Source organism: Carettochelys insculpta, chromosome 11 (genome assembly GCF_033958435.1).
Source record: "Carettochelys insculpta isolate YL-2023 chromosome 11, ASM3395843v1, whole genome shotgun sequence".
NCBI classification, from domain to species: Eukaryota; Metazoa; Chordata; order Testudines; family Carettochelyidae; genus Carettochelys; species Carettochelys insculpta.
In genome coordinates, this window is record NC_134147.1 from 34,256,937 (window position 1) to 34,329,025 (window position 72,089).

The following is a 72,089-nucleotide window of genomic DNA, read 5'->3' on the forward strand; positions in this document are numbered from 1 at the left end:
TGATGGAATGTGCAAAACTACAAAGACCAAGTTCTCTCAGATACTCTAATACAGAAGTATGAGGAGACCATGATTTAATAAATAATTATGTAACCTAATAAAATAGCACCATGATATTCTATATCATGCATCTGGTGAATATGACACAGTAAAGTGAAGGGCTAGTGCCTTTAATTTGGCCTAGGCCTTTGATTTAATTTTTGCTGTGATATTTTCATATTTTTAATTTGTTTAGTGAATTGGCATACTGCTGTCAACTGTAGCTTAGAAAAGATTGTCCCAACATTTGCTTTGTTTGAAATACATGTTGTTCATTGACTTGAATACAATAATTGGCACTATAATTTTATACCTGTCAAAAACTGATGTACACTGTTGCCTAATTGCTATTTTGTGTGCACATTAAAATGTAAAGTCAATTTAGCAGCTTTTGTAATTCAACAAATTCTTGTGAGGCTACAGAATGATAAATGTAGTCACCACCAAACTGCTATTTTGCTCCTTTTTTGGATTTACTTGCCTCAGACATTATCTTAAGGCAACATTGGACCTGATCCTGCAAGGTACTAAGCATCACCTGGGTGACCACCTTCAAAATCTGTTAACTTCCGTGAGCATGTAGGGATTCCACAGCTTCACAATGGACATGTCCCTCGCGTGATTGGACCCACAGTGATATTTTTATTCTCTTGGTTTTGAAGACAAAAATAGCTGTGTATTAAAGGCAAGAGTCATCTTCAAGAACAACAAGAAGTACTGTGGCACCTTATAGACTAACAGATATTTCAGAGCATAAGCAAAGACCCGCTTCATCAGATGCATGAGTGGGGGTGTGGTTTCATGGGGTATTTAAAGACTGGGGTCCCAGTAAAAGGGAGGGCCAGAGCTGACAAGGTCTATTCAGTCAGGGTGGAAAAGGCCCATTGTGAGTAGTATGTATGAAAAGAGGAAAAAACAAGTCCTATCCTTTTACTGGGACCCCACTCTTTAATTACCCCTCTGAAACCACCCTCCCACCTCATGCATCTGATGAAGCAGGTCTTTGCCCATGAAAGCTTATGCTCCAAAATATCCGTTAGTCAATAAGGTGCCACAAGACTTTTTGTTGTTCTCGAAGCTACAGACTAACACGGCTACCTCTCTGATACTAGACAAGAGTAATGCTTTCTGCAAAGAACTACCCTTAAAGTCTTCTCAGAAAATGCAGAATATAGCTTTTCAAGAGGTGTAAGACACTGTAAATTTATAAGATTTGTATTTGTATCTCTAAGCTGACTTCCTATTTTTCACTGCTCAAGGCGGCTTTAGCTATACTGAAGATCATCTTTCATTAAAGCTCAAAATAGTCTGTGACTCAAAAATCAGTGATGTAGTAATTTGTTGAGAAGACATGGCCCTAAAGTATAGACAGGTTCAGACATTTGATTCAGATAACCGCCAGACATCTGAATGTTTACCTGAATCAAAAGGTTGATCCCTTTGGGATTTGCCCATTACTAATTTTATGGCACATCTAAAAATCAAAAGAGAGTTTGAATGAACATCAAGGGTGTTGAAAAGCAGAGCACATATCATAAGCCTTACACCAAATATAGTCTTATTCCATATAGACCTGAATGAAAAGACTTATTAGTATACATGGAATATTGTCCAAGATCATTTCTATTATGCTTATTTCCATATTCCATCCCTTAGATTAGAAGGTTCTAATCCTTTTTCTATTGAAATCAATGGCAAAATTTCTACTCCAATAATATTTTCCATTGTTGCTATTTATACTTGAACAATGAATAAAACCAAGAAAGCTTGGAGTGCTAGCCTTAAATTTCATGTGTGTGCATGCCAAAACTATTTATCTGTCCTAATTTTCCAGTGCGTTTGTTATTCTTAGAGGCAAAAATACTTTATGCATTTTCAGAGTTTTTGCCTATGCTTCTATTAGCAATTGAAGTGAGTTGGTATGTATCCAAGATAGAAAAGTAAAGAGAGAAAGAACTTACAGAACAATAAGAAACAGAGAGGGCACCAGCACCTTTGACTAGGAACAGTACTAGATTGAAACACTTTGCAAACCCATACCTCAACAACTTGCAGCAATTGTTAAGGAAAGCCAAAAACAACCAAGCTTGTAAACAACAGACTGATCTTTCATAGAATATCTGGGGAGATTTGCATAAATGTTGTGCAAATTCACAAATTGGCCTCTATCTTTCTATTATGCCATAAGTTAACCTCATGTCCAGTCAAGTTATGATAAATGTCAGGTGGAAACTTCAGAGACAGATTTGACGTAACTAGTAGGCACAGTTGACTAAGCAGCTGCATTTTCTAGCTTCCATGCTCAATGAGAATCAATCCAGCCAAAAAAATCTATTGGGAAGTTAAATAATATTCAAGAACATTGCTTTTCTGTTCCTAATGTTTCAGATACTGTGCAGCTCAAAATTTCAGTTTAGCTAGAATTAATTCCCCTTTTAAGTTAATGAGATGTGCGTGTTGCAGCAATTCACTTTTCAAATGCATGCTGTAAATGTTTAATATTCCAACAATTTCTGACTTTTAAAAGGTTTGCCCTGTGAAGCCTTCTGCTGTTCTGGTTTGCAGTTTGAAGTCTAATAGCATCAATGGTTTGAGAATCATAACTTTGATTAGCAGAAGTTATGTACTGGACAAATTGTATTAAAGAAAATATGTCATTATTAAGACTAGATGGAAAGGATCTGGAAAACAGACAAAATGACTAAATAAAGCTGAGTTAGCAAGCCACTCACGAAAATAAAGGACAGGTGAGAGAGAGATTTTGGATATTTATAGCACTGAAATCAGTGGGATCACTAGACTCTGATCAAGCATGACAGTTCCCAATGATAACTAAATAACACTATTGTTTCCAATATGACACCAGGGTGAGTTTCTGGCTTGCTACAAACACTTGATCAAAGATGGAAGGTCACGTAAGGCAACCACTTTTCCAATGCTGCATGGGCTATCCCCATTACGGGTTACAAAGTTGGTTAGAGAGCTGGGCTGGGGGCAGGGGGAGGCTTCTGCTGAGCTTCCAGTCCACCATTCTGTCAAGAGAGTGCCGGGCAGGTCCAGCCACTCTCTGTTGAAACAGCGGATCACTGTTTCAATCCACTTTAGGGTGCGGTCGCACTCTGTCGAACGACGTTTTGCAGAAAATCTCATCCGACAGAATCGTCTGTCGACAGATGCTTCTATTGTAACTGTAGCCTGTGTGTGTGTAAAACACAGACTTTGTGACACAGACTGAGTGTGTGCTGCATTGGATACATGACAGTGACTGTGTGTGTGGCACAGACTGGGTGTGTGTGACAGTGACAGAGTGCACATTCTGGGAAAGTTTCTGAGAGAAGCCACCCTCTGTCTCTTTAAGGGCAATCTGTCCTCTGTTGTCTCTCCCCTCCCTTGCTCTGCACCCCTGAGTGAGTCCCTTACCAGCCATGCTTCAGACTGGAGCAGCTCCTCTGTGTGTCTTCCCCTCCCAAATCCCTGCTCGGCAGAGATGGGGAACCGGGGCAGGGGAACACACCGACTTCAGCACTAGCCTCTCCCCTCCACCACTCCTGCTCTGCACAGCTAGCAAGAGAACCCTAGAAACAGCTCAGCTGCGGATGGAACGAGTTGGGGGAGGAGCAGCTGAACACGTGCTGCTGGGTGGAAGTGTACGCAGTCTGCTACTTAACTGGACAGTCTGGAAAGAAATGCTTGGTGGGCCACATCCAGCACCCAGGGCACAATTTTGCCCACCCCCACATTATAGGGTGGGAAGCAGATGAACAGGAGGGGGCAGAGCACCTTAACTTCACCCCCCATGTGCCAGGCAGTGTAGATGCCCTGGTGCAGAATGCCAAGGAGCACAGTCTATGGATGCTAAGGGTAGAGCACTCAGTCCCAGACAAGAGCACCCAATGCCCCAAACATCTCTTCCATAGCCAAAGCCCTCACACTCCCTACACCCCAACCCCTTGCCTCCAACCAGAGCCCCCTCCCACACCCGGGACTCTTCATTTCCAGCCCCAATCTGCAACCTGAACCTGCAGCCCAGAATCTGGATTCCTCCCGTGCACCAGCACCTTGCCTCAGCCAGCAGCCCCCTCTCACACTCCAAACCCCTTTGCTCCATCCCCCCAACCTGAGTCCCCTGCTGTACCCCAAAACCCTCCCCCGATCCCACCTCAGAGCTCACACCCCCAGCTGGAGCTCTCACACCCTCCCATGCCCCAGCCCCCTGAGCCAGCTCAGTGAAAACGTGGGTGGGGACCGGGGAAAGTGAGCAACGGAGGGAGGTAGGTGGATGGGTGAGGAGGGCAGGACCGCGGAGGAGGGGTAAGGGTATTTGCTTCCGTGTGAGCAGAAAGCTGGCAACTTCACCCTCATTGCTGCCCTGCTTGAGAGCCTGCACATCCACCTGGAGCCCTCCCCTCCCCTGCATTCGAAGGTTTTGCCCAAGCCTAGAGTCTCCTCCTGTATCCTGAACCGCTCATCTCCAACCTCATCCTGGAGTCCTCACCCCAAGTCAGAGCTTTCACCCACTTCCCGCACTCCAAATCCCTTGTCCTTGGCCCTAGCCCAGAGCCTACCCCCTCCCACACCACAACCCCCGACTCAACCTGCAGTTCCCCTCCTATGCTCCACATCCCAGTCTGGTGCCCTCCAGTGCACTTCAGACACCTTCTTCTCAGCCCCACACCAGAGAACATAAGAACGAGAACATAAGAACATAAGAATGGCCATACTGGGTCAGACCAAAGGTCCATCCAGCCCAGCATCCCATCTGCCGACGGTGGCCAATGCCAGGTGCCCCAGAGAAGGAGAAAGAAGACAATGATCAAGTGATTTATCTCCTGCCATCCATCTCCTGCCCTTGTTCTGAAGGCTAGGGCACCATACTTTATCCCTGGCTAATAGCCATTTATGGACCTAACCTGCAAAAATTTATCAAGCTCTTTTTTAAACCCTAATAGAGTCCTGGCCTTCACAGCCTCCTCCGGCAAGGAGTTCCACAGGTTGACTGTGCGCTGTGTGAAGAAAAATTTCCTTTTATTAGTTTTGAACCTACTACCCATCAATTTCATTTGGTGTTCCCTAGTTCTTGTATTATGGGAAAAGGTAAATAATTTTTCTATATTCACTTTCTCCACACCATTCATGATTTTATATACCTCTATCATATCGCCCCTCAATCGCCTCTTTTCCAAACTGAGAAGTCCCAGTCTCTCTAGCCTCTCCCCATATGGGACCCGTTCCAAGCCCCTAATCATCTTAGTCGCCCTTTTCTGAACCTTTTCTAATGCCAATATATCTTTTTTGAGGTGAGGAGACCACATCTACACGCAGTACTCAAGATGTGGGCGTACCATAGTTTTATATAGGGGAGGCTGCACTCCAAGCTGGAACTCTCACCCCCTTCCCAAACCCCACCTAGCAAATGTGAGAGCAGGTAGAGGAGAGTGAGAAGGGGAGTGAGGGCAGGGTCTCAAGGAAGGAGCAAGAATGACGTGTTCAGTTTTGTGCAATTAAAACTTTGGCAATCCCATCCCAGATTCGTACGGCTTGTTGGGTCATAGACAGTTCTCTGAGGACTAAGCTGGTCCTAGACCCTGGCAAAAGACAGAGGCTGCTCAAAGATGTTCTCCTACGACAGCCTCACAGAATTCTCATGGCAGTTAAGTGGTCATGCAGAGATAGAAGCTTCCTAACTTAAACCGCCACACCAGGGAAACTGCAAAGGCAGCGTGTAAACAGTGCATAGAAGACTTAGCAGGCATATCAACTGGGACTTAAATATCTCTGTGCTAGATTTACAGATAGGCTTCATCTATAAAATTTGGATCTCGTTCTCAATCACGACACAGCTGAGGGGTGACTGGATGCAGCATTTTTCGAAGAGTTAGAGACACCAGCTGTGCTCTTTGGATGTGGTGAGTTGGAGTTCGGAAGCCATCTGTATCTGATGAGTGTTCGATTCTGAGGCTTTGTCTCAGGCCCATTTTACTTTTACTGCTCTAGTCTGTCAATCATGGTGATGTAGAGGGGGTGAAGATACGTGCGACAGACCAAGCAGCTAACAGGATGACCCTCTGCTGTCTGTAACCTAAGCTGGCAGGTAACACCTCTGTCCCTGAAGAAAGAGCAGGGAGGAGCCCAGCTGGGTTTGAATCAGAGGCAGCAGTTGGAAGCTGGGGGAGAGGTGGAAGGGAGCTAGCCTGTGCTGAGGGGAGGCTAGACCCCAGATGGGGCACCCCTCAGGCTCCCTTCCCCACAATGGATTGGAATGACTGTCTGTGCCTGCTGCACTGACACCTCTGTACCACACTTGGCCTCTGTCAACTAATAAACTCCCTGTTCTACCTGTTGAGTGAGAGTCACTTCTGCCTGTGGTTACGGAGCACAGCTTGGGGACCCCTGAACCCCATTACAATCATATGCTTAGTAAAAACGATATACCAGTTCCACAGACAAATATCAATGTATGTAAATGCAATCATCACAGGGTAAATGATATAAACTCTGCAATGCTCCCTTGTGTAAAAGCCTGAGAAAACCTATGACCTTTACACTGTGTTCTGAATGCATTTGAGTGCTCTTGAAAACCCTGACAGATCAATTTTAGAGTAACAGCTCTCCAATAAATACTCTAGCAATTGCTAGTCATGTCACCCTAGATGACCTCAAGATAGAGATGCACAAAAAGCTAAGACTTGAATCATACATGTATGTACTTCTAAATAGCCACTCTGTCAAACTACACCTACTACATCGGATGTTAGTCTGGATAAGACCAGTTACCAAGCCAACTTTTACATTCCTTGTCTTGCTCCCAGTATATATACATTGCCCTGTCAGACAGACTTCAGCTGGATTAGGGCCTATTATATTCTATATGGAGACTGGTGAAGATGGATGATGAGAATGTTAGAAGAGAAAAGAACAACAGAAGAAGTCAAATGTCTGTTCTGGACCAGATTTTGGAATGAAATGAATTATGGTAAGATTAAACATGTACTCTTCCTGCTCAGAGAAATCCACTGCCGAAACAATCCCTGATTTTTATGGTAAATTATTCAAGCCAACTCAATTTTATATGAAACAATAAAACTTCCAGAAGAAAAATATTAAAGACTATAGTGGACAAATATTGGTATATATGAAAAGAGCACTTTTTAGAGATAAGTGGAAAGAGTTATATTGAGGAATAGTCAATGCATCAGCAAGTTTAGGGATCACAAATGTATATTATGAGCCACTACATTAGCATCATATCACAACAGAGAATTTTAAATGAATATTTTAAAAATATTTATATTCAAGTATTATTCTGTCTCTTGCTCACCTTAGTGGTTTTGTTCTTTGATTGTGGGACAAAAATACAATCATTTCTTTTAACAAAGAACCATAACCAGGGAGGACAAAAAAATAGCTGATACCTTCACAATAGCAATGAATAGTGAACCAGAATCATAAAAGTAATAGGCTTAGAATTCAAGTGACACATCTAAGTGAGCTGTGCAGGACTTGGGCAGTTTTCTTAACAGGAGCATAAATATGTGGAAGGCATTCATATCTTATCATAACAGACAGCCGCATGAATAGCCACATTGACAGAATGGGAGTTTTACCTGCATAAGGATTGCAAGATTAGCCCAGTAATTTTACAGAGCAAAAGCCTCTTGTGTAACAGCCCGAAGTTACAGCTTTCACCACTGTAAAACAAACAGCAAGAACATAAACGAAACAAACACCCGTTTGTTAAGTTGGGCCCTCAGAAGTCTGCAATTGTTTTTGGTTAGCAGTACTATTTTAGTGGCTCTCTATTCTTAAAAACTAGCTTTTGTAGAGAAATTTGCTTTTAAGTATAAAACTATTTTGTTGTATATTCTGTGGTACAATACAAAGTAATCTTTCTTCTGTGTATCTGTGGTCTTAATACATTTAAGCAATTAATCCATAATGTGACAAAGGCAGCATGAAAACAGACAAGCAGCTTAGTTTTAATAAGCACTAATACATTTATGCGCTGTTTTGGCAGACTAGCCTTCGACAAACATTTGGCTTCCCAGAGCATATCTATGAAAATTAACGATCTGTCACCAGACTTGCCTATGTTCTAATGAAGTAGTTAGTCAAGTATGAGTGAAGTCAGTGTGAGAAGCTGCCTTCTCCCATTCATGATAAAGCCTCTCTCCCTCGAACAAATTAAATTAGGTGAGTAAAAATTTAATTACTGCTATGCTCCAATTTTACATTCATGATCAAACAGAAGTCTAAGTCAGGTTTATAGTCCCATGCTATGAGATAAGCCATGCATTTGAATGCCTTTACAAATGGTTGTTTTCTCCAAACACAGAGTTCATGGAAAAAAAGTTTTCCTCTCTTTTCAAAATAAAGACAATATTTTCCAGTAACTGGTGGTACTATTCCCATTTCAAAACTCAACCAAAATTATCTCAAATAGCTTCAGATATCTTGGATCCAAGGTGGAGAGGGGAGGGGAGGCTGAACATGACTCAGCAGCTGAGCTAGAAAACTAGATTTGCTGTTGTTCAGGGTTGAGTTAAATTTCTGCATGTTGTATCATGTCTGAACCAAAAAGTATCCAAGGAGCAATTATATATTTCATAATGTGGGCATAATTCAAGTCTCTAAAGCCACCCAAAAAACCCACAACCTTCAACAGGGGAAAAGCCAACAAGTTAAAAAATATAATTCCCTCAAACCCTGAATGAGGGAAGTCCCTACCCTGTTCTGAACACCACCCTGACAAATAAATGTCTAAATGAGGACTGTACAAAAAAAACAAAAATTTCAGTGTCTCAAACAGTGTTGAGGTTTTCATTAAAAAAAGGAAAAAAATAGAGCATTAAAGACCACAGAATAGTTAATATACTGGTGGTTAGAGCACTCACCTGAGATGTGAGACACTGCGATGGGATGCACTTCCTTTGCACTGTGCAAGAAAAAGTTACCACTGCACTGAGGGCTGAGAAAGACACACCCCTTCCACCTTACTGGGCATGCTCTAGCTTCTCAGGTATAAAAGTAAGCAGCTCAGCTAAGCTAGGGCTCATGACTGGAAGAAGGGGGTGTTTACTGCCTGTTACAGGAAAGCTGCTGTGACTGAGACTGCTGATGAGAAGCTTCCAGGGAGAATGGAGAAACCCAGATGTGAGCAAGCTCTAGAGCAGAGAGATGAAACAGAGACCTGCACTGCAGCTAGAGGGCTGGTGGAAGGAAGTAGTCCAGGGGAAGGCCTCAGCTAACTGGCAAGTAGCCTGATGGTGGGGCTCAGTGTGTTTAGGTTGGTGCTCTTTCCCTGCCGACTCAATGGCTGAAGCTACAGCCATTCTTAGGGCTCTGGGCTAAGTCTCCAGTTGAGAGGGAGCGCCTGGCTCCACCTGCTGTGTAGGGGAGGGGACACTTCCCCCCCACATCTCATGCCACTAACCAGGGAGCTACACTACCCTGTGGAGTGGTGCAAACTTACTGACTCTAGCCATTGCCTTGTAGACTGGGGTGGTTTCCTGACGTTGGCCACTGGGCCTCAACGCCCTGACAATTAGGCAAGTTTACTGAGTGTGACCATTAGGCTGCATTACCCTTAAACTAGTGAAATTTTATTGACTGAGTTTACTAATTCTGGCCCTTGGGCTGCACTGCCCTATGGAGTAGGGCAAGTTCATGGACTCTGGCTATTGGGCCACCTTACCCTACAAATTGGGACAATTTTACTGACTTTGGATAGCAGGTCACACACCTACATGTCTGTGGGCAACACTACAGATATAAGTTGGGGAGAACAGACCTGGGAATTAACCACATGCTTGGTAAGGAAGGCAGGTGCACTCATCCTGCACTCGGCACAACGTTCCTCAACCCCACAGAGGCTGTTGGCTCAAGTCCACATTTCAAATCATAAACAAAGACTTGAACCTGGGTGTTCTTCAGTCTAGCTGAGTGTTCTAATCATCAGGCTGCTGGCTGTCCTGTGGTGTGAGATTCTATCCAGGACCCAAGAGACTCTTCCCTTCAAACAGGTGTGGGAAACATTTAGTCTTTCAATGACTCGGCATTTTCTGACCAAAAAAATTCCAGAGTAGCTCAAGGCTCAACTCAAATATAAACTTTAGTCTGAGCCACCTCCTTCACTATCTTCTAGAATTTTCTTCCTTCTGTAAGATCTAATCTCATCCACTGCTGCCCTTCTCCCACCATAGAGAATTTTTACCTTCTGTTCTTCAAGGGTGTACCTGATGCCATTAAAACTGACTGCCGTAATGAATAAGCAAAAATAGCCCAGCATTTCCAGGCAGGATCTTAGCACTTGAAAAATCTGTCAAAAAATAAAAAATTGCATAAGTGTGGTGAGAGCTTGGTATGAAGTATCTGCTTGCAAGGAAGCCTACAGGTATATAGGAAAGACTCTGCTTTTGTTCAGGAGAAATAAGGAGTCTTCAACGCATTTTTATTCTACAGTTAAAATTCAGGTCTCAGGTGTGCCTGTGGGTGTAGGTTCTGGAAGAGGACAGGACTTCAGGAACGTCATAGGCCTGAGTTGCCTTACAAGCCCTGGAAAGAGACTGTGGTGCATGATCGTGAAGTGCAGGCTGTGTGGCTTGCAGTCTGTACCGTGGCTACTTTCCAGATGTTGACTCTTTAATTGGCCTCAAGGTTGCAATGGTTTACAAAGAATCACCTCCCTAGGCCATAGCAGTTCGGAAGTGTTTAGTAATGGGAAATAGCCTGATTGTCCACATGATATGCTGTCCGTGTAACAGCAATAAAAATGTTACATATTGTGTTTATGGCAGGTAACATAGGGTGAATTGAGTAAAGCAAACATGATTAAAAATGACAGTTCAACTGCAACAAGGCTGAAATGCTTAACGTATCATTACTGCCTGAAAACCAAATTGTGATCTTGCAGTCCTGACTCAAGCAGACCCGTTGAGTTCAATGAGACTTTTGCAGGATTAGGGCTCTGGTTTTTGCTGGTAGTGTAAGATGTATTGATCACATACTTAGACAACTTCCAGGTCCTTGTGTGCAACTAAAATCTCAGCACCAAACCCACTGACAGCAGGTGACAAAGGGGACAACTGCCCAAGGGTCCTAATGAATCAAAAGGGCCTGAGGCTCCTGGCTGCTGCTACATGGACAGCTACAGCAACTGGAGCCCAAAGTCCTTTAAATGGCTGCTGAAGCCCCACACAGGGTGGTCTGGGCAGCACTGAGGGCTATCTGGGGCAGATGCAGCATGCTTCAGGTGGCACTGAGGGCTGCCTGGGGAAGGCTTGCCCCAGCATTGCCCTTTCTGCCCAAGGCCTGTTGCCTTCTGGGAGCACAGCCAGGCCCCTTCTGCCTTGTCCAGGGGGCTGGCAAGCTACTGGCCTCACTGCTCCTCACTCTTATCTCACAGCCTAGCAGTATTTGAACATTCATCATTCTATTGCACATCAAGCAGCTTATTCACTACTCGTGCTCCTGCTTCAGGAGATTCAGTAAAAATTCAGAGGCCTGACAAATGTTTTGGTATGAGAGAACATCTTGGGCCAGATCTTCAGAGGGTGTCAATTTACACCCCATGAGAAACTGACTCGTTCTTGAAATATTAGGGAACAATGAAAGTTAGCTTCATCAAATAAGGAGTCCCAGTCCAGGAGTGAGGAGCTGGAAGGGCAAGTGATGAGAGAGACTCGGAAATGGAACCATATAGTGTGTTTTAAAGTTTCAGTTCAACAAAGTAAATATTTGTGCGTTAAAATGTTTCTTTAAAATTAAATTCTTGAACTACTACACTGTGGAACTTTTTTCAGAGGGAGTTTTCTGCATTAATAAAACATAGAATATGGGTTCATGTTAACCACAGAAAAAGGTTTTACCTGATCTTCAGATCATGAGTCATAATATTGACTTCTTTGGGCACTGGAGGCCCAAGTGTCTGAGAGGAGAAGGAGAAGAACCCCTACCTGTGGTGATAAACAAACCAAACATCCTTAAGTTCTGCTTCTATGAATTTTGGAAAATATTTTTTGGCATTTGGATAACTGGCAAATTTGGTTAACCAGCATGTCCCTGCTGGGGCTGGCTGCCAGTTGTGGAAAGTAGGGCTGGGCTGTGGAGGGTGGGGTAGGGGGACAGAGCTGGGATGACTGCCAGTCCAGCTCTAATAACTGGCATACTTTATCTGGCATGCCTGGTTCCCTGAAGATGCTGGATAATAAAGCTTGTACTGTAACTGTTTATTAGCGTAACACCCAAGGCTCCAATCCACTTTGAACCACTGTTTCACTATGTGTTGTACATATATCTAGCAATAGCAAGTCTATACCCCACAGACCTCATGGTCCAACTATATGAGGCAGGGGATGGAAGCTAAGACCATACCAAACAACATTGTAGCTAGCAAAAATAATCCCATCTGAGCCTGCAATTCCAAGGGGACAGACAACAGTAATTCATCTGACTGCACCCTACAAATCAGGTAAATCAAACATGTAAACACTCCTCAGTTGTGCTCACAATCATGGGTGTCATACTTGACAAGTTGGAGGTTTTATTTATTCCTTTTCAATGTCAGTTCCCAAGCGTATAAGCTATAGGCCAAAGCCATTTTTCTATAAAGTTTCAGAAATAAGATAGTTGTTCTGAGAGAGAGAGAGGGCAGCAGTTTCTACAACTTCAGCTGAACTGAACATGTTATTGAAAGAATAAAGAGGCTGGCCCTGGTCTCACAGAAGTCAGAGTTTTGCCACTGACTTCAATAGAAGCAGTACAGAGCTGTACTGAGAATGGCATATTTCCAGATCTGAAGAAGTGTGTTTGCCTAACAAAAGCTCATTACCTAATAAATTATTGTGTTAGTCTTTAAGATGCTACATGACTGCTGGTTTGTTTTAGTAAACACAGTGACTTATTTGGCTCAATACTAGCGTAGGAGACACTGGTACCAAATACTTGGAGAGGCACTTCCATATACTAGGAATGGCTCCATGTCTACTGGACTTCCAAGCATCCAGACAATCCAGACTTGCCTCACAGTCCACATAGTTGCACTTATCCTACAACAAAGGAGACAGCATGATGCTTCAAGTTGCTTTTCATTTCTATGGCAATAATATTCTGCCTCCAATTCCACTCATCACTCTTGACCCATGTCATACATATCTGCTATTTTGACGAGTCATCCCACAGCTTTTCTTCAGTATGACTATGACCGCGTCAGACAAATCAAAAACCTGTTGTCGACTTATCTCAACCTGCAGGATACGTACACTGTGAGGTTATTTCTTTAAACATACATGTCAAACAAAGTTGAAAAGTCCTGTTCCAAGCCACAGTGCAGTGAGGCAGCTTGTTGACTTCTAAGCACAAAATCACAAAGCTTAGGCCCCCTTTACTTTTGCTTAGTGTTTTACCAGGATAGCTTGTTATCCTTGTCTCCAGGCTTTACTTTTTGATTGTTTAACTTTCGTTTCTATTAGTACTCTCCATATATTTTCAGATTTGAAACCATTTCTGCCACCTCCCACGTGCTTCTACATAAATCTTGTTGCCACACTATTAGACCAAGTCACAGAGAGGTACCCATGTTAGTCAGAATTCGCAGATCTGAAGAAGTGGGTCTGTCCCATGAAAGCTCATCCCCTAATAAATCATTTTGTTAGTCTTTAAAGTGCTACAGGACTGCTTTTCTGTTTTATTATACCAAGATGGCAGCTCCAGTGGAGGAGATGGTGGCTTGCTCCTCCAGGCTGCCCCAGCAGTACCAGGGGGGCGGGGTGGAGGGGAAGGCAGGGGTTGGGGACCAGGCTGGACTGCAGAGACAGCTGCAGGTCGAGGGGTGTTGAGAGCAGGCCAGGCTAAGCCAGGCCAGAGGGTTTGGAGGGAACTGCAGGCCAAGGGGATGCTGGGAGCTGGCTGGGCCAGGCCAGAGGGTGCGAGTGTGGCTAGAAGTGCCTGACTGCATGTCTGTGGGCACTGAGCCACTTCGCCATGCGCAGCTGGAGGTACTGTCAGCTCTGGGCTGCACCAGGGGTAAGTCCTTAACTGGGGGCGGGGGTACAGGGAGTGGCAAGCCAGGAAGGTTCAGGAACCAGGCCAGGCTGAAGGATGTGGGGAGGGGGAACTGCAGGCCCAGGGCGGGAGTGTTGGAAGCAGGCTGGGCTGGGCCAGAAGGTGCGGGGGAGCTGCAGAGTGTGGCTGGAGGTGCCCCACCACACAGCTGTGGGTGCCCCACCGTGCAGCAGGAGCTGCTTCTCCATTTGCTGCTAGAGGTAACAGCGGCTCTGGTGGAGGAGGTGGCGGCTCCTCTGGGCTGCACCTGCGGCATGTTCTTAACTTACTTTGGGGTGGATCACGGACTGGGCCAGGGAGGGTGTTGGGAGAGGGCTGGGCCAGGCTGGGGGATGGGGGGGGGAGCTGTGGGCCAGGGGGTGCTGGGACCAGGATGAGCCAGTGGGTGCGAAGGGGGGCTAGGGGCAGGGGAGTGTTGGGAGCAGGCTGGGATGGGTAGGGGGGGCTGCAGGTTGGGGAGGAGCTCAACGACAGGAGTGGGCAGTGGCAGGGAGGATTGAGCCAGGCCGATCCTCCCTGCCATTTGCCCTGTGTTATTTCATCTTGCTCACGTGGTCCTCCGTAAGCCCCAAGCAGGGGCAGCAGCAGCAGCTGTGCCAGCAGCCCACGGATGCCAGGTGGCAGCAGGGGCCCCCAAGCATGACAGTGGGCAGGCGGACTGAGTGGCTTCTGCCCCCTCATTATGCATTTGATGAGGGTCTGAGATACTTGGATCCCTGGATTATTTTGGGTAATTCAAATGGCATATGAACCATGATCTGGTCATCAGCATCTGAGGAAGTGTCAGAAAATTCCTCACTGCCTTGTGGGTAGGTTCAGGAGATCCAAAGGCTATAGAAGTAAACCCACGCAGAAAATCCAGAGTGGAGACCCTAAGGCAGGTAGCAGGGAGGATTTGTCAAACCTGCTGTCTGGCATCTCCTTGCGGTCACCTCAGCTCCAAACATACTGACTTCTGTCTTTCCTTTGGATTCAACTGGGATGGCCAAGAGGGGCACAGTGGCACTTGGCCAACGCACTTGCTCTAAACACTAGCCCAGGCAATGCAGTGTGTAAGAGGTGCCCAATGGAGAGGACACTCCATCCTTGCTGATATCATGGAAACAACACGCAATGTGGCAGTTACAGGTTATGAGCCCCCCTCAACTGGCGAGAGGATAATGCCATTGGTCGCTTTCTTTGGTGGGAGGAGTCTTCTTGCTCCGCTGATCAGCTACCACGCACCTCGAGCTGGGAAGCACCCAGTCAATAAGGTCCTGTGAAGATCTGCCACACCCAGCCTCATAGAGATCCTCAACAACAGAAGACTATGATGCCTTGGTCTTGTGAGAAAAATGGGTGACAAACATCTTCCCCAAGAAAGCCTCTTTGGTGAACTGTCACGTGGGTTGAGAACAAGAGGAAAACCAAAGCTAAGATTCAATGATACATGCAAAAATGCTATGGAAAAAATTGATTAATCCAAAACCCTTGGAATCTCAATCATCTGATTGAAATACCTGGTGGTGATTGCTACGACAGGGCACATCAACCTTCGATAGTATATGTGCAAGCCATGCAAAAGAACTCCGTCTTAAAAGGAAAAACTCTCAGACTCAAAAATTCAGAAATAGACTGACATGCAGTTATTGCAATTGACTGTACAAATCCAATATTGGACAGATAAGCCATGAGAGAAGCTACAGATTAAAATACTGCCCATAGATCCTCACCACCACTGCTAACCACCATTTCTCGAAACAAAAAGGGGCCATAGATAGTTTGTATTGAGCCACCACGATCACCACCCAAATCCACCAGCATAACTCTCTCTTCTGTCATCTTCACCCACCTCACCATACACCACTGGAATAGGTGCATCATTTGAAAGTTTCACCTTTTTAATTCTGGAAGTAGAATCCTGGGCTATGTGGACTAACAGCCTGTTGCAGTGTAGTGAAGCTTACTGGCTGTACAGAATACAGCTCAGAAGCTGGTTCAGATGATTAGATACTGAACATTTGTCAGTACATTTCTATCAATCATTGTAAGTACTTCTGACTACTTAAACTGCCCATGGGTTAAGTGTTTCATTAAAAAAAAAGACATTTGTCTTTAAAAACAGCATAGTACTGCATTATCATGAGTACATTTTTAACAGAGTAACACTAACGAGCTGAAAAGGACATCGTAATAAATCACATTCCTTAAACTTTCTAGAATGGTTTTCAATCCTCTTTATGCAAATGGCAAAAGAGAATTAATCGTCACTGCCAGCACTCTACTCTGAATATATATTTTTCTCTCTGTGGCCACCTCCTTCCACCATCAGAACTCCCCATTCCCACACAAATTACATCTTGCTGTATCAACACTGATAAAACTTTTCTTGCCCTCTTCTACTTTCTCTACCTTGGTAATCTAACCAAGTTACGAACCAGAAGCCTATAATTTATTGTTGCTGAGATACTTGAAATCAGGCATGAAGAGTTAACTATTGTCCTGTCAAGCCATACAGCAAACCATGCTTTAATTTGGAAACTGTGATTACGGCAAAGGACTGGAGTCAAAACTCTTACATTTTATTACCCAACCCTGCCAAATGTTGATCACCCATTTATTCTGACCACTGTCAATCTCTCAAACAGGAAGGCTATGTCTACACTACAGCATAAAGTCAATTTTAAGGCACTTAGCTCGACTTTTATAATGTGATTGTCTTCACTGCAAATACCATTATGTCGATTTTAAGGATCACAAAAGTTGACTTTCTTGCCCTGACCCTCTGATGCAGCATAACACCAAGTTCTAATTTAAAAAGTGAAATTAATGCTAGTGGGGAAACAGCATTACTTAATTCATTTTATTGACCTCCAGAGGTATCCCACAAAGCCCCACAGGTGTCCATTCTGGCCACTTTCACCATAAGTACCAGGAAGCCTGGGAATTCAAATTCATTTTCTTTCTGACCAGCGTGGATACCAAACCCCAGGAGCCATCTAGCCATCATGGCTACTCTGGGTTCTTGAGATCTGAGTTCTCAGGGTCATAAAAGAGCTCCAGCATGGAGACATAAGGAGATCCTCATCTTATTTTGGTGAGGGAGGATAAGAATCAGTGCTGAGCAAACTGCAAACCAGCAAACAAAATGTGGACATTTATGAGACTATTTCACAGGGCATGATTGAGAAGAGGGTATGTCCAGGACACTCAACAATGCCAGGTCAAAGTAAAGGAGCTCAGGCAGAATTATCAGAAAATGAGATAAGCTAATGGGCAATCTGGGTCACCTCCCAAGACATGTCACTACTACAGGCAGCTCAATGCTATTTCTGGGAGGGACCCAACCATGCTCCCCGAGGCTGACAGAGACTCTTCAGGAGACCATCCTCAGGACTCCAGTAAGAGCCTAGAGGGGAAGCAGAAGGTGGACACTGATAAAGAGGAGGCAGCCAAAAGTCACTAGGTGCCTGACGAAGCTGATCCTGACAGCCCAGAGATTTTCATCACCCTGGTGCCAGTCCCCTCATTGATTCCTGATGCTCCAGGGTCCAGCAATGCTGGAGAAGACTCTCTTGGTGAGTATATTCTTTAGAATGCTACAAAAAAAGTTGCATCTGGGTTGGGGTATAGGTTTAGTTCTGTTGCACATTTTTTTAAACTGCTGTAAGTAGGCTGAGGGATCAGGCATGGTGGATCTATGCCCTTTAGAACAGCTTATCACCTTAGAACAGCTTATAATATTTCTGGGGATGGAGAACTTCTCCTTTTGGGAGACCTCAATAAAGGTCTCAGCCAGGTAGTAGTTTTTTGCATAAGGTTTTGGGGAGGCACACCTTGCCATGCCAGGCAACCAATAAGTAATCTGGTATTATGGCACCACAAAGTATTCTGGCAAATTTTCCAGCCCTCTGCTCACACAGTATAAGCATATTTTCTTTTTCACTCTCTGTTACTCTTAGAAGGCTGTCCCTCTTTTTGCAACCTGAAGGAAGCACAGGAAGTTTCATTAGTTTGCCCCTTAAGATTACTGCACTGCTCCCTAGCTATTTAAATTTACCAGAATTGCTCTGCTGCACCATGTGGCTGGCAGGCTCTCCATCTCCCCTCTCACTGAATATGGCACACTCTCCTGGACCTCTCCCCTCCTACCACACTGCTGACTTTTCCCCTGCATAGGATTTATGAGGAGCCACCAAGAGTTTTTTTCCAGGCATTATAGTTTACAGAGCTGACCCTTCCTCCCCCAACCAGCCCACCATGCAGCCGGCGGGATCGAACCCTCCTCCCCACCACATGGCTGCCAGGCTGTGCGGACCCTGCTCCTGGACACTGGCATGTCCAGCACTGGTTTTCACTGCTTTAAATGTTTTTTCTCCTGCACAGGACTTGAGGATCGAACAACAAAGATTTTTTCCATGCTTAACAGTTCAAAGGGTTTGTTTAAACATACCTCCACCCCTAATCATCCTTAAGCTGCCATGATCTTAGCATGTCTGCAATGAAGTGGTCTGAATAACTAACAGCTTCTGTTCTGGAGAGGCTGATTCACTGTCATCCTTAAGAAGCCATAACCGTCCTTAGACAACAAAAGTTGCAGTGATTGTCACACAGAGACCCATTCATTCTATAGGCAAGCACTTTGTGTCACATTTCAAAATTGCATCTAAATTTTGACCTTCACTGCCTTCAACAGGCAGTATGAACACAGGAGACAAGGTTGCTGTGATAAGGCAAAAGAGAAGACCCAAACAGAACCTCATACTGCCCCAGTTTATAAAGACTGACAGGGCATGAGCCAAAGCTGCTGCTGACAGAAAGTGGCCCCAGCAGTGGCAGCAAACCATGTTCCAGTGCAGGAACAAGGACTCAGCATAGCTGCTGATGGTTCTTAGGGAGCAAACCAACACCCTGCATTCCATGCTGGAGCTGCAGAGGGACACCCACCATAGGGACTCCTTATGAGGCCTCCACACCCTGTTGCTCAGCCTCCCTTCAATATGGCTTGACTCCCACCCATCACAGTCCCTGAACGCAGGACAGGAGGGCAAGAACAGTCCCTTGCTCTACTGCCAGGACCTCTCCATGCCACAAAAGGCTCACATTCCACCAGACGTGATACCAGGATTCCCTTCTTTTTCCTACACCTTAACCCTCCCCCCACCTAAATAAAAATAATGTTTTTGTGAAAAACACAGTGTCATTTATTGGTTCATATGAGCTGGGGTGCAGTTGGAAGTGCTTTCAGTAAGGTCAAGCACACATCATTGTAGGGTGTGGCAGTAGTATTACAATAGTTAAATGCAGCAGATTCATGTGGCTGTCTGCTATTCATAAAGCTACTTCTCAAAGCCTCCCTGATTGATGTTGCTGCTGCATGTCCATTGGTGAATGCCTTGTGTCTGGTTGTGCATAAGCACAGCCCAGGGCATTTGCCTCTGCAACCACACTAGCATGAAATTCTGCCCCTTTTTATTCATAAATATTATGCAGAATTCAGCATACTACAACTACGGTGGGGATTTTGGTTTGGCAAAAGTCCAAATGGGTCAAAAGACACCTGAATCTGGCTTTTAAATGGCCAAAGGCACATTCCACCACCATTCCGTATTTGCTTAACCTGTAGTTGAAGTACTGCTTGCTGAGGTCCAGGGTGCCTGTATACAACTTCATGAGCGAATGGGGCAAAGCATAAGCATGGTAATCGAGTATCACTATGGGCATCTCCACATCACCAATTTTGATTGTCTGGTCTGGAAAGAAATTTCCATCCTGGAGCTTTCTGTACAGACCTCAATTTCTAAAAATGCGTGTGTTCTGCACCTTTTCTGACCATCCCACATAGATGTCGGTGAAAAGATCTTTGTGATCCACCAACACTTGCAACACCATGGAGGAATACATCTTGCAATTTATGTATTCTGAGGCCATGTGGTCTGGGGCCAGGATGGGGATGTGTGTTCCATCGAACACCCCAGCAAAACTGTCCACTATGTGCTTCTCATTTTCCAGAGTTACATTTCTTCTGCATTAGACAGATTGCCCTGGCTACTTGGATCACCACAGCTCCCATTGGCGAGCTGCCCACCCCGAATTGATTTCCCACTGACTGGTAGCTGTCAGACATTACAAACTTTCACAGAGCAATTGCCACTTGCTTGTGAACTGTCAAAGCAGGTCTCATTCTGGTATCACTGCGCTTCAGGGTGGGGGACAGCAAATCACAAAGTTCCATGAAAGTGTCCTTGTGCATGCGGAAGTTCTGCAGCCACTGCTGGACATCCCAGACCTCCAAAACAATGCAATCCCACCAGTGTGTGCTGGTTTCATGTCTCCAGAACCAGTGCTCCTCTGCAAGCAATGCATCAGGGCAGCCAGCAGCTCTGCATTCCTGTTCTCCAGCTCTTCAATATCATCATCCAAATTATTTACAGCCATCCATCCTCCTCACTGGCTTTGTCTAATAAAATACTGCATGACACTTTGGGAAGTGGCCATAGCACCCTGAGCAATGGCTTCAGGCTGTTCAGGATCCATGCTAACACCATGCAGCAGTATGAGCCAAGGGCAAGCTTTGGGAAAATTGCCCAAAAATGGTGCAAAATTCCTTGGGCCAGCTGTTTGTTTTCCAATGGTGGGGGGAAGTATGTTTTGCGTGCTGGGGGATGATGACAACATCAGCCACCCAGAAGCATTGGCAGTGCATTTTTCCCATAAACCACTGGCACAAAAACTCAGAATGCAATGGGACAGTAGGTACTGTGGGATAGGTACCCACAATGTGTTGCTGATGCAGTCTAACGTAGGAAAGGCAATGGAGACATGCTATTTAGACTTTCTGACATTTGTGGGCACTCACCTCTGACTTTATAAATCTAGCAGTTAAAAGTTGACTTCAATAAATTCAACTTTATTTCATAGTGTAAACTTAGCCTCTTTGTGTAATCTGAAGTAAGGTGACTCAGAGCACCAGGTGCTGCTTCTATTTTGTTATATAGCTACCCAGAAAAGCAGGAGGCCTTCTCCACAAAAAACAGAAGAAGTGATACACAGCTTGCTAAATCAAACATGCTTCATGTTCCAGAGGGGAAAAAAACAGAACCCACAGTGACAACAGCCATATCTCTCCTCTGTAACTTCCCCTCCTTTCATTATGTTTCAGTCTCTAGAGTCATTGGGCTATGGACCAGTGCATTCAAAAAATGAAAAGCTTTTCTCTCTGAATACTTCCAATCAGATCACACATCACATAAATCCCCAGAGACAAACCTAACTCTGTCCACTTCCAGGAAGAGTTCCCATAATAATAAAAATTCTTTTAAAAGTTGAAAGGAAAACAAAACCCCTGTTAAATAGTTCTCTGTGTTTCTCCTGTCTTTGATGAGATGACTATAGTGATGCAACTGATATAGTCATATCAGACTATAGCAATATCTTGCTTTCTGTCTAGCTATATTTTTAAATATCCCGAATTCTTGTTTGCAGAAGCAGCTGCCATTTTGTGAGGCAAAGTTGAAGAGGTAGGTAAAAATAAAGCTAGCACCATTCATTTGAGGGGTCTTACCACCATGACAGAAAACAGACACCATCTTCTTTAAAAGAATCTAGAAAGAGCAGGAGTTGCACATTTTCGCTCAAATTTCCTGGTAATCACACATTTACACACACAAGCCCTATGCCCAGATATTAGCTATGGCTCCTTGCAATGTTTTTGTTTTTTTTTTTTTTTTTTTTTTTGCTGGTAAAATACCTGCACTGGAGCAGCACTGGCAGCTAGACATATGCACAGTTGTCTATGTTTGCTCCTGGCATCTGTGAGTTTTCGTGTGGTTGGGAGTGCACGAGGGATTACATAAAAGAGACAGTCGCATTATCTTCCTAAACTAATCTCTGGGGAGCTAAAGGGGAAAGGAAAAAGTGTCGTTGACCCCAGCCCATTTCTCTCTACCACCTTTTCCCCTGCACACAGATGACTCCAGTGGGAACACATCCTGAGCTTGTTCCACAGGAAGGTGGGGAGGTCTGTGTGTGGACCTTCCCCACCTCTCCAGGGGGGGATGTCAGGAATATACAGCATGACACTTAGCATTTTAGGATTTTTCCACTGGACAGTTAGATCTGAGAACGGTTTTAAACTCCTGCCATCCCCCCGGCATTCTGTTCTAGTATCACCCATCTTTAGCAAACATCAGGGCAACCAGTTCTTTGAGCTTACAACAGCACTAAAAGCATGGCAGAGAGGGCAATGAGATCTTCTAGTATCCTGCTGTACCTCCAGCAGCAAGAACAGAGCAGTCCATTTTTCAAAGTGGCTTTTTGTGAATAGGCTTTGTTGCAGCACAATACCTTCTTCTTTCAGTAGCTAGATCATTTTTCACACACACGCACACAAAAACAGAATTATTTTTCAAGCACAAAGGACAGTTGGAGCAAGGAATATGAATTACTAAAACACAACTCAGTGGTTTTTAAACCAAATAGTCTATTGCCTTATATCAAATTTGGGCATCACCATATTCAGATAACCCTATAAACACTTCCGTGTGGAACAGAAATGAACCCCTTTGTTGGCATGGTTACAGATTCTCATCATGCCAAACAAATAGCTAGTCATCAAAAGCTGCGAAAAGTGAATGTTTAGGGCTAGTATTGTCGTTTGAACTGCGTGCCTATGCAAAGTATAACATGTCGACGCACTCGTTGGCATAATGCCTCCTGCTGGTCTATCTGGAAATTAGTTCTTCCAGCCCTGGAGTGCCCTCTGTGACCAGAGTCTCACCCTCAGTTACCTGTTGTTGTCTTCACCTTGTCAGGTTCCATGTCCCTCCCAGCCCACAGTGCCCTTTCTCTTGAAGTACTGCCCTGTGGCAGCGCCCTCACACCCTGGGGGTCCTCCCATCCCAGAGAAACTTAACCTCCCTGTACTGACTTTGCCTCAGCGACTCACAGTCATTTGTTATCTAGCCCCTTCTTTGGAGCAAACTGCAATCTGAAATGGCTATTCATCACTGGCAAGGGATGTGGGCCTGCTGCCTTCTCCTACACTGCAGCTGTAGCATCCCTCAGGCCTCTGTATCAGACCTGCAACCTGGGTCAAGACAGAGCTTCTCAGCTGTACCTGCCCTTCCCCGGAACCTAGAACGAGTACATGTTATCTCTGGGCAGCAACAAGGGCTGGCTGCCTCCAGCCCTGCCCCTTCTGGGCATGCAAAGCTGCCTCACCCACTTTGCCCAGGCACCCAGCACGTCTGTCAGTCCCCTTGCCTCCTTGAGATTTACTTACACAACAGAACAAAAAACACGAGGGATATCTTAAAGCTAGAATATACCACAGATGTTTATATTATTTGGAATGGGATTGTGGAGATGAGGTTGGGAGCCTGGTGAGATGTAGTCGGTATTTCAGCTCGAGACTGGAGCAGGGAGACCTGGAGAGCTAAAGGCACTAAAATCTCATGAGTTAATTCCATGAGCCTTCAGCAGCATCTGAACAAAAAAGGATCCCCACCCTGGTACTGGGATTGCCCTGGAACTGCAAGGGCCTGTCCCCCACTCCAGGCAGTGGAATTTCAATCTCTGCAAAATTTGAGGAGGATTGCATTTGGCATGTTTATCAGGGACATGCCCTGGCTTTAAATGGCTTGCTCCTGCCAAATAATGGTCCCTGCTGCAGTAGCTCAGGCATTTAGAAAAAGTAAATATGTAGCTTGGTCTGGTCAGGAATGAAACTGGACTAGAACTAGGCCATGGCTGGATTTCATATATGGTGTTCACCACAGTGAGGAAAAAGCGATCTGAATAAAATGCCTTCAAAGTAAACCTCATTCAAACAAATTTAATAAATGAATTGTAAATAATAGGTGATTCTGCCTATATTTTTATATCATCTTTTGATACACACACACACACACACACACACACACACACAGACAGCTATTTACTTTACAGGTAATTCCCATTCTGAATCATTAAAAACAGTTTAAAGCCCTGGAAGAAACCATTGCTACCATCCAACTAATAAAATGTATTTATTGAAGCAACAAATGGTAACTTATCACCATGCCATTACTTTGCACACCTTGTCAGAATAACTACAGGCCTATATCTGCATACAGTACAAAGCTTAAGGAAGTGAGCATATGACATTCTACAAGTGAGCTGTAGTATAAAGCTTATAAACTTCTGAATGTCAGATGAAGAGTTGCAATTCACTGGTGACCAATGAGCTAAAGTCACTGTGATGATAGTCAAAACTCTGAGTGGGAAATCTCCTGAATAGGCATTGGATTCTAAATTACAGTTACTCTCCTATTGCTCTGTCTGTGACTGTACTTTCCTCAGTATAGAGAGACTGAGGCCAAGGCTCAGCCCACCTAAACTGGGAAGTATGCATTAAAAGCCATTTAACATCTACTCATTCCTATGTACCCAGACTCAAAGGCCAGCTAGGCCTATCTAGTGATACAAAGGGGGTAAGAGAGGGATTAGTTCTATCTCCTTACTTCTTGCCTACATCTACACTAGAGAGTTTTGTAGACAAAACTGGGCTTTTTTCACCAAAACTCGCAGAGCATCTACACACAAAATGTGTTTTGTCTATAAAAAAAAGCCAAGTAGATGCTCTGGGGGGCCCTTTTGTCAACAGCGCAGATCAAAAGATCAATTCACTTTTATGTAGAGATAGGATCTGTTGACAGAATTTTGTCAGAACATCTCTTCTGACAGTAACTGATGATGACAGATGCTTCTAGTGTAGACGTAGCCATTGTGTGGCAGGATGGTCCCCCTGCTCCAGGTGAAATAAGGGTTAAGCCAAGCCCTAGGACTATAAAGGAAGCAGCTGAGGCAGGTAGCAGCCAGTTATGGCCCAGCCCTAACTATGAATAGGGATTACTAATCTCAGACACACACTCTTGCTCCAGGTGTGTGACAGGAAGGACCTGCCTGTTTGGTAAGATAGAGAGGGCCACTGCTTTTCCAGAATTAGAAGTGGCTGAGATCCCTGGGCCCTCCTGATTCACCAGGCCCTGGGACAGCTGTCCCCTTTGCTCCTCCAGTCAGCAGGCCTACAAGGAAGATAAAAACGATTGTCTGCAGTGGTTTTCATCTTATCACATAAATCTTTGTTCAAAGCTAGTGTGAAAAAGTCACTCTTGTTCCTGGGCTTCTGGCCTCGATTCAGTCCACTGGTCGCACTTACGGGCCCAATTGCACTTGCTGGGGTGAGGAGTGGTTGGTGGGGGGAACCCGGCCTCTGCCCACTCGTTCCGGGTTCCAGCCCAGGGACCCCATGTGGCTGCTACTGGGGAGGGCTGACTCCCTTAGCCCTTGGCACAGCAGCTCTTCTCCCTGGGCCACTTCCCCAGATGATTCCCCCCATACCTTCTCGAGGCTGCAGCAGTAGCGAGTCCTCACTCTTTATCTGCTCTGGCTGGGTGACCAGTTCTTCCCAGCCTGTGGTTAAGCCTGGGATTACCAGGGCTATGAAGTCCACACACACACTGCTGAAGCTCCTCACGCTCCCTCTGGTGTTTCTGGTGTTCCTGATATTCCCCTCTGCTCCTTGCAAACCTGCTCTCTCCCACTACTCTGGTCTCCTCACCTCTCTGCTCACCCTTCCCACTATGAAGGATTTTTAAAGGCCTCATTACACCAGTCATGGAGTCAGCTGACCCCCGTTATGCTGCGCCATCTCCCACAGAGCTGCCTGTGATTGCCCTGGTGGTGCGCCACAGGCCCTTCTGCTTGTTTGGGCTCCCTCTGAAGGGGCCCTCTGCCTTGGCCCTGCCACACTAGAAAACGCCAGGGAATAAGCTCCTCTAATTAAGAGACCTTCTGCCACTTTCCCAGAAATCTCAGTCTTCAGCACAGGCCTAAATGTGCATGCACAGGGTAAAGTCTTGGCTTACTGCTGGACATAGTGCACAGTAAAGAATAAGCCTGAAGAGCACGTGGAGAGAGGAGAATTGCTGATGCCAGGTCATGGAGAAATTAAATCTCTTTTCTAAGTGGGTGGATCCAATTACTCCACTGAAAGAAAGTCCCAGGGGTTTTCTAGGAAGAGAACAGATGGAGCAGGAGTAGGCAAAATGCCAGTGAGGCCATACTGGAGACTGATTCTTGGAGCTAGATCTGACTGGCATCCCAAACCATGCTTTTAAAGGCTGTTGAACCTCTCTGTCCTAGAAAGCGCATACCAGAGGCACTGAAACAAATGTTACAAAGAATCCTACTCCTTCAACTGCAATTTCATAATGGGCAGGAAACAATATAATCAGTACAAGTTACAGTATGTTCCCCACTGGCTTCCGATTACCAACATTCCAGTTCTGATTTAGAATTAAGGGTTAACTATTCTGGACACTAAGGCTGCTGCTACACTACCATTCTCCCATCGGAGGTGCCATGGTAATGAGGCAATTCAAAGCAGGCTAATGAGGCGCTAACATGCATATTCAGTGCCTCATTAACACGATAGCGGCTGCATGAAGAGACATCGAATTGCAGATTGACAGTGAAGACTGGGGCAGCTTCAAAATAAGCACCCCACTTCAACATTCCTTTACTGCAATCTAGTTCTGTGGGAGTAAGAGAATGTCAAAGTAGGGCGCTTATTTCAAAGCTGCCCCATCTTCACTGTCAGTCTCCAATTCTAAGTCTGTTTGTGCAGTCACCATTATGCTAATGAGGCACTGAATATGCATGTTAGCGCCTCATTAGCCTGCTCCAAATTGCCTCATTACCATGGCACCTTTGATGGGAGAATGGTAGTGTAGCAGCAGCCTGAGTGTCCAAAATAGTTAACCATTAATTCTAAATCAGAACACAATACAGCCCATGCTGTTTCAACTTCCAGCTTCATAGGAATCTAGAACCATCCACTTTCTGAGTAAAGCATATCCTCTGATCCAGTTTCAGGCTGTGGTTAGCCACGGAATGGGAAAAGGGGAATTCTCAACTTCTGATTATGACTGGTGTGGAAGAAAAGACTTTCAGGTCCTTTTTTTTGATTCATGCTCCATTCCTTCATACTGAGAATTAAACCCAAAAAAAAGCATTCAGTTCAAACTCTGTACACATACGAAAGCAGAGAGAAGAACTCAAACTTTGTAAGATGTGGCACAGAACCAACCTTAGACCATTTATTAAATGTCTAAAAGCCACAGTGCTCTGGAATACCATCTATGGCTCAGAATGGCAGCATTAGAATGAAGCTTCCAGGGTTATTACTGTATTCATTAAACAGAGGATATTTCATTCAGTAGAACCCCTTTAGTGTCCAACTGCCCAGAAAATGAGAAAAAGAGAAGATATGGGATGAGAGGGCAGCAAACAGACTGTAGGAGATTTCTTTCAGCATTTTTCAAAACAGATACAGACAGAACATAACCTGACACGCTGCCTGGAACAGCTTATTTATTTTCATCTAGTGTGTAGCCATGATTAAAAGTGGGGGTTTGTTTGTTTGTTTTTGAGGTGTGTTGCATGATCTGCTATAGATAAGATAGAAAAAAAACCACACTCAAAAGGAAAAAAAATGTTACCGCTAATTTAATGCTGTATTAAGCCTATGTGTATGGAAAATCTTTTAAACTGAGTAGAGTTTTGTAAAGCTCACCCCTACAAGGTCTTTCTTGCAGGTTCTGGGCCTCCTCAGTTCCCAGAAGCATCTCTAGAGATGCTCAGGCTCTTGAAGGTTTCTTCAGTAAATTATGTAAGTAGCCCAACAGGTTAAGCATAGTACTAACCAAGATTCAAAGAGAATTTTTATTTTACAAGTACAGAACACAACTAAGCTACACAACCCAAATATTCTGCTACAAAAATCATTGGGCACCTCAGGAAGGTTTTCTACCACAACTTGTTTAGAGCTAGATCTTGGTATTATCGTGAATCCTGACAAAGGACCAGTGCATAATTCTGCTGACCAAGTAGCCAACAAAGAATGTAACTGACTCTCAGGGAGAGGTGGAGGGGCGGGGGAACCATCAGTCCTATACCTGACACCACTGACTTCCCAGTTCCTCCCATAGGGCAGCCCTTCCATGCTGGCTAGAATGGTTAACTACGCTCAGCCAGCTTATTGTTCGCATGGGATAAGGTACATCTCTTTTGATCAAAGACTCAGGAGTTGTGGGGGAAAGATTAAAGAAAAGGTAATGTGAGAGTTACACCAGATGGGAGAAAGCTGGAAAAAAGAGCAAGCTAAATGGGTGACATAACTTTTATAGATCCACATCTCCTATATCAAATTGCAACCCCACCTTTGGTTCTGTGCACACAGTTCCTAATGGGCTGCTAGAGGGCAGAATTTTTTCTGTAGTCTGTAAAGCACTTCGGGATCCCTAAATTGTAAAGTGCTGTACAAGTGATTGTGGTTATTGCATTTCCTCAACATAAAGAGATTCAAGTGAAAATTACAAGCTAATTTTAGTCACTGGCCCCTCTTCCCTTTGCTCAGCTTACACAAAGCTTTATCCCAGAGCTGGTAGAATGGTACCCTGACTTTCCACATACCGTCATCCCGGGAAGAGGGTGAGGAGGTGGCAGAACAGGGCGAGGAGAGGTTGGAGCTTTGGATCTACAGCCTGTAGTCTCTGGTCCGAGCAGCTGACCAAGTGCAAAAGGGGGGAAAGATGTGAGCTACACATTATCAAGCACTTTCCTGCCCTGCCCCCTACCCTCACCTGAGCAACAAGGAGAGCCAGCAGAGCAGCAGCTCAGAGGGTTGTCTGAAACACAACGCTGTCTGTGGGTATTGCTGATGTGGAACACCTTGTGCACCACCCATTGCACTGGACTGCACCTAAAGATGCTAAATAATAGGCCATTAAGTTTAAGCTACTTTTTAACTGCCCCTAATTTTGTACACACAAACCAGGTCAGACATCAAAATATCTGCGCCCATCAGTAATTTCACCTGCCATTTTATGCCCAGATTGGGGCCCCCTACCCCCACCCCACATGCACCCTAATAGTCCCTCTAATTTTTTCCATCCATGGGTGGAATACATTTTATGTGCACTAAGGCATGTGCAGGTGTGCACCACCAACATAAACGTATGCTGCCCACTGTGGGTAGCTGTGGGTGCTCTGCGAAGCAGCTGGGCAGCACCTGAATCTCTACTAGGTGGCTGCTTATGAGGAGCCACCCCACAAAAACAAGTTTGGTCCACACAAGGCAAAGCCATTCACAGATGGATCAGACTCACAATGGAGTCTTAGCCCTATGCAGCGCTGCACCCAGTAGATCTGACTATGTTTGAGGAGCCCCACCTAAGTCAACCACAAAGAGAACCTGGGGTGTAACTTCATCCTTTCCTCTGAATGTCCTTGTTCTTGTGGAGTTGATTCAAACTGTGAATGTTCTCAAAAACATAAATTTTATGCTCTAATTTTCCCCAGGGTATTTTTATAGCTGAGAAAAAACAGTACCTAGGCAAGTGTTTAGGATGTGAAACAGACCATAAATTTGACTTTAGAAGTGTACTTCTTGTATTTACAGTGCTGAGTTCTATAGCACCCCACAAATACTCTGAAAATTCCTCCCTCAGGGAGGTAGGCTAATGGAGAAGAAAGGTGATCTTGTGCCTAAGGCACTGAAAGGAACTCTAGAGATCTAGACTCATTGCTTAACTTGCCAATGATTTTCATGGTGACTTTGGGAAAGTTATCAGCTCCTGTGCCTCAGTTCCCCACTTGTACAATGGGGCTAATACCACTCCTTTTCTGCCTTTCTTTCTATAGATAGCAAGCTCTTTGGGGCCAGTCTTGTACACAGTCAGGTAATGAGGGATAGAACTATTCAATAGGGGCCTTAATCTTGATAGGTGCTTTTAGACATTACTAAAGTACAAATAAATGATTTCCTTTCCGAAATAAACTCAGCATTATTTCAGTCTCTACAGGACTAATTAGTCTGCAGTGGTCACTTGTTAGCACCATTTTAGCCATTAAGCTTCATAAGAGATGTTTACCTCATATTTAAATCCCATCATATGTAACATGTAAACTATAATACTTCCTTCTGAGTCACCCCCATCTTTCCAGAATAATGCAATACCAATGTCTACTATTTACTTGTTTGACCATATTTATTTAAATCCCCATGCAAGCACCTGGAGGTCTCATTAATGGCATAAAATTATGCCCCAATTTCAAAAGTGGGGCTTCTGTCTACAAAACTCAGCAGAGACAGAATAGTAGCAATTCATCTAAATCAACCTTTCTGTGTTATTTTATAGCAGCTAAACTCTTTATTATTGGATTCTATCTGAACATTAGTGTTATTTGTTCTGAACATTCAACACTAATGTAATTATCTTAATACTGAGCAGGTACACAAAAAAATCTCCCATATATACTAATAGAAAATAGCACTGTTGGAAATAAGCTTAAATAAAATATTCTAACCCACTCTACTTGTCAGTAACAATAAGGTTTGTATGCCCTAGACGGAGCATCCACCAGAGGACAACATAATGTTCTAAGCATTTGACCAGGCCAATCCCATCCAATAGAGGGCAATGGCACATGTATACAAACGTGCATCACATGTAATTTTTCACATATGCAGAGCTGCACAGCTAACCCCCTACCCTACAGCACAATCTCATTCTGAGACAGCTTCCTGAGAGCCTGCAAATGGTGGTCAGGTGGAAAGAATCACACTCTTACCCTCTTGGTAACACTCCCATTCTCTACTCACACGTACACCCAAACTGGACAGACCTGGGTGAGTGAATAAAAACTCCAATATTCTGAAAGCTGGTACCACCTTTCCCAATAGCAAAATCTTCTGAGACAATTAGGTGGGGCAGGTTTGGTCTGAAATAGCTAAGGTTTTCTAAATGGCTGATATAGCACCTATGTAAAATAAAATTGAGCAGAAAAGGGACAATAAAAAAGTCAAGGATGCTGAATTCTTCCACTACAGTAAATTGTACTACTAATCATTGTTATTTCATAAATTCAAAAACTGACTGATACATAAATAGAAAATAACATGATTTTCAGTGTCTGATCCATGAGTTAAAATAGTTAACAGTATGCTAGTGAATAATATACTGAAACTTACATGAGAAAAACAAATGCACTCACAGTTTGCCCTTTTAGTGTATCACCCTACTGCCCTCCAGTGGCACTAAATAATACAGTGGGGTTTGAGTTTTTGGTTTGTTTTGAAAGTGTAACAAAATTCACTCATGAATTTGAGTTTATATAGCACATAACAAATTGCATCACCTAGGTCTGAAGGCAACTAGTAAACTCCAGAATTGAATTTATGTGTAAATGACGAAGTTGTGTCTTGATAAAGATACATAAGAATGGCTGTAAAATGTACCAATGGTCTGCACTTTAGCAGGGAAAAGAGTTTTTTAAACCAGGACCCTGAAATGTTATGTTGGGCTCAAGTCTAATCATGAAAAAAGCTACTAGGCCCTTTTATTAGCTTCCACAGCTTCAACTCAAAAGATGCCATTGCAAATCATACTTGACCTCCTCAATAATCTATTGTAAAATAACAATTAGAAAAACTGTAGATCAATGGGGACAGAAATTTTACAAGGGATCTCCTTTAAAATTAGAACTGGGTATTAAAACCATATTTTTTCATCCTTTTCAACATAGATTTATATAGTTTGCTGAGAACTAACATTCACTCAGTTATTTTTTCAACTAAAAATTGCAGAATGAAGTGTGGTCCAGGAACAGAATACAATCATGAATGAATCACTATCGCCGTTTCAGTTTGATTTATTTTTAAATGTGCCTTCAAAGTATCTAGCACCTTCTAGTGCATTTAATAATAATACCTTAGAATCTATATGAGAATGCACAAGGCCTAATTCACATTAAAACTAAGGTCCCTGTAGAGATGTTTACTGCAGTTCGCCTGCTCCGGGGTGGGGGAAGGCCACAACGCCTCACTGCTGTCAGTCTCCAGGGTGGTCTGTGTCCAGAACTTGGCCACAGTTAACCTGGGCTCTGTTCCCTTCAGCAGGGGTCAGAGCAAACAAATCGTAAGTGTAAGCCTGCCCTGGCTCAGGACATGGCAGCAGTCAGTGCAGCTGTCAGTCCCTTTCAGCAGGGCTGAGCAAACTAGCAGTCTGGATGTAGACCTGGGGAGGGGAAGACTGCCACCCCCTGAGGGATGGCGGTGGGGATGCAGTCTGAAGCCCTCACAACAGCCGTCAATAGCTGCCCGCCAGCGGGGATCCAAGCCACAACACCGACATCAGCTCGGGCAGTGCTGCCCCCAGGCTGCTTCCTAGCTGCCTCTCCAGAGGTGCCTATTTGAATTTTATTGTAGTCCTTGAACTGGGGAGAAGTGTAGCTTTCAGTGCACCGCCCAGTTAGCTACGTCATGCTCTGGAACATGCCACTGAGCATGGCAGATGAGTCACGACTGCAGCCCTGCGGATAGAGAAGACTCCCAAAGTCACAGCATCCTTGCTTTGTGGATCTCTGTGGCAGCATATCCACCAACCTCACCTCTGTTCTGCCTAGTGGACACCTCAGTCCCAACTGCCAACTGCATAAATATCATGAGCATACTGCACACGCTCCCTGTACCCTGTCTCTGGCACCACTCCACAAGAGAGCACACCAGTTCCATTGTATCCAGGTTCTCTGTGCCCACGCAGCCTGCATGAGAATGAGCTGCTCTTGGAGCTAATTAAATGGAATTTACTGGTATTTTGGACTTTAAATACTTCGTCTCCCTGAGTCACCTACTACATCCATCTACATTTCTGTTTGGCACCAAAGTTCTGTTACTTTAGGTTGGCATTTCAGCAGGGCTGAGCAAACAAACAGTACGTACGCCAGCATTCTCTGTACACCTGTCTGAACCCTCCAGAGTACTGTGCATTTGTGACATTTGCATCCAGTAGAGCTACTGCTGGTTGACACCAGCATGAGCAAGATCCGAATCAACCCCCTTGAAACTAATTCACTGCAGATAATGGAGTCACAACAGGGATGATCTGGGTTCAGTAAATCCTGAAACTCCCTTGGCAACATTCTAAAATCTTTCATCACTTCTTTGGCTGCCTGTTGCTGCATTGCAGTTCAGTTCCCTTGGATACTGATCTTACCCAACATGTGTGCCTGCTACATTACCCTGTTCGTTTTGCTAACACCGGGGAAGATATTGGCAATCTGTATTCAGTCGCAGAAAGCAGCTCTGTAGTATCAAAAAATCCCTGGCCCACTAACATAGGAAACACATTAAAAAAGCAAACAAAACCCTCCAATGAATTAGAAATCTCACTGAAGGAGCTGGGAAGTGTGGCTACTCACACTATCTTTCGTGGAGCCATCTTGTATCTCAAGCTCTCCCTGCCTGTGTGTGCTTCATTCTAAACATTATACTTCATTTGCTCTACCCTTTCCCCTCTGTATGCACCTTCCTCCAAGTGGGGACACGGAGGGTAAAACAGAGCAGAATAGATCTGTTTCTAAGGTACTTCACAGTTTGAACCAGATCCTCTAGGAATATATCAGCAGAATTACAGTAGTGCTGTTGTAGGCTATAATTATTCAACCCCAGCCATGCTTTAGAGATTGCTCTATACAATGCACCATGTATCGTTGCTCAGAAGTTGTTGTCAGTTAGCATCCACCCAGTCCTTTCTTCTGCAGTTTTTATGGAAGTTGCTGGTTCCTGTTCCCAGTGTCTTTGCTTTGCAAGACATAGTGGAAGGTAATGATGCAATAGAAACCACGTTTTTGATCCAAAATTACAATGCAATGTAATTGTAGCAACGTAGCAATGAAATTAAGGGCTTGGTCATTTCCTTTAGGCACAGCTGGGCAAGGAGGCAGCATCCTGGTGGTACTTAGAATCTTCACAGCTTGCAAGAGAAAGCACACATATTCTTATCTTCTTCAGAGGTGGGGAGGAGGGAATAAATAGACCTCTTCCACCCACTACACCACAGCTAGCAGACCCCAGAGTGGAGGAACTCTATATTCTCTTTGTTTTCTTCCGAGCAAATTTGGCCTTGGGAGCTTAAGGGAGCAAGCCCTCTGCACTGCAGATTATTCAGGTTCTCACATGACATTCAGCTCACTTAAGCACATGCATAAGTGTTAGCAGGATCAGGGCCTAATCTTACCCTTGGGAGAAATCTCATGACAAAGGGCACCAGTTCTCCTGCGTGTCAGGTTAAGCGCAGTTGTAAGATGTTCCAGGCTGCCTAATTTAGTAGGCTATAAAATCACACACTGGAGGTCAAAAAGCACTTGGGAGTTGGGATTTTCATCCTAAACAAAATGCCTATAAAGAACAGACACTTTAAAAAGATACCTACCTGTTAGCTGTAGCACAAACGAGGCCAATAAAGAGCCATCCTGACTGCCAGCTGCTCTAGCATTAACTTGTCTGACAAAACTTCTCTGGACATTATGGGCATACAATTGGGTATAAACTCCATAGTAATGCAAACAACCAGGGCAACTCCCAGAGACTGAGTAAGAAAATACAGATGCTCATTGAACAAACAAAGGTAATGGTTACATTTTTAGAACTGAGAATTAAACAAAAAACTGACTTTGTTCCTACTTAATAACTGCTAATTTCCAGAGCCAGGTTTGGAATAAACAGACTAAGAAACTGTTGGGGGTCCCCTATTTGTATTTTTTAGTACTGGGGGGACAAAAATATCTCTGTGTAGGGCACTCAGTGGACTAGCAGGGCCCCTGCTGATTTGACTTGAATCATAATTACATGCCAAGATTTCTTAATTTGAAGTACTTGTCCATGGTTAATTTCATATGTTAGCATTTAAATGTCATTTTTACATGTATTTCTATCTTCACTGTGCTTTTTCAAATCTACATCATTATCCTTTTGGTCTTTCATGTCTTCTGTTAGTTATCCTGCACATAGATTTTTCCAAAAGATCACCAATAATTCACATAAATTTAGTCCTATTAGTTTTCTTTTCTTTAAAAAGAGCATGATAATCGCAAACTGCAACTAACAGAGCTGAAAATAATTCCCCAGACAGTTGCACATTAGAAATTAGATAAGAATGAGCCCAATTTATTTTTAAATGACTTGATAATTTGTAAAAAAGATTTAAGCACCTTAAATTTTCATTAGTAGAAAATGTAATACTGAAAAAAAACTATCCCTCAGAGTCTAAATCCACCATGGTGGGATACCCAGGAGTGAAACATATCTAGAGACCATAGGTCTGTGACTAGAGCCCCAAATTCTAGAGTCATGTGGTTATATCACAATTTCTGCCCTTTTTTTTTTAATTAAACAAAGTAAGATTCCAGTACACACAGCTGTGAAGAAAATCTTGAAAATATCACCTGCACGTAACCAAAGCAGCAATTTTGCTTGCTTTTGAGATCACCTGAACCTGTACGCATGACCTCATATGCATCATATGTCACACCATGGGGGTGAGGTCACACTGGCAAGGAGAGACACAGACCATTCCCCCAAAGTGCCAGAATGAAAACACGTATGTGACCATCCTCATGGGGGCCCTGTCACTACAACCCAAGCATAGGAATCCATGTGGCAGGAAGAGAAAGAGGTATACCCACTCCATGCCCAAATGCCATATATCCTGGAAGCAAACATTAAATCAAATGAGTACTCAGTCTGGTTTTTTAATCAAATATGTTGGCTATCAGATCCTTGGTATAACTTGCCGCTAGACCGCAAATATAGGAAGCTAAATTAAAAGAAGTTGTTTTGTTCTTTTGTTAAGGAAGGGAGTACTTGTATTTAAACATGATTTATCTGCAACACAGCAGCAAGGGGAGCTTGGTGTTGCATGTAGGCCTGAAGCCCCTGAAATCAAGAACCCCCTTCACCACCCACTTCCAAAACAGAGGATGACCTCCAGGCTCAGCCACCATAGCCTTCCTAATAGTAGTTTAATCCACTCTTTAATGTGGATTTAAACTGACAATTGGGGAAGTCAGAGCAAACTACTCCTTTCTTGGACCCCAAACCATCACACAACTAAACCATACGCTTGAATTTAATTCTAGTACAGTATGTACTTAAGTACTTTGCTGAATCACGGTTTAAGTTCCTAATTGATGACATATTGCATTATGGACCCAACAAAGCAATATATAAGTGCACTGACCCCTCTCAGGTAACAGGGGTATTCATTCTTTTTAATGACAAATGACTAAATACAGGAATTAAAGTTCCTTCTCTTCCCAGGCTTGCTGTTTTACACCATCAAGCACAGGCACAGAGTGTAGCTGTAATTTTGCGTGCATCATTTATCAATTGCACATGCATAATGATGCCTGTAGGAACTATCACTTGTTTGCTTTAAAAAAAAAAAGTAAACACAGTTTCCATATTCAGTTTCTACCATCCCTGTAGGCAAGTAAGTGCATCCAAATGAAGGCACACACAAAATTTGAGGCCACATTTTGTAACCATGGCCCTACAAACACAATATGCTAGTACATACCACATAACACTTCATCACGAAAAGGTAAGTGCAGAACACATTAGCAATCTTATCTTCCAATTCTGTATTCATCAGGTTAGCTCAGAACTTCAATATAATTCTAACTAAACTCCTTAAAATTAAGCTATTTTATTTGTTTTAAGGTAGAATGTTTAAGAGAACCCTTTAGCTTTGTGGGAATCATGTTGTTTACCTCTCTTGTAAAGTGTCTTGAGATCTAGCAGTGAAAGAGGTCTATAAGAACTAGCTATTACTGAGAGAAAAAAACAGGCTAAAAACCTGTGTGATAATTTACAAGTCAAAATGGACTTTGAACAGCTGAGTTATAAACCCCTTTAGAACCAGAATGGAGATAGGTCATCAGAACTTGCACTTCCAAGGTTGACTATAATGAATTGTCACTGCAGCTGTGGCACAATTGCTCACAATAATGAATTTGGACTTGTTTTACTGTTAACCTGTAGTATTAACAATACTGCTCATAATCCTTTGGAGCTTTGGAGGCTTGTAAATATATGTAATCATTATGTATTTGATGAGATTCAATTTAAGCCTAGCAAAAAAACACCCTTCAAATGAATCATCTCTTATTTATCATTTAAAATGTATACAGCCTGCACGTCATAAACTCTCCTCCTCTTTCAGATCCATTGCTTCCACATAAATTAAATCACTCACAACATATATCCAAGTCAGACATCCTTTTAGAAAGCCATATTTTAGAGAAAGCAATTACATGTGGCCATTGATGTAACACCTTAGCTTTTAAAACCTCTGTTTTCATGGGAAGATTTCAGGTGTTAATGTCAACAGATTTACCACCTTGATAATGACTTGATTTATAAAAAGCTATGGTGTCAGATGAGAAAGTGGAGATTCACTAGACAAAAATGTAATCAGAAATGTTGTCGGGTTTCCTTCCTAAGGGACCCAGTCCAAAGCTGCCACTGAAGGTGATGGAGTTGTGATGATTTATACCAGATGAGGATCCAGCACAAAGTTTCTCCCCATGCCGATCCCAAATTAGGAGAAATGTGTTAATTAGTCTATGGCATGTCCAATTCATGAGGCTGAAAACATACAACCCATGGGTCAGCAACCCCCAGAACATGTGCCTTTGGCACATGAGGCAGGAGTTCAGCCCCACTTCTCCTCCCCCAGGCAGCCAGGAGGCTGCTCAAAGCTATGCCACCTGTGAATTAACAAAAGACCAGCTCATGCTACTAAGCACCAGCTGAGTGGTAAAACTCTGCATCTTGATTTATTTATTAATAAAGCTGTTGTAAGTAGGACTATTAGTGACTTTCAAAAAGTATCATTGTCACTCGGACAGTACGCAGAGGTCAAAAGGTCAGATTTCAACACTCACTCTCAGAAAGGTTGCTGACCCTGGTATAGCCTATAGGCCACATGTTGACAGCAGAAACTCTTTATGGCTTAACCTCAAAGAACTAATTAAAAGCACAGCTCAAGAGAAAGAATATTATCTACATTATGCTTTGGATATTCACTGTGATATTCACATTTTCTCCTTTGGCTACAGTTCATTCAGACAAAATCAAAACTATACTTAGAAAATAACTTAGAAGAAAAAAGTTGTAAAGTAAAATTAAGTGAATAAATCTATATCACTAGGGGGAAATACAGTCACATCCCCAGGTGAATTCTTATTAAATGAAGTCAGAGAAGAAAAATTTATCAAACTATAAAAACATCCAAATGAAAAAGAGCACATGACACATTCAGGGAGTTGTGCAGAGCTGAGTACACCAATTACCTAAAGTTGCAAAATCTTCCTTCTGTTTATATGCACGCTGTTTGGACGGGTTAACGCTTTCGTTCCAGTTGCTGAATAAACAGCCACTTTTCATTCAGGATGAACTTAAAGAAGCCATTAAGCTCTGTTATGTAACTAACTGACTAGCTGAAGCACTCAGAGTAACATCTAAACGTCTAGGACATTAACTGGTGAAGTCTGTGACAGAAATAGCAGGAAGACCAGAGAAAGCAGCAACAAGAAGAATGAAACAGATACACTAGTATCAAAGTGAAGAGAAAATCTTTTTGGCTGAGTGCCAACTGACAGAGGCTTGGAGCCTCTCTGCTCCCCCCACCACCACCACAAGTGATGCTCCGCTCATCTCCAGAAAACAACACTCTCTCCCTGATGCTCCCAGCCACTCCCTCTGCCTCTCTCTGCCCTGCACAGCTTTCCAGCTGCCTGACTACATCATGCAACAGAGCAATCTCAGGTTGTTGTCCATCTTTTAATTCCTAGGGCACCTCCTAGAACTCACTTGAGGTGGAAGTGAATCAGCAGCCACCCTTAAATAGCACGCCCACTTCCTTTCAGAGATGGTATTAAATGAATACTCATGGTATCTACTGTGCTACTCACCTATTTGCAATGCCATGACACCAGCAAAATCAGCACAGTGATGCAGAATCTAGATCTTGCCAGTAAAAATTTCAACTCTGATTAGGAACATACTGCACAGCTGACAAGCTAAGCCACAATAGTTTAGAAGTGCAGTAGGATGTTGAGTGGAATAAGTCATTGGGTTGGTAACGATTATTCTATCAATCAATAGATATTCATAATAACCATCTTCACATTGTTAAAGGAATTTGTAGATTACTCTAACAAAGTAATCCTATAATCATGAGGGAAGAAACAAAATTTAAAAGTAAAACATACTTCATTCTTGTCTAAAAGACTTAAAAAACACTTGTCATATAGACAGTCCTACCAGAGAAGTGTGGAGGATGCCCCTGAAGCAAACATTTTAGGATTTGGAGAGATTATAATGACACTTTGGAACCTTGCAGCAACAAGGGAAAAAAAAACAGCTGAGTGACTGGAATGAAAGCAAAAAGCAGACGGCATCCAGAAAAAAGTCTGCACGTATTGGAAGTGAGTCCTTCCCTCAGCCTCTGTATGCTTCTGTGGTTGTGTAAAAGGATCAGAACAACCTATTAGCTTACTGGGGGAGAATTCCCCTGGCTGTCATAAACATGTTTATATATTCTGCAAGTCCCTAGGGAGAGGAGGGGTGTCTGTGGTGGGAAAAGAAGGTTGAGGTCACAAAGGATATCACTGCAGAGATTGTGCATAGTGCAGCTGGAGACAGGATGTTATAACATTGGCAACTTCCATGTCATAGTCTATCTTAAACTATGAATTATACTATCCCACAGAAGAGCTCAAAGGTACAAGGTGTCTTAAAGCTAAAGCTATGCCTGTGTGCACTGCTCAGGAGATACCACTCACTTTCATCCACTATATACAACCCAAACTTACCCTTTACTGGGGGGGGGGATGATTTACTTAACCAAATACTAAATGTAAAACTTCAGATATACTCTCACCATCAAGCTCAGCTTTTCCTAGGCATGCCCTGTAATATCATTTGTACCAACCCTTAGTCCCCCCTAACCCAGAGTGATAATTCATTCCCTCTTGGGGCCCAGTGTGGCATGATCCAGAGTGGTCTGGCCCTGATCCTGCAAAACACAGAGGCTCACGCTTAATTTCAAACACTTGCATAGCCCCATTGAACTTACATTATGCACACACTCAAAGTCAGGTACATACGTATGTGTTTTGCTGGATTGGAACTGGCACCTGACACAGTCAGATCTACCTGTTGCAGCTGGAGCTAACTAGATTGATTTACTGGAACCTAGGTACACTCTAAATCCATTCCAGCTTCTAGTGCCTGATCTAAGGCTCAAGATGGGAAACTTGTATTCCTATGTGTGGACCTGGGATTCCCTATTAGAGAAAATTCAAATAGCCTACAATAAACTATAGCACAGTGGAAGCCTATTGTAAAACTCTTCACCCTAGCTAGGCCTCATGTAAGCTAACACTAAGGTTACATTTACACTAGAGAGTTTTGTAGACAAAACTGGGATTTTGTCAACAAAATCACAGAGCATCTACACACAAAATGTGTTTTGTCAACAGAGCAGATCAAAAGATCAATTTGCTTTTATTTGTAGCTGTGATCAGTCAACAGCAGTTTTGTCAGAACATTTCTTCCAACAGTAAATTCTGTAGACAAATGCTTCTAGTGTAGACATAGCCTAAGAATTTAAGTGGCCTCATGCGGGCCATCTGCACTGGGGGTCAATTTTGTAGCACAAGCCAAGGTACACTATAGCCAAAAGTGAAATTCACCATTTGCAGCGCAGCATCCCAGGACTTTCATTCTACAGAACTATTAACAGAGTTTTACTAAATCCAGGGTTATTCCTATCAGGTTTCACTAGATGCATTATGAAGTAGTGAAGCTCCACTGTGAAATATAAATTGATATTATATGGAGACACACATGGATTTAATTTACATTAAATCACAATTTCATTAAACAAGAACAGAATAAAGATAAAGGTGTTTTGATTATCCTAAATCATAGACAATGACTCATTCTCAAGTCAGTAAATGAGACAGTTTAACTGCATGATGAGCAAGTGAATCCTCTATAAAAGTGTGGGTGGAACTGTTTCATTCTTTAGTCACACCTACTATATAATTGACCTGTTACCCTGTTATTAGATAGGGGCATTTGTCATTAAGACCAATAAAAGAGTTAGCACAAGAAACAGACATTAAGGAAAATAATGAAAAACTGTATTGCATAACAGCAAAATGGCTCATGCAATGTCTGGTTTTTGGAACTCCCAATTTAAGACTCAATTAAAAATAATTTCATGTAAACCAATAGAAAGCTTTTTTGCTGTACATTAAACTCTGATCTTAACACTGTATTAACCTTAAATGCAATCCTGAATAAGCCTACAACACTAGTATTTCATTAAACCTTCATCTAAGAAAGAAGAACTTAAACTTTCAGATCATTAAGTTCAGCTCATTAGTGCCATTCCTGACCCATGATTTTTTTGTACCTATTTATCAGAAGGGATATAGGTGCTAGGCAGAGATGTCATAAATTAATATCCACATTGTGACAATCACGCTTTATGAAAATTGTATTATAAATATAAATATGCATAACTCAGAGATGCTTTGGACAAAATACCTCATGTAAACAATCAGTTTTTATGCTATGATTTGCTAGAGCTGTATATTCTATTCTTGTGCATGTATCATTCTTATATGGGAAGTTAGAAATAAGAAGTGTACGTCTGTCTATAATGTAAATGTGTTAATGAGGGCCAATAATAGTGCACAACCCTAATGACTGGGTAATCAGCTTAACAACTTGCAAACAGCTCTGTTTGCCCTACAAGTCCAGAAGGTGTTTGAAACTAGAAAGACATGACCATACCACCAGGTACAAAAGACATTTTGATCCATTTTTTTCCCCATGGGATGGAGTGTTACAGGTAAAATGTTTCCTACCCTATGAAAAAGTCTATTTCAGCAATAGAAAGCTAACAGTTCTTTATCTTCTGCCTGCTTTGGAAACAAAGAGCTATGAAAGGCTGTTGATCCAAATCAGAGAAAAAGAACTGGTCTGGTCTGAAGAATTTACCTGACATGAGAACAGCTCATTAGGGTAAGAATCTGCATACAATAAGTAAGTGAGCGAGGGATTGCTTAGTGGTTAGAGCATTGGCCTTCTAAACCCACAGTTGTGAGCTCGATCCATGAGTCAGCCTTTCAAGGCTACATCTATGTGGCCACTTAGCACAAAAATTCAGGCATAAAGGACTGGTGACACAGGGGGGTTTTGCCAACAAAGGCACATCCACATGGCCTCAGTATTGCTGGCACCCCCATCTCCTGACAGTGAAATCTCACGCAGCTATGCTAATTAGCCATGTGAATTTGCAAATGGGCAACCATTTGGTATTTGTAGAAACCTCATTAGCTTAGCACGACCACCAGCAGCACTGTGCTAAGTATCGACATGGCCCAAGGATCAGAGGCAGATTTACTTGCTTCTTCTACTGGGTTATTAGTTAACAGGTAACACCCCCCATCTTCTTCCCTTCTTCCTTCCCCACCCCTCTCTCTCCCTGCTATATAAATCCAGAATTGTAATTGTTTACTCCAAATCTGAAGCAGGTCTTACCTGCAAAAGCTCATTGCCTAATAAATAAATTTGTTAGTCTTTAAGATGCTACAGGACTGCTTATTATTTATGATGCTCCTCTGAGTACATTAAATATGATTACCACAGGAACTGCCATTTGGATGAGAGCAGTGGGTCATATACACAGTCTGTTTCTGAAAGTGACCAGTAGTAGCTGCTTCAAAGGAGGGAGCAAGTAATACTTGCAAGTAGTAGTTATGGAATAAGCTGCCTGCACAGAAAAATTTCCTTCCATCTCTCTCAGAAGTGGTTTTATGCCCTGAACCATGAGCATTGATATCCTTTCCAAAACTTCCATGTACTATAACAGCTCTAGGAATCCCTACCTATTTAAATATCCAAACTTTGTTTGAATCTGGCTGAATTCTTGGCCTCCTCATTGTACTAAGGCTATCCAGAAACAAAAATAAAACCTGAAATTGTGCAGGGTTTAATTGTTTGAATATCTTCATGAAAGCAAGAGTAAAGTGCACATATGCAAGGGTTTAGTAAAGAGCCCTTGCTGCACAGGAACAATTAAACAAATCATAAAGTGCATCAAATCCCCATTAAATTCTCACGTCCCTGTTTTAATGTCCTTCTGTTGTTTATCAACAATACCTACATTTGTATCTTAAAAAGGAGCTTTTCTCTTGTAATCAGACTTTCCTGATTCATTCAGTGATGCCACAGGCATTTCCTGTACAATCATTCTTGTAGCAAAATGCAATCTTACAAAAACAGACTTTTGACTAATGCTGAGCACACTCTTCCAATGGGCCATCCTAACTGTCAGTCTCGGAGGTTGTCAGCGAGTCAGCAGTTCAGCTGAGAGGTTGGATTCTACAGAGCAGCACTTCCTAACCTTGTCGAGATGGTGACCCATTTTGACAATTCAGTGAGACTTTTTGAGCCAAGACAATTCAAAACCGGGGTGGGGGATCTTACCTGAGAATTTTTTTTAAATGAATCTTGATTTTCCACCCCTACCCCCAGGCTTAAACCCCTCACAGCCCCAAACCTCTCCCCTGTCCGCAGTCTCAAACCCCTCACAGCCCCAAACCTATCCCCTGTCCCCCGCCTCTAACCCCTCACAGCCCCAAACCTCTCCCCTGTCCGCAGTCTCAAATTCCTCACAGCCCCAAAATGCTCCTCCACCTACCTCACACGAGCACCGCTGCTGCCCCCCTACTGCTCCTTCGCTAGGCCACTGCTGCCTCCTCAAACAGCTCCCGCCAGCCCTTTGACTCCCTTCCCCCACCTGCAGTTCAGACAGTTTCCTGCCTTGCTGTGCTGAAATGGGACTCAATTTAATTGTCTTAATGGACAGATCCCTCCTGCCAGCCATTAAACCAATTAAATTGAGTTCCATTTCAGTTTGGCAGAGCAGGGCAGGGCAGGAACTGGGAGCCGGAGGAGTGAGCGGTGGCAGCTGCAAATGGCTCCTTAAAAAGCCACAAGCAGCTCAGAGCCACCCAGCCAGTGACCCATAGAAAATCTAATGGAGAGCCATGTTTGGGCCCTGACCTGTAGGTTGAGAATCCCTGCTATAGAACTTGAACAAAGGGGTGGAAGGTGGATGACCACACTTTAGCCCTCACAGGGCTCAGACTCCAGCACAAACTTTCCAAAGACTGTTTGTTTCCATTTCACTGATGAAACAGTCCTGTAAAGTGTTGAGCAGCTCTTAGGGGATGCTGAGTGCCTTTAGCTGCCACTGACTGCAATAAGCATTGCAGATGCCCAGCTTTTCGTAGCATTTAATCTGATCTAGCCAAACACTTAAATATCTCAAAATCCAGCTCTAGCCAGAAAAGCAGTGACACAGGCGGACACAGACTAAAATTTTCAAAATTATAACAATGCCACCTACCTCTTATGGAGCACTTCTAATGAACAGCTCTCAAAGCATTTGTCAAAGGGTGTTGGTATCAGCCCCACTTTATGAGGAAACAGAAGCATGAAGAGATAACTGACTTGCTCAGGGTCACCCAGGAGACAAGTGGGGAAACCTGGGAATAAAAGAAGTCTCTCAAGTCCCACCCCAGTGTTGTAGCCACTTGGCAGCACTGTCCTCCAAACATCCAAGTTCCTACTTGAAAAATAATTTAATCACTTAGGCATTTAAGTGCTATATGCTTTCAAGAAGATTTAAGCTCTTAAGTGCCTGAGTCTAATTGGGAAATGGGACTCAGGTCTGGTCCACACTAGGCAGGTAAATCAATTGTAGTTACACAATGCTAGCTATGGCAATTGTGTAGTTAGAATCAACTTATCTGCAATCAACTTACTTGGCCGTTTTCACAGAGGGAGGTTGATGGGTAAAAAATTTCCTGTCGATCTTGGTAACTCCTCATATTGAGGAGCACAGAAGTCAACTGCAGACCACAGATTGTTAGATTTCACCTGTATCTACCAGGAGCGCAAAATTGAACTCCAGAAGATTGACCCTGATTGGATCAATCTTTTACATAGGTTAGATGTACCCTTAGGTTGCCTTGACATTTTTTCCTTTAAGTGCATGCTTAATGTTCTGCATATGCCTTTATGCTTTCTTGAATCAGGGTATTGACCAGGAGGAGGAAGAAAAGAACCAGACACACCTGCCTTAGTTATCAAAAGTCTTGGGAAAGGAAATGCAGAAAGACTACATACCATAAGAGGGTTTCAGTACAATGAGATTGGTAGTGGAGCTTTAAATCTGTAAAATCAGCAAACAGATTATCTCATAAAATAAACCAATGTGCCAAGGAGACCATAAAATTACACTGTGCTGATTCTCAGCAATTACCAACAGATGCAGCTGACAGAACATTAACAACTTAAACAGACAGCAACGTCACTATTTGTAAAAAAGAAAAATTTTAACTATGACAGTCACACTGTTAATATTCTCAAAGACAATTCAGTTTGAAGGGTGAGGTCAAGGTTCAGAGATGGAGACAGAAAGCAACAGGAAAAAGAACCCCAGACTTTAACAAAGAACAAAAATAACTTTCCAGTTCCTCCTCTCCAGAACTCAGAAGACAACTTTGCAAGTGGCTTTATGTATTTCTTTAAGGTTTATTATTTGCATATCAATAAAAAGCAATTGAAAAAAAATCAAATGAAAGCTTCTACGTCAGTATTTTCATAGAAACAAAGGCCCCAAAAAAGGATTTAAGCAATTATTCGAAGCCAAAATGGCAACTGTTTCAGATAAATGTATCACCACCTCCAAATTATCCAGGATAAAATCTTTCATTCTATGATGGCAGTGATGATGATAATCACTAAGACAATAATTTAAAATACAATGATTGTGTAGGGCCTACTTTAAGAAACACAGGTTATTTATTTACATCTCTATATATTGAACAGGTGTGGTTTGCCTAGGCATATTTATATTTAAAATTTTGAAAGTTTATTTTTGACATCAATAAAGATCATAGAAATTGTATTAAGAAGTTCTCTTGTGGAAGCTGCTGACTAATAGGCAGGAACCTTATAAGCATTTCTCTGAATTCACAAAGGAAACAGAAAAAGCAAAGGGATAGGAGGTTTGTGGTGATTAAATGTAGAATCCAGGAAACAGCTCTCCTGTGACATTAACAGTCCTCCAAGTGGATGTGCTCATTAAGCAATTACACAACCTCTCTTTCAGTGTTCTTGATCATGACTTACACATTCTGTCCATCCCGGAGGTAGGGCCAGAGAGGCAAATTTAATTTTAAATAGTGCTCGGAAAGATCTTTCTCCACTCAAGAAAAAGTCAGTATTAGGCTCCCTTTGGAGAATATGGGGAATATTCTAAGGTGTGCAGCATGGCATTTGCAGCCCAGAAGGACATGAGGCTAACATGGATTTCAGCCACTCTTGTGCCCTCCTGATTCTGAACTGATATGGAGGACAAAGCAGCCTCTGCATAATCTGCACAGTCCAAGAGGCCTGTGTAAATTACAACTGCCAATGGGCATCGTGGTCCAGAAGCACTGCATTGCAAGTACATCTATATGAATAAGCCATTATGGATAGTGGGGCTAACTCAATGGCCAGCTGTTTGAACACCACTCTAAATAATCAGTCCACATCTCCTCAGAAAATCACAGTATGGGTCAACCCACAGCCCAGTTTACATATGAAAGCGCAAAAAGGCACAACATAAGCACTGTTTTGTTTGTACTGGTTACCAATATTACAGCAGGCAGCAATGCTGAAAGGGAAAGCAGCCCTCCCCTTGTGTTGATGTGCACCAAGGGTTAGGGAGTGGGCAAGGTGGCAAGTATATCAGGGAACATATACAGCACTATGACTGGAATGGACAGCCCTAGGAGCAGTGCAACTCCACACTGCTTCCTACTCTGCATTGGTCATGAATCCGCAATCTAAACTTAACCCTCATCTTTACAACACAATAAGGTATTAAAAACCTTAGGACCTGAGGCTATGATCAGTAAAGTCTGATGAGTCTAACTGGTGACTTCAGTGGGCATTGGATAAGGACCTTAGTATTCAAGGAGCAATTTAGAGAGACCAAATCTCCTTAGCACAGAAGTGACCTAAAAAGTGGTTAACACACATTGTGATGAGCATGCTGCCCATTTTCTCTTTCAATAGGATCTATAAAATGGCATGACAGACCACACAAATTACCTCTCCACATGAACAAGAAGTCACAGTTAAGACAATCACTTTGGGCTGACTTCAAAAGGTCAGCACTTTGAAAATTCTAAAGAATCCCATGCCCTTTTTATTAATAACAGTATTTGTAAAATCACAGTACTGCTGATGTAAAATGATGTGGCTCTATCCATTTGTCTTTCTCAAGGAATTTATTCCAACAACCTTTTGCAGTCAACTGATAAATTAGATGACTGTTAATATTGTATCTTTTATCTTACACACAAAAAAGGCATATTTTGACAGAAGGTTTTTGTTGTTCCCCCTTCCCCAACTTAGGGCATTAAAAGAACAGGGAAGTTTTAGAGAAAAATATTGGTATTGACAGCAATGCATTCAAGTTCCCACATCCCTCTCTTTTAGAGTCACGTTAGGCTGTTTTTCAATACAGCAAAAATAATGCATGACAGAAGGAAACTTGAAATCACTTTTTATAATTCAGGCACAGTGGTGTTCAGAAATAATCATGCCAAACACAGTAAGAATCCATTACGAGTGTTCTATTATGAATTTTAAACTTGCTCCCTTTATCTTTGAAACAGATGTCACTTTGAAAAACAGGCTAACCCAAAAAAATCTTCCACTCTGCCTCATTAATGTACTGTAAATTTAAGCCACTAACAAAATCACAAAGATTTATAACGACAAGGGGCTATGTTTTTTGTGAGCCAAAGTTGTGATTTTGGAGAAATGTTATAGTTTTTGAAAGGTTTTATTGTTTCCAGTATGTCATATTGCTGGGGGTGGGGGGGAAAACTAGTTTCTGTGTCTATAAAAAAGCAGTACAATCTGCCAATAATGACTATTTTCTAAATACTGACATTTGCCTACTCTACAAAATGTTCTTGATTATTCTCCAGCTGTATATTAGAAAGTTCAGGGTGTCTTCTGATAATTCTTCCACTCTCTTCAGACAAATAAATGGTCCAGTCCTGCAAAACTTTCTCATAATTAGCCTTTAATATCATGTATGTCCTCTTTATAACTATAGGACTATTCATTTGAGCAAGGATCACTCATGGAAATAAGAGTTCAGAGGACCTAATTGCATGTGACAACTTTTCAACTACAAAGATTTCAGAACTGATGCCCCACCACCAAAAAAAAATGCATATGAAGTGTGAGAGAAGCATTTAAGATCAGTTATAATAATAGTTTGCCATGGAATTCCTGGTTTTTTATTTTAGTTTTGTTTGGGGGGGGTTGTACCCTACAAGTGTTTTAATATATAAATATGGCATTTTGATTATTTCATTTTCTTTCTTAATTGGTTTGCATGAAAAATGTTGATCTGACCACTTGGGTGACCAAATACCCCAATTTAACCAAAACATTTAAAGCAGCTATGCGAGTACCTTCACAACACTCAAGCAATAACTATCAATGCTGTTTAGTTAGAAACTGGACTGGATTTAAACCAGGGACCTAAAAGTTTTTTAAAAAACAAAACAAAACAAAAACAGTGCCTGAAGATATCCAATTGTATCCTGTTGCATTATGCAGACAGATTTTCAATTTTGAGATTATTAAAACAGTAATTTTTCAACTCTAGTTTCAGGACTCGCATTCCAATGTTCATCCTTATCCTCTGACTCCATGGGGAACTTCATATATTAAAAACAATGAAAAATATACCCCTACAATTTTCAGAAAAATCTCTTTACCTGTAATGGGAGAGTTAATGCAATAAAAAGGCACTCTTTCATCATCAGGGATTCAAGAAATGTTCTTTTAGTGAAACTAGAATTTCATCTAACACTAATCATCACAAATATATTCTATTCACTAAATAAATTATACTTTGTGAGTAATACATTCAGTTCTGCTGACAAGCTAGCAAAACATGCTCTTATTTGCCCTTTGGTATTCACATTGACCATGCTTTTTCCACCACCAGCCAAAGCATGTTTCAGGGGAAATAGAGATGATAATGGGAGAAATGTTCAGAAGTGCTTACTGTTGCTCTTGGTGTAGGTGGAATTATGATTGTACTTTCACTAACATCTTTATTCTAGCCCAATTTTTTTTCCGGTAGATTGTCATGGAAGCAGATTCCCAAGCTATGCATACCCTAAAACTAGCATTAAAAAAGCAATCCTATTTTTTCCATGTTATTCTGACAGCCCATCTACAGATTTGGTGGGGAAAAAGGCTAGAGAACTGTATAAACTGTCTTCCCATGATCACCTTATTAGTAGAGTAGACCTCCATCCACCCCATTAGGGTGACTGACCGGGATATGTTTTTTGACAAAAATGCCCCATCGAAAAGGAATCTTGCAGCTCCGGTCAGTACCGCCAACTGAGTCACTAAAAGTCCAGCAGGTAGCACAGCAGGGCTATGACAGGCTCCTGCCTGCCCTGGCTCTATTCAGCTCCCAGGAAGTGGCTTGCAGGTCCCTGCAGCTCCTAGATGTACAGGGGACCAGGCAGGCTGCATGCACTTCACCTGTACTGAGCAATGGCTCTGCAACTCCAGTTGGCTGAGAACTGCAACCAATGGGAGGTGTGGGGGCAGTTTCTGCAGGCATGGGCAATGCAGAGAGCCTCCCTGGATCCCAAAACTCTCATGTCTAGCCCCACCCAGGCCCACCAAGGAGGGTGTAAAGGTGTCAGCCAGGGGAGTGTGCCCCCTCGGCAGCAGGGCAGGCTACACCACCTCTCCAGAGTCTAGAAGCTGCCTGGTTCTGAGCAGGCAGCAGTCTCTATGGGGCCCAGCTCCCCGTTAGAAGGGCTGTGTGCAGGCAGTATGTAGGCCACGGCTCTGGTGCAGGGCAGGATAGCTGTGCGTACGGCTTAGCACCTTGCAACAGGGTTGAGCAAGAACAACCGATCAGTGTAGGAGCCCAGGCCCTTGGGCAGTGCAGGCCAGCAGCGAGTAAGGCTCAGAGCTGAGCAATCCAACAATAGTAGTAGCGTGCCCTGCAGCAGGGCAGAACAGCAGTCACACCACTAAGGCAATGTAGGCTGGGAGAAGCAAGAGCTGGGGAAGAAGGGACGCAGGCCCATCCACTCCACTTTGCCCCAGTCTGAGGCCCTAACAACATCTCACACCAGAGCTGGTCAATGGGGATCCAGGCCACAACACACTGACGTTGGGGGCATGCGGCATGCTTGGATGTGCCTCTGGGGTCCTGACAGAGCAGTTGATGTACCCATCTGGTCAGTCAATCAGCCTGGTTTGGGTCCTTTGGCTTCTACTCCCAGCAGCCCAGCCAGACCTCTCTGTTCAGCTCAGAGCCTGCCTTTTTAATGAGCCCTGGGCGCTTCCATGTCCTCCTCCGGGGGGGGGGGAGGGGGGCCACAGGTGCAGTGGGCCCACCCACCAAGGCCTCCGGGAGGCTTCCTCTTCTCTAGGGGTGAGGAGGGACCACACCTCTTGCTACAGGAGGGCAAGGGGGTGATCGACCCCAGGCTTCTTTGAAATTTCACAGCAGTGCTGCTCCAGCTGCATGCGCTGTGGTCTGGGTGACACTGACAGCTGATTGTTCTTCACCTCATCCCTTCTTGGGTGTGATGCCAAGGCCCACTTCCCACCTTTTCCCAGGGCCTATGGCAGCTCTCGGGACTGCTGGCCCCACCCCAGAGCCTACACCCCAAGCCAGTGCCCTCAGCTGCTCATGCACTCCAAAGTCTTGCCCTAGCCTGGTGAAAGTGAAGCGGGGGAGGATGGAGTGAGAGGGCGGCAGGGAAAGAGCTGAATGGGGGCAGAACAAAGGTCTTCCGTTTTGTGTCATTGGCAAGTTAGCAACCCTGTACCCCACCAGTCCATGTGCTGGACACAGTTATAGGACAGTGGAGCACAGTATCCATGTACTGCAGAATAACCTGTAAATACAGTAAACTCTGGTTTATTCAGTATTGAAACAACCAGAATTCTCAATTAGCTGGAATCCTGTCCCACCTCTGCCATCCCCTTCTTACTCTGGCAGCCTCTGAGTGTGTTTGCAGCCAGCAGCTCCTCTGCTCTCCTGCCCAGCGCCTGCCACCCAGAGTGGCTCCCTGCCAGTTCCTGCCACTAGCAGTAGCTCCCCAAGCCGCTGGGTGGCAGCCAACCCAAGCAGCGGCTCCCTTCCCAGTGCCCACCTCTGGCCACAGCTCCTGAAGCAGCCAAGCATCAGCTGTCCCCAGATCAGCTCCCCACCCAGTGCCTGCCACCAGCACTGGCTCCTCGCCATCCCCACCAACAAGGTAGTGGGGCAGCTGTTGAGCAGGAGCTGGCATTTGGGTAGGGGGAGATGAACTTTGTTATCCAGTATTTTTAAATACCCAGCAGTCTCCTGGTCCTGGGGCTGCCAGATATGAAAGAGTTTACTGTCTATTCTAAAATGTTTCCAACTGCTCCAACTCACTCCCAATGTAAATGGCCGTACCGTAGACAGCAAGCAAGCAGCTTACTGCAAACAACTGCAATACAATTGCATCCCACCTCATTAGCCTTTCGGTTTAATAGTGTGATTAACAAAAGAGCCCATTTAGATTTTTCACTGAGCTATACATGTCAATGTAACAGAGCACAAGTATTGCAACAGGTATTCCAGGCAACAGCAGATAGGTGTTGGCCAATTATAACATGAGACAAAAATTAGTAATGCTATCACTTGAAAGTTCAGTCAGAGTTCAGCTGAATACATTTTGAACATACAGGTTCAATCAGTCGAATTCTCAAAAGCCAAATGTTAGCTGTATATGCCTCATTCCAGTAGTAAACAACTCTGTCTCTCTCTCTCTCTCTCTCTCTCACACACACACACACACACACACACACATATATACACCATAAAAACAACTCTCAGCTCATAGACAATAAGGTCAATAGACATTGAACCAGAACCCAACCCCACCTTTCCTGTCTCCTCCTTGAATTTTCTATCTGCTGTTTAATCTAAAATCCGATAATGACATAATAAAGTTATATTGCTGCGCCCACCGGTGCTTACTCTTTGCATTATGATAGTGCCTACAGCTTTTCCATCAACTCCACAATTGTGATATAATGGTTTACAGAGACTAGAAGACAATAAGGCCACTAGTAGAGCATGATCCTACCAGTACCAAAAATATAGTCTAGGCTAAAGACCCAATCTCCTCTCACAATCTTAAATACTGTAGTTGTAACACACCTACAAATTATTTCAGACATGGTGAGAACACACCCACTCTTTTTTGTGTCTTATCCCTCGAGTTCTTTTAACACAAAGTATATCCTTAAATCAAACTATTGTAAGAAGGTACTGAAGTTTTAGTGGATTCAGGTGTGCTTGTAGACCATCAGACTGTACTACTTCTTTTACCACAGGTGTTTACCTTCAGTAAAGCACAGAAAAATCTACCACTCAGATGCATAAAGCTGTTAATGAGTGTTGATATGTTCAATTACCCTCAAGGACAGCAAGAACAGGCACATTTAGGGCCAGATCCTAAGTCCACTGACATCAATTAGAGTTTGCCAATTAACTTAATGGGTCTTTGGATCAAGTGCAAATAGAAAACATTTGATTATCATAAATGTGGCTTTGATAATTACTGAAAGGATGTCATGTCCAACGATGATGTCTTCAGCTTGCACAGGCTCATCGGCTGTGGACCCGCATGTGGCTGAGGAGTCCAAGCTTTGAATGGCATGGGCGTTCACAGGGGGGCAAGGCAATTGTCCTGGCTCTGTTGGTGCAGCTGCTGCCGTTGCTTTCTTCCTCTCACGGGCATCAATGAGGTGTACGCGTCGCTGCTCTTCAAAGTTGTCATACGCGTGTCGTACGAGAGCACACCAGCCTGTTCAGTCTTTTGCATGCTGCTCTAGCTGATCTGGTTTTAAACCAGCATGGGCAATGTTGGCCTTCATGCAGTCTTTATATCTCTTGCGAGGCCTACCTTGATTTCTTTTACCCTGGGAGAGTTCACCGTAGGGAAGTTGCTTAGGGATTCTCGACTCCTCTATTCATATGACATGCCCTGTCCAATGAAGCTGGGCTTTCATAATCATGATTTTGATGCTTGTGGTTCCTACTCTGCCCAAGACTTCCAGGTTGGTAACTCTGTCCTGCCATTGAATGTGCAGTATTGACCTCAGGCTGTGTGTGTGGAAGCACTCCAGCAGTTTTATATGTTTTCTGTACAAGGTCCAGGTTTCACAGTCATACAGGAGACTAGTCAGGACTACAGCCTTGTACACTTTCAATTTAGTGGACTGTCAGATATTGTGCTGATTCAACACTCACGCTCTCAGATGTCCCAGTGCCTGGTTGGTCTGGCAGATTCTGGCATTGATTTCTTTGTCAAGGGAGCCGTCATTGGCTATCACACTGCCAAGGTACTTGAACTCCTCTACTGTTTCTAACTCTGTTCCTTCAATAAAGATTGAAGTGGGGAGAACAGCAGATCCTGGAGCAGATTGAAAGAGTACCTCAGTCTTTCCTAGGCTGATGGTCACACCAAAGAGGCAAGTGGCATCAGCAAACTTGTTGACGATGAGCTGGAGATCAGATACCTTGTGTGCCACACATGGACAGACATCAGCAAAAAGGAATTCAAGGATGAGCCTCTCAAGCATCTTGGTTTTAGTATTCAGACAAAAAGTGACCCATCAAGTCTGTATTTTATGTAGACTCCATGTTCCAGGTCTCTAACTGCGTGGCTGAAGATGCACATGAAAAAGAGGTTGAATAACACTGGAGCCAGCACACACCCTTGCGTCACACCATTGGATTTCTCAAATGGATCTGAGGACTCACCATTTGAAAGAACAAAACCAGTCATGTCATCATGGAACAGGCGTATGAGGTTAACGAATCTTCTTGGGCAGCCAAGTTTTGACAGGATAATCCACAGGGCTTCTCTGTTGATGGTGTCAAATACCTTGTTCAGGTCCATAAAGACAGCATACAGATCCAAGTTCTGCTCTATGCACTTTTCCTGGACCTGATGAACAGCAAAGATCATGTCAATGGTGTTGCGGCCTGGACGAAAACCACACTGTGCCTCTGGTAGGTCTTCCTCTGAGATGCTGGTGATCAGATGGTTGAGGATGACTCAAGCCAAGATCTTCCCAGCAGTACAAAGAAGGGAGATGCCCTGGTAATTTCCACAGTCAGCTTTGTTGCCCTTGTTCTTGAAGAGCGAGATGATTGTGGCATCCTTAAAGTCTTTGGGTGTGTCTTCTTCCCACATGCTGATCAAGATGTGAAAGGCTTCAAGTGACTCTGGTCTTGCCGCTTTGAAAATTTCAGCAGGGATACCATCCATCCCAGGGTCTCTGCCAGAGCTGATCTGGCTGATTGCCTTTTTGACCTCATCTACTGTACAGGGCAGGTCAAGACTGTCTATTGTAGGTTTCTGAGGGATCTGGTCTATGGCCACAGGGTCAACAACGGAGGGTCTGTTGAGAGGTTGCTGAAGTGCACTCTCACCTATTGTTGGTGCTGTTCCTCTCCCTCAGAAGGATCAAGCCATCTGCAGACAAGAGAGGTGTAGTACTTGGACTTAAAGGATATTATACAAGTAATTTTCACATCCAAATAATAGATAATATCCGGTAAGGAGCAGGCACCCTTATATTAATAACTATATCCTGGATTAAATGAACTCCAAAGGCCTCCTGTAAGCTTAAAGGAGCATTTTCCCCGGGTTTAAATAGCCTCTGAACCTCATTAACACTGATTGCATTTTGTTAACATGTAAGATAATGAGCACAGGCCAAAACCCAGTACGAGAACATCTTCCAAGCACACCCCTGATTTGCACAGCAATGTGAAAATGATCATTCAACTGACACAAACTAGCATTTTCATCATGGTCCTTATGGTCTTCAAAACGAGCCTGCCAGCTGTTTTCCCCACCCTGCACTACTGAGTTACAACTTCCTGACAGTAAACTCACCCTTAATTACCTGCTTCTCCAAGAAAATGACACTTGTTCTGTCTGGAAGAGCAGCTATTTCACACTAATGAGTCCCAAAAAGGAAAACTACATGTGCCCATGATTCATGTATGAGCCCTTGGCAGCACAACTGCAGAGTCCTTTAACCAGCATCTATTATTAATGTTACGCCTTTCGCCCACCACATTTTTTATTATAGAAGTTCATTCAAGGCTTTTGTTTTCTTTTCAAATCCATTGGATGCCCTTGTGTGAAATATTGGAGAAGATGCAGTACATAAAGCACCACGTCTGGAAAATAACTATTGCTATGATCACAATGGAAAGCCCCACTCCTTTCTTTTGAGCCATAGATGTGCTATAATAGTACTGATGGGTTTTGATATTAACACTGCAACTTCACAGTGCTGTCTACACAGTTGTTTTTAGGGCTCTAGCATGTGTCCAACTAGCCCAAGTCTGTCAATCAGAGCTCAGATGCTCATTGCTATGGACTGCATAGACCTACCCAAACAAGGCTCACAACTTCCCCGTGGCCAACTTAAAAATATTCAAGTTAGAAGCCAACTAATGCTCAGGTGAAAACACCTGGGAAGGCAGACATGCTTGCTGGAGCATTCTTGAAATCATTAGAAGGGGTTTGAAAGCCTGCTAGGATACATAATAAAGTAGGTGGAATCATAAGCTTTCAGGTAGAATGGTGAATTCATTCAGTGAAACAAACTAATAGCTGTTCTATGTGAAATTCTTTTGTTTGGCAAGATAGTTTGTTTTCTGGAGTGGGAGGCAGGGGTGTTAGTCTGTTAATATTTTCTGGCTCTTCCACAGACTGGGATTTTTCTGAAGGCTCCTATTAATACCAACTGTTAACAGGGAAAAATAAATTTCTATTTGGCAGCATTATAATGAATAAAACATAACTAATAACCACTGGGAAAATGATCTGCTTGGGGCGATAGGTGCACTGCTTCCGAAATGAGAACAGCAGACCTTGAATGGCATTCAAAAATTAAAAAAGGCAATGACTTCAGATGTTCTTCAGCTTTTTGGGACAAGGAGAATTTTCTGTTGCTAAATATTTCATTGGCACATTGTCGGCATTTTAGAGCTCTCCATTTGTTTGGGATATTTTTACACACTGTCTGCCAGAAATAAATTATCCTAAATGCATTTATCAATATTCCTCCACATATGATGGAGGTTAAGGCCAATTAGGAATGGAGGATAGAAAGAGTCATGCTGAATAAGACCAAAGGCTTGAGAGGAAGAGGTAAGAACCCTCTAGCAGACAGATGTGTGGTAATCTGCACCTACATTAAAAGTCACCTGGATCTCTAATTGCTAAAAATTTGATTAAGATCTGCAGAAGGTTTAATATCCTTTCCACAACACAACAAGAATTATCATAATTAATTGTCTTAACTAACTATGTAAATGCCCAATCTCTTTTTTGAATCTTGTTAAATTCTTGGCCTCAATTATTTACTGTGACAGGGAGTTCCACAGTTTAATTACACATTGTCTCATATCCTTGGCACTCTGGTATTCCCCATGTGATTAAGTTCTTGAATCTGTATTGAAAAGGGAGTTCTTAATTTTCTCAGTCTAAATACTGTCTTAATACACACGATTGCTTTTGTAATCTGCGATATAAAGTACACAGAATTTTACATGTTGTTTCTGGGAACTGGACCTCAGGGCACGATACCTGCATTATCTACAACACTGTCTTCCAGCACATTGGTAGTTTGGAAAGCATGAATTTTCTTTCTTTACTTATGGTACTCCTGAATGTATGTCTAATGGTTGTGGACAATTATCAGCAATAAAATACAGGAAATCAGCCTGACTCTCTTGATCTCTCCAAAGATTACTTTATATATTGACACTGGAGTTTATGAAACTGATTAATGTTGGTCTTATCACAGCTGTTACTGGGACTTAAGAATCTCCCATTATGCATGTCATGCTGATTACCAAACAGCACATACACACATGCAAAGGAGAAATGTTCATTTTTATAAAGCCGTGTGAAAACATTTGTATATGTAGACATAACTATATACAAAAGGTTTCATTATTGCTTATTTTGAACTAATTATTGGTTGGGAATTGGTTTAAATGCCACAATGAATGCACTTCAAAGGCACATGATTAAGCTGAATGGAAAGAGTGGTTTTCAGATACAGATGCACTTCTGTGAATAGCTTTTTAAAAAATATTTAAAATTACATTGACAAGTCATTGTGAGAGTAGCATGCAATTGCTATGCAATGCTCTAGCATATTGCTAAATAAGTTTTACAAGACAACTTTCTCAGAAACACGGTAATAGCTGTTCTAACTCACTTAGTGCATAAAATCAATGACCAGCTTGTTGCCCCTGGGGCCTTTCTGACAGACCTGTAAGTCTGAAATTGCTTAATAAAGCATAGTCACAAAATTACCTGGGGATGGTCTTTAGTTGGGTATGTCTATTTTTATTTTGTTGTTGCAAAAGTCATTTTCCTACCCCTTTGCTTTGACCACATCTCATCTCTTGTTTTATCCCTCCACTAGCTCCCACTCCTCTACTGCACTATGTATATAGTATTTGTCTTCACTTTCAAAACTCTCAAAGCCATCACCATCTTCTCTCATTTCCTATCACAATGTCAACTCTTGCCTCTGATGAGCACCTTCATGTTTCTGTCATACTGCCCCCCTTCACACCAGGAAGAAGCTCCCTATAAACATTCAGGAAGCTACCTCTTTACCTTTTGTGACAGGGTGGACTAGGCCCCCAAGCTCCCACAGTGGAGGCCTGTGGCCTTGCCACACCCAGCCCCAGTTAAAGAGCAGCAGAGAAGTCAGTTCCTCTTTTAAGCTGGAGAAGTGAAGACTAAGTGACAGCCTGGCTGAAAGAGCGTCAGTACCATGGACAGCTCAGTGTCGTGCCTTACTGCAGACTGGACTGAGCGCTTGCTACTGAAGGGCAGGGTTGACTGCTGGAAAGAGCTACCGAACACTGGATTTGGATGCCACTGGGACTTTGAAACAAAGCCCTGAAATAAGGACAAGAATGGTGCAGGGGCATGGGGAAGTGGCTCAGGGAGTGAGCGAGAGAACTTTAATGAATGGAACGCAGCAGTCAGCTACTAGTTACAGAGTCCCTGGGCAGGTACACAGTAGTGGGTGGGCCTGGGTACCCCTCCACAATGCCCCAGTACCTACAGGAGAGAAGAAGTCTGGTCCTTAGGCAATCCAGAGGAGAGTGCTCTGGGACACCATCCTGTTCTGGAGCTGGAAGAAGTATCAAGAACATGCAGGCACACACCCTCAGCCAAAAAGGGGCACTCACAAAAACAAGAGTGAGTCCATTATTTTTCCTAAAAACTCCCCTTTGCCACAATGCGTACAAAAATTTAACAGTTGTCCTGACACACCATCAGCACAACTGCCTATGATGGTGGTACTTCTCTCATATCTCTTTCTGTATCCATTTATTGCCTTTTGTCTTAACAGATTCAGAGGAGTAGATGTGAAAGTGGGTCTTACCCAGGAAAGCTCATCATCTAATTTTTTGTAGTCTTTAAAGTGCTACAATACTTCTTGTTACTTGCTTAAATTACATTGTAAGTTCTTTGAAGAAGGAATGACCTTTCTGTTCCGTGTGCTTACAAAGCCTAGCACTGTGGGGTCTTGGTCCCTGACCAGAATTTTTGGTCAGGTGCTACAGAAATATACAAAATCATTTTTCACAAGTTCTTCATGTACACAAAAAATCATCAACTATAATGGCTCCCAAGTAAAATCTTCAAGGGCACAGGCTGTAACTTTGTAAAGTGTACAGTCCAAAACAAAAACCCGCAAAAAACAAAAAAACTTGAAGGACGGGTACATGCCTGGGTACTGATGGTGAGTGTTGCCTGCTCCTGAGTAACCCAGGGAGGAAATGGGGGTGGGGGGGGGTTACACCTCTCATTGCTGCGGAGTAGGAAGGACTCCAAAATAGTTAGACCAAATGGTGAATAACACATCACCAGGATAAACCATATCATGAAAACACAAATGAAACTGTTGCCATTTACAAACTTGAAAAGGCTCAAACCCTGCATGAAGTGGTCTGTTCCATGACAGGCTGCAGTCCGTCCTCTGCAGCAAGCCCTTGTTTCCCAAAACATGAAGACTGCCATCTTCTTGCTCTGCCTGGCTGAAGAGCAACAGCTGCCTTCCTTTTTCCAAGGCATCATGGGATTTGTAGTCTCTAGAGCTAGATTACAGCACAAAGGATCTTCCCAGTAAGAGTCAGAGGCTTCTATAGACAGCGGTGCCTACAGAAAGATATAAATCTTGGGCCAGATTTTTGCTTCCCCTCCTCCAACTGCTGGAAAGTTGGCATAGTTCAGCACATGGGGATTTTCCTAGTATAACGGAAATCCTTGAGTGCAGTGGAGACAGCAGAATGACTCAATGTCACCTCCACTCTGGCTAGAGTGTGTGTCAGGGGCACAATTGCAAGGTAGAGAGGCATGGCTGTAGAATTACTCTTCCCTGGAAATGCCCAGGTGTTGAAACAACCAGTTGGACTGGACATGTTAGAGAGAGAGTCAGCTGCACCCCACAAAGAGCAGGCTAACTTCCAACACCATTCACACCATCGGCTATGCAACTTCATGCTGCCCCTTCCTGTAGGCCAAGGTTACAGCTTACTCTAGGAGCAACATTGTGGCTGCTAGAGGCAGAAACCTTTGTAGGTGTATGTACAGCACCTAGCATAGTGAACCCTCTGATCACTACTGCAACCCAGGCGTTAAGTTATAATCTTCGGCATTAGAGTGGAAGACTCATCTGTTTGCTGTAGTAGATGACTTGTTTCCAAGCTGCTCAGTAGCTATACAGACATACTGCTTCAGGGAACTAGAAACACTCTGATGGGGAGACTATTCTACATGCACGAACCTGATCCTAACCCCTCTCAAATAAAGCTGTGATGAATGAGTTTATCAGCAATAAATCAAAAGGGAGCACCACTGGGATTCTGCTGGGACTTTGTACTGCCTGAGTGTGGGACAATGGACTAGAGACCTCTCAAACACCTTTCCAGCCCTACATTTTGGTGAGTCTATGAAGTGGTGGAAGCACTTTCCATCCTGGTGAATAGTAAGAGTGGCAAGGGAGGTTTCCATGGCACCTGGAAGGAGTGGGTCAGAAGAAGTGAGCTTGTGTGGCAGGGTGATCGACAACCCCACAAGCATGGTCTATTCCCAGCTTTCCATTCCAAATTCCATATTCCAAATGACCAGCTCACTCATGCAGCCCACTAACAGCCCACCATTGAAATGCAAAAAATATTCCCCCTTTGATCTTTCTTTCTAACAGTTTTATTTGGACGTCTTGTTTTGTTTTGTTCTTACACTTGGCTTTAAAATTTCTTATTCCTCCTGGAGGCAGCTCCCCTGTCTGGCACCCAACTGCTGCTACACTCTAGCCTGCTTTGGTGAGTCCCTGGGCAGAGATGAGCAGCTCATTCTTGATCTCTGAATTGCATCCCTATTGTCCTTACCTTGAGAATACTTTGCATTTGTTCTGGAGAAAGCATTTGTGGTTAGAAATATGAAGGTTTTTTTTTCAAATGGCCACAAGTTTATAGTTAGCTGAATTATTTTTCATGGCATCCTATTTCCTCTCCACAGAATCTGTTTCCAGCTGACTAAGGTAATTCACTGGAGAGGGAGAAGAGTATACGTAAAAAGAGAGGCAGAAAAACTTGCATAGTATAATTGTATTACTGCTAGGAATAAGAAAAGAGTCAGTCAGCATGGACAAATAATATTAACATGCAAGTCACTGGATATTCAGACCAGTTCTCCTTATATAAAATTCATCAGATATTCCCAAATGTCAGCATCAAATACATTTCACCATCTGGTCAACATGATAAAGCCTGTTAACAAAAAACTTTGCAGATTAGAAGCTCTTATCCATGAAAACAAGAGTCAGGCATGTGGGTATATGATTTTTCATTAAGCCCTTTACACAACAATAAAGAAGAACTTGATACATTTGAATCAGCAGCCAACTGATCTCTGTACGGACTCAGAAAGCAGCACAATGCTGGAATTTAAGAGAAAGGGGAAAATAACTATGTAGACAAAGCAAAAATAGCCATCAGGCAACAAAAGATTGGATTTAATCTTTTAACCAGTTTTCCAGACCCACAAATGGCTGCTGATTGACTTCTTTAACGTGTGTGTGAGAAAGAAAAAAGAGATGGGACAAGTGAAAAAGGTAATACAAAGCAGGCTTATTTTGTGTTTCCAGTCCCTATCAGTCATACCCTCAAAATGGAACCTCTGAAACTTATTTCTACCCTCCATTTTTTAAAAATGGAAAGGAACATGGGAGTTATGGTTAGAAAACTGCATACAAGTACTCATATATGTGAGTTATGATTAACAGAGCCTAAGCATATATACCTTCATAGGGTTGGTCTGGATTTTCCAGTTTCCAGTTTAAAAAAAAAAAAAGAGGTTCTCAACCAAAATGAAAACTGTTGGGTATGGGAAATTGTTGACACTTTTCAACAAAGAGCCTATTTTCATGTTTTTCAACAGGAAAAAAGGGAAAAGGATTTCCATCCCCTTCCCTTCCTCTAACCACTGAGCCTCTTTTCCCCCATTGAATCTTCAAAATTTCTGAAAAATCTTTTTGAAATTTTTCATTAAAAAGGAACTAAAAAGCCCACAAAACCCAAACAAATAATCTCTACAACAAACATTCACTTGTTTTTTTGCAGCCAGTACCATCAATAAGCTGAGTGTCCTTCCTGAAGCTTCCACCAGATGCAGCAAGTGTAGATTGTTAGGCCTCAGTATGAACTCAGTTCATGTGACTGTTCAGTTTAGCGGTACATTATGACCAATTCAACTGGGTCCCATGTTTCCAGTACTGGTAATTTCACTTACATTAAAATATTTAAGAGTTCTGGTTTAAATTATGATGCTTCAAAACCAATTGAAATGAAAACTAGCCTGAGTCAACCCATCCCACTTTTCACATCCTTTTGCCCGTTCTTTATCTCTGTTGCACAGGTTCAAATTCCTCAGACTTGCTTTTATGGCCTTACCCAGCTTAGCCATGTCTACACCTCAGTCCTGGTTACTATCTAACCTTCATATAATAAACAATAACAGAAGATCTTAACGTATTTTACAAAGGAGATCTGTATCATTATCCTCAGTTTATATCTCCATTGCTCAATCTCCTAGGCCACACTGCTTTCAGTGCCACCTAAGTACTGTATCTGTATGTAAGTGAGGCTACCAATGTGCTAAAACGGAGAGGTGCTTCATGTGATCTCCCATGTAGGAAAACAAATAGTGGAAAGCTATATACAATAAAGATTCCTAGAATAAAGGTAGGTGCGATTATTTTTCTTTTAGTATTTCCCTACAGTTTAATGTTTCTTCTTTATCATTTTTACAATTTTCTATGTCAGCATGGCAGTCCATTTGCAAACTCAGGAACAGAAATGGAGTTGAATTAGGCTTGAATTTTGGGTCCCGTTGGGTCTGATCACTGCGGCTCCCATAACTCATAAGTGCCAGGCCCACAAATGCAGACCTTTGGATATGGTAAAGTGGGTAAGCTGGATTTTGGTACACCCAATACCACAATGGGGTCTTCTGTGATATTGCCTTTAAGCATACAGATTGGACAAGGGCAAACTGATACATGGCCAATGGGCAAGGCCTTCAAAATAACAGAATCCAAGGATTCTCAAAGAACAATAGTGAGTCTTTGAGTCTCTACACTGACAGGTAACACCACTGCAGGGCTAAATAGGTTCTCCCTCCCCTCTGTCAACATCCCAAGTTCTGAGGTGTTCCAAGATGGGGTTTTGGGTCCATTTATAATCTGAAAACTGAGAAACAAAAAGTCCATAGTAATACAACCAAGGGAAAACTCCACCCTGACCCTAAATTTGGCAACCAATTAAACTGTTAAAATCAGCAAAGTTAAGGGACTTAGTTTCATGCTCAGTATGAATATAAGAGCCTGGAAATATATAATAAATGGCAAGTAAATAGAAGAGTGGGAATAGAAAATCATACTTTGTCAGGATCGATTGTGAATCCATTCATAGTTACCAGCACCAATGAATTTGGTCTGTGAGGCCCAGAATTTGAGACTCTAATGTCTCTTACTTCTCTGTGGCTTCCAAATGCTTGTTTTAGCATCTCAAACCAGTACGTCTCTATGTCAACAATTATCTAGCCACTCTGAATTCTCTTTGTTTCTTTTGTTTTTCTCTACACTTTGCCTATAATCATCCAGGGTCTCTGGAAATGTAAAGGTTCCTGGGAGGAAAGATAAAAACTATTTATGATGCTAACCTTTCTGATTGCTACACAAAGAGATCTAAAATCACTTTTATTAGGTGAACATAATGACTCGCAAGACAAGGAAGGGCACCTGGATCTTTACCAAAATCTTCACTGAGAAAAATTGCTTTGCATACAACTCAAGGAAACAGAAATGCTAAAATAACCATAGGAGTTAACACTAAAGTTCTACAATAACAAGCAGTATGATTCTAGGTTAAGTAAAATAACATTTGACCATTTGAATCATTACACATGATCAATATGGAAGATGAGCATGGAAAATGGAGGCCAACAAAGACATGCCCATACCGTGGATAATATAGATTAGTCCAGTCAGTCCCTCATTTTGTAAGAGAAATTCAAGTTTCATAGAACTGAAGGCCTCTGCTTGTGGAGTAGTACATTAGGGTCTTCACTTTAGCTCCTGCCAAAAAAACTTTAACAGAGAGAGTTTTTAATTTTTAAGGTCACACCACAGAAAATATAAAAAGTGAATCAAAATTATTATTCTCTGAATTTCTGTACCTGCTGATCCTACAAAAGACATGTTTTACTAAGACTATAGGATATAGCTGTTTTAACTGGAATTGTTTAGGGTTTCTCTCTGTTCTGTAACAACTAGCTAGAAACTTTACACCAATTTAAACAATATCACTGATTACACTTAATAGAGCAGAACACACAGTCCAAATTTCCCTTTCTGCCATGATTTTGTAATGGTCAAGTTACCTTACAAAATTTATGAGACCAAGAAAGAGAGAAAGATTTACCTAACTTTGCAAGATAAAGAAAATCTCTGAGCTCCCACGGAACTACACCAAAACTCTCTTATCGGATATCAGGTGACAACTTCGCATTCAACCAATAACAAAAAATTCCCGTCAGAAATAACTCTCACTCAAAACTTGTGAGACTAGGCACTGTTCTAAGTAGTTTCTTTCAGTTTACCTTCTCCTGGGTACCTTAACTCAGTCAGGCCATGTCTACACTAGAAGCATCTGTCGACAGAAGTTACCGTCGACAGGCAAATCTTAACAGAACCTCTGTTAACTGATTGCATCTATACACAGCTTGCTCTGTCAACAGAGCACTGCCAGACTGCACTGCCTTCTGGTGCAGGAAGTGGAATGGAAGCTCTGCAAAGAGGGCTGCCCGGCAACCAGAAGTCCTCTCTGTTGACAGAAGTGTGTATAATGCACTTCTGCTGACAGTACTCTGTAGACAGATTTTTGTCCATTTTTGAGGGATAATACTGTACAGGCAAATGCAGAGTTCTGTCAAGAATCTGTCCCTTCTGTCAAAGGCAGATTTGAAGACAGAAGGCCCCTTCTGTCAACAAAACTTTCTAATGTAGACCCAACTTCAGTATATAAAAAATAATATAACCGCATATTCTCACACTATCCACTTTGTTACCTCTAAAATCTACTCAGTATTAAAAACTCTGAAACTAAAAAGTAACAAACGTAAAGTGTAGCTATAAAGTTAAAATTTTTACTGAAGCATGTAAAGGTCTCCAAGTAATTAGAAAACCCTTTATTAGCAATTTAATTACTTCCAAATCGAATGCTTCCTATTTATAAGTGGACATATACAGCTCTACATAATCTGAGGCATTTTTGTGATCTGAAATTATTTTGAAAAATTTTAGATTGTTTAAAAGAAGTTCTTTTTTTAGGAACAATATGTCAAATTTCAGGTTACTTTGTCATAAGACAACTAGGAAAGTATTTTGTTTTTGTTTTGACAGAAAGCTACAAAGGCCAGTTATGGCTACACAGTAGTCTTTCTTCTTGATATTTGTCAAACTCCTTCTAAAAACTGATTTGCATAACAGTACTCATCAAGCATATGATATGAAATACACAGATGGAGGGATGTTTGATAGATCACGAGAACAGTCCTTGAGATTGGCCATTTCTGAAATCACTGTTCAGAACATCACGTATACACTATTGCTTTTCAGAGTTTCCTCCCAATTTTAGAAGCCCAGCTGTGAGAGCAATATGGTCTTTAGATGCTATCCTCGTCAAATTTAGTAATTGCACTAGCATTGCTTCAGATTAAATCCCTCATTTCCATCATGGGGGCTTCTTCATCACGTCACGACGAAAACAAAGCAGATGTCATGTAGCCCTTTAAAGACTAACAAAATATTTTGTTAGACTTTAAAGTGCTACAAGACTGCTCTTTTGTTTTGTTAGAATACAGACTAACACAGCTACCTCTCTGTTACTATGTCATGAAGAGGTTGTGTTTTAGGGCTTGCACTCACTGCAGAGTTAACTCGCATTATAGCTAGAGAGCTGTCCATAAGTTGAGTCCCATCCACACACTGAAACCCTTTACACAAATTGGCTGATATGACAGGGAATAGACTCTACAGTTCAAATTAGCACAACCAATTAGGTGCCAACAATCACTCAGTGCAGCACAAGACATTATTTCACAGTGTGGCCTCTTTCACTCAAACTAGGATAACTCAAGAATGATTAATAATTCTGCAGTGAAGAAATGCCTTTCATGGCTTCAAAATGGCATAGATTATAGTCTTCAAAAGGTGGAGAGCAGGTCTTGTCCTAGTCTATAATAGATAGAGACTGGCTTAAAAGCTGGTTTTCAAACCAAGGTTTAATATACGTTTTCTAAAATCAGTTGTCATTAATTATGACTGCGTCAGATATTTTTGGTCGTATGGATTTGTTCATGATTTGCTCCCATGACAACAGAATCTGGAGCATTGATTTTGGAAGGCTTTTGGATGATGTGTAAAATGAAACAAGTAAATAAGACAATCTACTGAAGGTTCATAATTGTTGCAGAGCCAAATACTTTTCTAATAAATGATATGCAACATGTTAGAAGCAAAAAAAATAAAAAGCACTTTTTCTGCAGCACTGAGCCTGACTTTAAAATGTTAATTTATACTAGCTTTATTCATCTCTGAGAACTTAATATGCATGCCTTAATTAATCAGAGAGCTGAATGCCTACAAAAATGTGGGCAAATCATCTAATGGTTATTCTAAGTTACTTTTTATTACTGCTTCAATAACTACAAATGTCGTCTAGTAGCAACAATTATATTAATATCAGCTTCCAAAGTTTACTCATTATAATTAAAACTTCTCAAGAGTTTAAGAAAAGTGCCTGTTTTTACACTGGGTAATGCTAGCTTTCCTTTTCTCTTTAGACAGTCAGTCTGCTTTACTTAAAGCAATAAGGAAAAGAATGAGAACTCTAATTATGAAAGCAGTAGTTCTGAGAGACTGATTACTGTTGAGTACACAGCTCTGGAACTCCTTTAAAATGTACTGAACAATACAAAGTCAACAGAAAGACTGCAAATAATAAGTTATGTTGTGGAGTCAGTTTAAAGCCAGATAGGGCATGTCAGTGTAAAAGAGGTTAAATTAATAAAATGGATTGAGCTCTGCTCTCAGTTAAACCCATGCATCCCCACTGGTTATAAGTGGATCTAATTATTCCAGTCCTATTAAATTCAGTGAGAGTTTTTCCATTAGGTTTAACAGGAATTGGATTGGGACTAATTTTAGTTGTATTATTTGCATTTCTTTTCTTTCTACAACAAACTATTTCTAAGAAAACAAAGGCTGTTAAGAGTTCCTAAGCCCAAACCTAAAGTGGATGACTCAGGCAGAATGCATGTTTCCCTGCTTGCCAGTAATGCTTTGGTTCATCTGTTTTACACTACAGCAAGTTTACTCTTAATATTGGAGACCAGAGCCATTCTTTCAACAATTTTTATACAAATTTTGCAAACATGAAACCACCAAAGTCACTCTATCTGTGATTGAAGCCAGGTTTGAACAACTGCATCAAAAGGCAAAAGACTAGTGTTTCAAATTCACCATGCAACATCCTCTTGTAAGAATTCCATGTAGTAAAAATTAGCTCATTCTGTGTAACTGCTCTGCTGGACACATTTTAACAACTACATATCTAAATAGCTCTGTATTCGTAAGTTGTATATAACCCTACAGATCTTAAGGCTCAACATGCTTTTTAGCAGCCCTTCCTGAAATCCCATTTAAAATGTTTCAAGCACTTGACAAGAATAAAGATCCCAGCAATGAGCACTGTTTGAACACTCACAGATGTGCATGACTTTCTCTCAACTGCAAGCCTAGGAAATACCTAGAGATTTGTAAATTTCAGCTTTTTATAGCATGTTCCATCTTACCAAACACCCATTTAGTGCTGTTAAATTTAACAATTCCGCTGTGAAATACAAACACAGTAACATTGGATGAACATTAACAATGTGTTAATGAAAGAGAAGAAAATCATTAGGTCACTGCCTGAAGCTATACAAGATTTATGTATGTGGCAAAAACACTTATTCACCAGGATTTTTGAAGACTACCCCTTGATTCCATTCTGCCTGTGTTAAGTATTTTTTAAACTGAAAATAGAAACAGATGTATGGAAATTTCAGAGAAAGGAAGCACTGCATATAGCCATCTGAAAACAAATATATTAAAATAAATTAGGATATTGCACAATTAAACATCTGCTAGCATAGCCATAATATCACACTTCAAATCCCCATGCAGGAAAAAAGCTAACAGCAATATTAGCCGAATCAATTACTACTTTTTACTAGTACAGGTTTAAGAACCTACATCTTTGTCCTGCAAACACTACCAGATACAAGGCGTAATACCAAGAGTGACAGCTGGAAGGGTGACTTAGTTTAAGTTAAGCTGAGCCTTGAGGTTTGCTGTGAATCTACTCAGCTTTATTTTTTCGGTCTCCAACACAAGCAACAAAACTAAAACAGTAACTGTGGGGTGTAGGTGTACGGGAGTGCATGTGTGTACAGAGCCCCTGACCCAGAATAACCCTTACTAGATCAAAGTGAGGGTGCTTCCTACCTGGAGGAAGCAAAGCTGTTTTGGGGTAGTGATTCGGCAGCAAGAAAGGAGCTGCTGCTCTCCCGTCTTCCAGTAAATAAGCATGTCCTGATGTTACTGAACTAATGCCAGCATCATTGATCCAGGAACACTGCTAACCCACCAAGCAGGAGACTGCAAGGTCACACAGCAAAACATTTTCTACTGAGCTTTCTGGAGCGTGTATTGTCTTACAGATGAGCAGAGTGGTGTTGATAAAATCTTTATGATGAACAGGAAGTAGGTCCTGAAACTAGGTAACAAACACTCTGTCATTCTTTGCAGCTGGTGCCTGCCACTGCTCTGTTCTGGGCTTTTTTGCTTCTGTCCTAGCAGGAAATAAGAGTCATGGAAAGCGAAAGACTTTCTAAAAAGTGAAGACGTATGAAGCATGGCACCTCTACACTTCCTGAAAGACTTAGTCTATGGCACATCCTTTCTTTGTAGCTCTTTTTCTTAGTTTTATGAATGCATTAAAACTCTATGAAGCCTGTTATTGTATTTGTTAATGTTTTTGATTTAACCACTCTCCCAGTTACTTGCATACAATGATGTCTGGATCAGCATCTGAGGGTACTTCAGCAACCTTTCCAATCTGCTGTATCACCACCCTGTTTAGTCAAATACTTATCTATAACAGACTGTTCAGTCCCCAGGTCTGTAACAGGGCCAGTTGGTGAATTGTTTTCAACTTGTATGACTACCTTCATCTCATTTGTTAGCTAAGTTGTTAGATGTCTTGAACAAATCCTTATGATGCTTTTGTAAGATTTTGCCATAGTCTGTGATCACTGAGTGGGAGCAAGGTTACTTGTCTCAGATCAATGTAGCTTTGACTGGACAATAACCATCTTGCCAACTTCTTATCAAGTATTTGTTTGTTTGTTTGTTTCTTAACTATAGAAGGTGTCTTGCTCCTGGGTTATAATATTTGTCTGTACTTTCTCAGGGTTTTCTTCACTATCACTGACTCCTTGGTCATCCTTTGTATTTGGTTCCCCTCCCCCACCATATCTGGTACTGTAAATTTACGCATTGCTTACAAGAACTTCAGCAATGACTTTCCTTTTGCAGTGTTATAGCTTAATAGGTAGTGCTCAATGGGATGCTCTCTTGCATCCATTGCTTTTTTTGAGCAAGTTCTTCACTATATGTACTTCACATTCAGCTAATCCATTACCTGTAAAATATCTGGGACTAGATGTCTCATGATGAAAGTCATATTTCAGCAAAGTCTAGGAATTCTCTGTGTGAATTATAGTCTGTTGTCAGTTGTTCTTGGAATTCCGTGACATGTAAATACAGATCTAATGTAACAGCCATGTTATCTTCAAGGGTGACAAGATCTGGAAACTGGCAAGTAGTCCATTATAACCAGATGACTGTATCTTGTCAAACTGAACATATCACTTCCCACTTTGTTCTGTGGAATTGCAAGTTGATTATGTGGAATTATTCGTTCTTTCTGTTGGGAGCCTCTGGACCTTTGACATGTGCTGCACCTGCTCAACATTTGTCAATGTCTCCATTCATCTGCGGCAAGAATTAAACTTCTCCAGTTCTCCTTTTCAGTTTGATCATTCCTAGGTGCCCTTTTTGTGTATTCATTTCATTTTTTCCTTCTCATCGATGTGGGAACCACAATTTGTGTTCCCATCAAGAGCACTCCTGAGAACACCGAAAGCTTGTTTTTACAGGGGAAACGTGCATGGGGAAAGTGCTGATATTCTCTTCTTTCCTTTACTTATCGCTTGTATCACGGCTTGAAGCATTTTATCTTTAGCTGTTTCTGTCTCCAATTCATCTCTTATGGCGAGAGATAGAGCCCGTGGCACTTTATCTTGTTCGCAAGTATGTTTACTGCTTGTTCCAAATCATCAGGGTGTGATGCTACAAACTGAAGTCTGTCTGCCTTTGCTCTATGAGGTCCAGTTTGGAATTCCAGGGTCCCAGCATGTGTGTCCATTGCAATGCTTTTCCAAATCCCTTTGGGGTATTGCAGGCAGTGATTTCTGATCAGTTTCTGCTTTGGAACTACAACCAGAGAGAGATCCATGAAATCTTGTGCTTCCATGTATCAGACATAGTGTTTCTAGTTTTCAGTTTGAACATACATCTGCTGTGTGGCTGCCATAGCCCCAGATGCTTATGGGCCAGCCAAACAATTCACTCCAAGACAGTGTAATCACACTGCTCCCAGATTTGCAGAGAGTTTGTTTAACAACTTACAGCACAAGAGCTAATACCAGAATATGCTTTACATTTTTGAACTTTCTTTCATGCTCTATATTCTATGCATATTCAGTCTACATGTACAAAAATATCCCAAAATAGCTGCCCATGTGTCTGCAATGCTCCTGTTGTCTCGAAACAGTTTGAGATAATGGGTGTGCTATTCCAGCATCCCTGTACATCTCATCACATGAAGCATTTGGACTGTGCCACATGCAAAAATAGCCTATTTCAAAATCTACTTGAAATAAGCTATGCAAATTGCGTGGCTTATTTTGAGGTTAGGAAGCTGTCCAGACATTGCCTCAGTGACCCTGTGCAGGAGATGTCTTGGGTGCATTGTACAAGCTGTACAGTTAGAGATTTGCAGACATAAATCAGCATTCCTAGAATCCTTTAAAATCATTTTTTCAACCTTCAGATCTTGGTATGTTGAATTATGTCCAGTTTTAATTGTACATATTTTATTGGGATTGTAAAGTTACCCAAAGAATCAGTGGAACACCAAGTATTATGGATTGCACTGGAACTGTGGACATCACCCAATCAGCTCACAAGACCGCTTTACACTAAGACACTTGGAGGCATCCCAGACTGTAGTTTACTTTCCCTATGTTTAAGGAAGCCCTCATGAAAATAAGTTACGCTTATCCATTTAAGGAACTGAAAACAAAATCATGTGTCCAATTGCAACTAACCAATCTGGATGAGTATTCGAGCCATAACAAACTATTCTAGATCATTCCCAAAGATAATTTACCCAAACATTTGCCAAACATTTTTGAATAAAGACTAAAATCTAGACAATGGCATTTGCCTTGAAAGAAATTATATGAATGGGGAAAAAGAACCCCATATATTTACATAGCCCATCCCTAGCCCTTCAGAGTTGAAGCTCCAGTGTGAACCACCACTTCAAATGGCTGTCTACACAGCTATTCCTAGAGCACTACTGCAAGCCCTGCAAATCTGTGGAGCTAGGCTGTATAGACATGGAAAATTATTTACTGTACAAATTTAGCATGAGTTACTCTTGACTGCAAGTTAACAGAATATAATATAGTTGCACATATTATTTGCAGTCTCGTAGGCTTCGAAGGGAGCATGGTAAGTAGGGTGTCGGAGATTATTAATGGAGTGCTGCAGTGCATATGCAGCACTTCATTAAGCTAATTCACCCCCACAGCAATTTCAGTGTTAAACTTCGAAGTGCCGGCGGTGGTGGTGTCAGCAACCATTCCTGTGATTGTTGTGCACCCAAAACCCTATTCAAAAGTCTGATGTGCACCAATAATGCAGGATGAGGTCACCAGCACATAACCTTGCCTTGGACAGGGGAACATGTTTTACTCAAAGATAAAAATATGGAGGGGGATTTTCTGTTTTTTTCGTTTTTGGGGGTTGTTTTGTTTTTTAACTCTGTGCAAAATGCTGTGGAATTTTTAATTTACAATTGGAC